We start from the raw sequence: 60,948 nt of genomic DNA on the forward strand, positions 1-60,948 counted from the left end.
AACCTTCCAGTGGAGGACACAGGACTGTACCGATGTGTGATCTACCAGCCTCCCAAGGACCCCATCATCCTGTTCTACCCTGTCCACCTGGTGGACCAAGAGTGAGTAACCTGGGGGTGGGGGGTTGAGGGTGGGGAGAGCCAGGACGGGTGGGGGTGGAGCAGTGGTGGTAGCACGAACGGGGCTGTGGCTCAGGATTTCTAGAAGCCTGTGCTCCCCCAGAAGCTCCTTGTCTCTCATTTGAGGTCCTTGAGAGACATTTAGTCCAATAGTAAGAAGGGGCTTCTTTGTATGGGATTCCTTTTGGGGAGTAGAGCCTAACGTGCTATGCTGTTGTGGGAAGTGGGTGAAAGGTGAGCGGTGGACTTGGGACAAGTTAGTCTCATTCTTCAGGTCTTCATGTAGTAGTCAATTCCTTGGGAAGCCTCTGTGAGTCCCCTCCCCCTCCTAAGGATGCATCTGAGGGCCCTCCTGTGTGCTTCCAAAGCAGTTCTCCCCAGACCTTACTGTGGGCATGAATCACCTGGGGATCTTATTTCAAATGCAGACCCCGATGCAATAGGTCTTGGGTGGGACCTAGATTCTGCATTTCTGATCTCTTTGATAGACAGCACTATTTCACTGGGTTAAGTAGTGGCCAGTTTCCTTATCTGTCTCCCCTATTCATATCTGAGAACCTTGAGGGCAAGACCTGTGCCTTGTTCGGCTCTATATCCCTAGCAACTAATGAAGTGCCTGGCACACAGTAGGGCCTCCGTAGATGTTGATTGGATGAATTAAGGAAAGCAGATTAGAGGGAGGCAGGTTCAAATTCCTAGCACCTGTGGAATTCTAAGCCGAAGGAAGACAAGATACATATGCAATATATTAATAAAGATAACTTGTAAAGCAATATGCCACAGGTACAGGTGAGTGCAAGGCAGAGAGAATGGTATAAAGTAATCAGGGAATTATTCTTGAAGAAGGTGGGAGCATATGGATTGGTGAAGAATAGTAGGCAAGTGCATTTCTAAGGACATGAATAGCTTGGAAATTCCTTCCTTGTTCCCTATCCCCCTCCCTCTGTCTTTCCCACTCTTCTTCCCTTCTTCCCTCTCTCCTCTCCCTCTCTTCCTTCTTTCCTTTTCATTGTCTCTGACCCAGACAGATGTCACACTATTTCTTTAATTTTAGCAAAAGGAAACCTTGCTTCATGAATGGCCATGTTCATTTCCCTCCTGAGTTCCATTTACCCTACCACTCATCCATCCATTTGTCCAACCACCCAATGTGCCTTCTTACAGATCCTTCGGGTACCCCTGCCTCAGGTGAGAATCCTACCCAGAACTTTGCTCAGATTCCCACCCTTCCTCCTATCACCACCAAGTACTGAAGCAAGCTCCATCCCAGCCCCAGGACTGTGACCCAACCCCTCCCCATGTCAGCTACCAGCGTCTCCTCTCCTGGCCTCAAAGTCACCCCCCACAAATGTGACAGATGTCACCAGGTATGGTTTCCAGGTCTCTGGGCCCCTGGTTTGGACACCAAGCCCTTCGATTCCCAGTCCACGTGCTGAGAGTCAGGGATGGGAAGGGTGCAAGGCAAGGGTGGACTTGAGTCACCTCAGTTGGGTGGACCTTCCCAGGGGAGGAAGGAGGTCGGGCTGGGGTGAGGAGGCAATGGTGAGGCTGCCACTCTCCCCATGGTTCCCCTCTGTTTTGCTTCTTGCACACCAGAGGAGTAAGAGAGGAAAATGGCATCTTTGCTGAATTCCAGTGGCTCAGCCAACCCCTGATGGTGTAGTGGAAAAAGAGATCCTGTCTTCTAATGTCAGTCAGACCGAGTGAAAGTGTAACTCTGGGCCAGTCAGGAGCCCTCTCTGGCTTCAGTTTCCTTGTCTCTGCAGTAGGGTGGGGTGGAGCTCGAAAAACCAGAGCTGGAAGTGACGATCTAGCCAAACAGCTCTGAGCAGCTGCGACATGTTAAGATTTCCTGGACTGTTAGCTTTGGCTTTTATTTTTTTTCAATACTGATGCATGTGACCTACTGCAGACCAACAGAATTAGAATTTCTGGAGGTGGGGCTGGTCTTAGTATTTTTTCTGAGATCTTCAGGAGACATTTTTAATGTGCAGGCAAAGCTAAGAATCACTACCTTTGCATGCACACCCCTCCATACAGCTTATTACTAAATGTTGATTTATGTTAGAACATATTTATCATTAAATATTGAATGAACAGAGAAAGAAATATTCTTCCATATTCCCACTAATCTATCATGTCTTTTTTCTCCGTCTTCTAGTTTTTATTCATGCTTATACATATTTTAACATAGCAATAATTCTAATTATACACATTTTCATTATTTTTCTGTGCTAAAACTCTTCTCCAATGTTGCTACCTAGTCTTTGTAATTAGAATTTCAGCATACTTTTTTATCAATAGAAAGCCATATATAATCATTTGCCTTAGACATTAGATTATTTTAGACATTGAGATTATTTTCATTTTTTGTAGCATTGATAACTCTGAGATGAACATATATTTGCAGATGTCTTTTTCTTTTTTCTTTTTAAAAATATTTATTTATTTTGGCTGCACCGTGTCTTCGTTGTGACATGTGGGATCTTTAGTTGCAGCACGTGGGATCTTTAGTTGCGGCATGAGGACTTCTCAGCTGCAGTATGCAAACTCTTTGTTGCGGCAAGCATGCAGGATCTAGTTCCCTGACCAGGGATCGAATCCGGGTCCCCTGCATTGGGAGCTCGGAGTCTTACCCACTGGACCACCAGGGAAGTCCCCTCTTTTTCTTCTTTTAAATTGTTTATTCAAAAGAAATTCCCTTAAGAGAATTTGAACATTTATATTGTTCTGTATACATATTGCCAAATGGTTTTCCAAAGATTGGAAACAATTTGCAGTGGGATCCCTAATGCATAAGGGAAGCAGCATCACTGCAGGCTTGTCTACAGGGATTTGGTATTTAAAAAATATACCTGTCAAAATAGATGTGAGCTGGGACCTGCTTTAATCTCTCTATTACTGTGGACTCTGAGCTCCATAGCGTAGAGGCAGCACCCTTTCCTCCTTATGTTGTGCCTAAGTGCCTGCTACCTAGAAGGTGCTCATTAAATCTTGAAAATAAATGATCTAGTGAGAGTCAATGTTTTTCTTTTTTCACTAATTTTCCAGCATGTAAATTGAGAGCGCAAACCTTCGCCTGCATTCCTACTAAAGGCTGCATCTCCTTCATCTATTTATCTGTTAATTAACAGGAACCATTCTATGAGTCATATTCCAGTCAGGGAAGCAGAAGCCACTGAGCTGTTTGAAAAAGAGAGAATTTAGTGGAGGGAGCCGCTTGTCCAGGTGATGGAAGAGCTGAGACACCAATCAGGGGATGGAGGGTGTGGTGCCCCTGAGGAAGCCACTGTCTCCCTGTCTTAGGAGGGTTCTGCTGAGGCAGGCCATGGGGAAATTCTGTGCAAATGGTTTAGGAAGTGATCTCAGGTAAAGCCATTCGGGAGGTGGGACCGGGGAGGGAAGGAAACCTAGCAAACGGTGTCATAACCAAGGCAAGTCACACAGGAAGAACCTTTGTTCAGTCCTGCAGGGGGTTCTGGGGACCACGGGAGTTGTCTGTATGTGGGGGGCTGGGGAGCTGGAGTGTTTGTACTCCCAGAACTCAGTGAGGGGCCATCCCAGCGGCACAGGAATTCCCAGGCACTGTGGCTGGGGTAGAGGTGGGATGGGGTGGGATGGAGTGCGGGTGTCTGGCCACCTGCGTGCAACCTCAGAAAGGGATGCAGTTCTGGCCCTCGAGAGTGGACACGTTCTAGGAGCTCCGTGCAAGAAAATGTTCAAGGGCTGGGAGGGGATAAGGTAGGGCACCGGCAGGAGAGACTTGGAGAGGATGGAGTTAGCGGGGATGGGACCTTCAGGCAGCAGGGCTGGAACCGGGCACAGGCTGGCAACGCAGAGGGCACAGCTGCAAGCTTGAGGGTCCAGAGAGGCGCTGCCTTCCAGGCCGTGCCCCAGTCCCCAGCCAGCGCTGCCAGCTGCTGAACTTGGCTGGGCTGCCTCAGACATCTAGTTCCCGGAGATGCAAGGCAGTGCCGCAGGCTGGGGGTGGATTTTAGCACAAAAGGACCTTTGGTGCTTTCTATCGCCATTCTGTCATTTCTCCCTTTGCTGGTTTGCACATTCAGTTTTAAGTTTTGCGTAGGCAAATGTGTTGATTTTTGAATTATTTTGTGTTGATATTTTGAATTGCTTTTATTCCTTAATTGTGCTTGATTCTATTTCCTGGTTACTTCTCTATTTTTTCCTCTTATTTTAATCTTAATCCATGGAGGGGGGGTGTTACTTTACTTTATGGTATAAATTATAGAACAAATGCCTTTTTCTTCATCTTGTTATCCAGATCCCACAAGACTATTTACTAGACAATTCTTGCTTACTTACTGGGCTACCGATTTCCTTAGATGCTAAATTCTTAGATACCCTTAGATCTATATCTGCTTCTATTTGTTGCCCTGCTGCCGATTTCTCTTTTGGACCCTGTGTCTCTATAGATTAATTGTGCTCGAACCTATTTCCACATCTGCTGAGTCTAGATAGGCCAAGTTTCCTCACTCGTTTGCATCTCTTTCTTATGGTACCTACTGACGTTTACCCAGGACTTTTAGAATCATGTTGCTAAAGTCTATAAAAATTCATGATGGGATTTTTCTCAGTTTATAGATGAGGAAACTGAGGCCAAAGAGGTGAGGTGACTCTCCCAGGAAGTAGGTCCTGATGCTGAGAATGGAAACCAGGTTTCCTTGCTCTGGGAGCCCTCGCTCTCTCTGCTGCATCACAGCAGGAAGGAGCCTCGTCAGCCTGCCCTTTCTCCCTGATGCCTCTCTGGACATGGACCCTATGCTCTCTACTAAGTATATTTCTAATCGGTAGTTTTAAGCAATGGAACAAGCTAAATGCACAGGACAATCCCAGTTAGTATGGGGAAAGGAAGGATGAGAGCAGATGAACTAAGGGGTGTGAAGGACTTTTGCAAATGCTCAAGTGTGCAAGAGCATGCGTGCCAACAGCAGCACTGAATCTCCTCTCTTCCCCGGGGCCCCTGGGACCAGCATTGTCATTCCCGTGGCACGTGGGCTCCTGAGTAAGAGCCTGGTCTTCATTGCTCTGTTTGCTGTCATGCAGAGGTCATTTGCATCCTAGGCGCTGGAACCCACGAGAATGAACTCTGACCTCCATCCACGTCCATCTGGCAGTTGTGTCCAAAGAGGAGTGTGAGGGGCAGGGGATGGGGTAGGGGGTCAATGACATGAATTGAAGCTGTAGCACAGGTACTTTCTAAGGCTCAGGATCCCACCTTCTTGGCCCTGCTAACTCCCCTCACTTCACTGATAACCTTGGGTGTGTGCTTTGCCCCCTCACAAGAGAAGCTACTGCCCCAAACGTGCCATTCCACCAGCAGCTCAGGGTGTGCATTAAATACACTGTCCAGTGCTTTTCACTGTCAATGTCTTATGGGGGTCGTGAGACACAGGGGGCACAGCTGCTCACTCTGCCCTGGTCCTTGCCCTGGACCACAACATTTTGGCCTGAATTGGACAGAATTCCCACTAGAGAGCATCCTGCTCGCCCGACTGCCAGGGCCGTCCTCTCCTCTACAATCAGATGTTTACGTTTCTCCCCGTAATTTATGGCCCTTTCAACACTCCCAGAAAAGACTGTTGAAAAGCACGGAACGAAGAGAAGGTGAGATCCACGGTGAGGCTTCCATATTTGGGAGGATGAGCTCGGACCCAGGGCATCGGACGGAAAAGAGGATATCATCATTTGACTACTGCGTGCGTCATCAGGGATGCATTTTGCCACTGGACCCTCAGAACAGCCCCGTGAAGGCAGAGAAGTACGTGGCTGGAAGGAGACCACGTGAGAAGTAAATCTCCTCTTACTGGCAGGAACAAAAACTAGAGCTCCTTTACTGAAGACCACGCACTTAAAAGCCATATAGAATGGAATAACCGGGAGCCTGCTCTATCTAAATGCTTCTTCCTTGTACCACACGAGGGGCAGGGATGGTGGGTGACCGGCTCTCACCAGTTAGGCTCCTGAAGGCTGTCCCCCATGTGCACTTTCCCCCTCCTCTCTCTCTGTTCCTTTAACTCCCCTTTCACTCCCAAGCTCTTCCATAAAATAGGCATCCAGGGCCACCAACAGATTTAAATCACTAGTTTCTGATTTTCTGCCTCTTCTGACTCTAAAGGGGAAGGGGTCTCATTAGTGGGGAAGAGATGATAGGTCCTTCCATTCCCATTCAGGAACGGCCAAGGCCAATGTCATCCTAAATTCCCCAAGAAAAAACACACTCTATCACCCACAATCCACCTCGTGTTAGGAAAACACATTCTTACCATCAGGTTGCCCTTCCCCTACTCCTGTGAGCTAAGGTACAGTCTTCCCCTCCCTGGCCCCACTGCCATCATATGAGGACTTCCTCACCAACCTGGGGCCTGAACCCTCCAAGAGGATGGCACTGACCCCATGCAGATTATCTCTGATCATCCAGCTGAGTCCATTAGAAGGTGATGAAGGGAATTCATGTCATCCTGGTGCCGTGGTGAGAGTCTTCTGAGAGGCACTGGATCCAGAAGCTATTCTGCTCAGCACATCTATTGATATTTTCCTGGCCAAGAGAACCCAGCCACACGGAGGCTGTAAGAGCATGGCATGCAGTGTTTGCTTTCTCAGGTGGCTTGTTTGGGACCTGCATTTCAGCAGTTTCAATGTTTCCTCTGTTTGCGAAGTTGACAAAAAAGGCTAGGGCAAGGGAGGAACCACCGTTAAACGCTCTCTAGGAGAGGCAGAGCACTTTAGGGCAGTCTCTCTCAAACTGCAGTCCTTAGGCCACCCGCATCGGATACTCCTGGAGCATTTGTTTAAAATGCAGATGCCTGCCCCCCCCCCCCACCCCGCCGCCAGACACCCACTGAATCATAGCACGGGCTGTCTCTTGGTGGTTCTCAAGCTTGTTTGGGAGATAGGGTTCTAAGGAGTCATCGTGCTCCTTTCCAAACACCACGACACACTTATATATTCATCCTGAGTTAACCAACTGCATGATTTGGTGTGCTTGTGTGATTAATTTAATTATAGATGAAATAATACTTCAGTTCAATATATTAAACTCGCCTGAGGAATTACACACACTAAATTGGAAGGCAAATGGTCGTACTGGACGCTCTCCCACTTGCACCATCAGGCCAACTCTCCATCCTTTTCCTCCCTGGTCTGTTCCTGGGAACTGACCAGGCTCCCTTTCCCACCAGCTTCTGGTTGGGTGTGGCCAGTAGGCAGCAAGAAAGAAGGGCAGGGGATGGAAAGAGAATGAGGTCAGAGTTTTTATCCTCTGGGTTCCTTCTCCGTGGAGAGGCACGAGGGGCCCTCAAGGCCCCTTCAAGCCTTGCATCAAACAGCTGTTATCTTCAAGTTTGGGCAACTGCTCCGGTCCCTTGATTTTAGGCCACGGCAAGTAGTCACTCACCACTGCTCCAGCCCCAGGGTACTGCAGCCTACCTTAGTGGTTTCCCCGAATTCTACCCACACTTTCATTAAACACTTCTCAGTCACCTGTTTCAGTGAGCCACCTCTTTCTTGCTGGGACCTTGACCTACACAACAGTGTTATGTGGTTAATTACACAGGCCTTGGCATTAAACAGGACCCAGGTTTGAATCTCAGCTCTGTCACATCCTTGACGTATGTCTGATCTTGAGTAACTCAGTTAATCTTGCTAGGCCTCAGCCTGAAGATATTCCTCACTGCCTCAAAGGGCATAATAACCAGGGCTTCCCTGGTGGTGCGGTGGTTGAGAGTCCGCCTGCCGATGCAGGGGACATGGGTTCGTGCCCCTGTCCGGGAAGATCCCACATGCCGCGGAGCGGCTGGGCCCGTGAGCCATGGCCGCTGAGCCTGCGCGTCCGGAGCCTGTGCTCCACAACGGGAGAGGCCACAGCAGTGAGAGGCCCGCGTACCGCCAAAAAAAAAAAAAAAAAAGGGCATAATAACCAATACGAGTCATGATTCTTGATGCTACCAACTGAATCCAGTCGTGGCTAGCAGAGGAATTTAGAAAGATATTGGTAGCTCACAGAGTCGAGAAGGCTGAAGGACCCGTTTTAGAAAATGGCAGAAACCGAGTTATAACTTGAGACAGTCCAGTGGTGTTGCCGTTGTCACTGCCCCTGTACACGTGAAGCCACCAAGTACTTGCCACCATACTATTCCTGGACTCTCAGTGCTTCAATTGCCTCTGAGTAAGTCACTTACAACTGGCCCTGCATCTTGTATCGCACCCCTAGGATCCAGAATCCTGGGCAGAATCATGCATTTGCCCATACTTAGGTCAAGTCACATGTCTGTACCATAGGTGCCAGGGAGAAGGGGCAGAAGAAACATCTGCCTCCATGCTCAAGGGAAGGGGGCCTCGTGAGACCCACACACTGGGGCATAGCCCCCAAACGGGAAAGCTATTGGGTGCTGGAGAGCCAAAAGATGACAAGTATTCATTACACAATCCCAAAGCTGACAGAATTAAACGAGATAACCTGCATAAAGCACCTGGCACACAGCAGAACTTCAATCCATGGAGGTCACTCCTAGTGCTGTTATAATTGTGGTCTCCAAGCTCATGCCTAGACTAGGAGCTCAGGGAAGCACACACCTCAGACATAGGGAGAGCACCTGAGGAATGCTTTGGGGCCCACCTGACTCACACACAGCTCCCACAGGTATCCTCTGTTTGAACCACTTACTTCAGAATCACCTGGGCTGCTTGTTAAAGCGCAGGCTCCTGGGCCCTCTCCAGACTTACCAAATCAGTATGTCCGGGGTGGAGCTCAGGCACGTGTATGTTTGCTAAGCTCCCCGGGTGATTCAGCCACATGCCCATCCTTGAGAATTGTGGTGTGGCATAACATGAAAGATGGTGGGTCATCAGGAAGGCTTGACTCGGGCCTCAAAAGGCAAGTCAAATCTGGATGCACAGTGTCAGGCAGGCAGGGATAATGGTGGGAGGGGTTGTGGAATGTAGCGGTCAGTGGTCAATGATGAGAATGTCTTGGTGGCCTGAGGAAGTGAGTGGAGCAGAGGTGGGACATCAGATGGGTGGGTCTAGACTTGCTCCGGTGGAGAAGGGGGAGCTACTGAGTGTTGCCCAATTGGGCTGTGACAAAATGAAAGCAGGAAGGAAGATGTCACAAGGGCAGTGATCTCTCTTTTCTGCTTCTTCTTCTGCATTTTCCTGAGCTGCCCCCTCTCATCACATTTTCCTCAGGGTTTCTCAACTGCAAACTGACAACCAAGCCTCTCAGGGAAGATGGGAAACACCCAAGTGGGGCAACATCCTCCAGTAAATGGAAAAGGCACTGAAGCGACTGGCACACAGTGGGTCCAGGGAGCAGGATGGAGTGAGGGGAAGGGCTCTGGGGGTGGCCGTGGCTACCGCTGCTGCTCTAGGTCTCAGGTAAGGAGAGGCAGGGAGAGGGATGTAGATGGCCAAGGGGAGGTACCTACTAAGAGGGGTTTTCTCTCATTTCTTAAGGAGGGACTGGAATGAGATCAGGGTATGTACATGTTAGAGACAGGAAAGCAAGAAAGGAAGGTCATGAATGCGGACTGTGCTGGTTGACCCCGTCCCATCAGGGATTGGATGATGAAATAGAAGGTGGAGGTTCTTCTAGAGCATCTTGAGGTTGAGAAAATTATGTGAAGTCAAACAAACAATCTCTCCTCGCTGTGCTGATATCCTGGGAGACGTCAAGAAGTGTAAGGCAGTCTCCCCCTAAAGGAATCAGGCGCTAAGGCATAGGGGCATTAATAGAGGAAAAGGCAAATGACGACAAAAGGGTCAAGCAGCAACGTGAAGGCCAAACTACGGTGGAAGTCACTCTAGCAAGCCACAGAGAGGGGATGTGGAAAGAAGGTAAGGGCAGACAGAGCTGGGTTCAAATCCTATCTCTGCCATTTTCTACCTGTGTGACCTTAGGAAGTCCTCTCTCCTCTCTGAACTTCGTTTTCGTCATTTGTAAAGAGTACCTATTCAGAAATATTCATTTGTAAATGGTGCCTACTTCAGGGCGTGTCCTGAGAGTTTAAGAGCAGACTGATGTAAACTGCTGGCTCAGGGTTTAGAGCACAGTAGGTGCCTAGTAAAAGGTGTAGTGGATGACGATGATGTGCCCAGGTGTAGGGTGATCAGTGGTATTGAGGGTTGAGAGGAGAAAGAGATTAGTGCCAGCGGACCTGTTCAGGTAGACTCCCCGTGCTTTCCTTTTGTCTGTATCTGAATATGGTATTTAAGCCAGAGTTCTAAACTACCTTGGGGAGCTCCTCATTTTACCCTGGGTATTTCCCACATATACATGAGGTATACACGTTTAAAAGCTCGTTTGCTTTTCTCTTATTAATCTTCTTTTATTACAGGGATCTCAGCTGAGAACTCAGAGGGTAGAGGGAAAATGATTTTTCCTCCCCTACATCTGTCAACCTCTAGCTTCCTTCCTCCACTGAGGTCTCTCCAACTTCAGGCAGCCTTTTTGGACCAGATCTATGAAACCTACGCTGGTGGTTTCACATATGTGCAGCCCACATCCGGTCCATGGGACGTAACCATTTCATTCACCCCAGCAAACTCATGGAGCCCTGGTGGATCCCCATACAGCCATCTTCTCTTCACTCTACCGTGGGGACAGCTAGTCATTGGCAGTCTCTGCCCATTGTAGTTCTCAGGTTTGAGTCAGACTCCAGTCTGACTCAGTCTCCCAAACTCCAGGGGACGCTTAACAAGCTCTCCAAGTTGTGACCCTGAAGCCCCTCTCCCTAAGCTTGTGGTAAGGGGCAGGTGTCCACTCCCTTCTGCGCCCAGGGTCACAGGACACCAAAACTGTCTCCAGGAATCCTCTCCTAGTCTTCAAAATCCCCACAACTTTATATCCTTGATGTGGGTAAGGTTTAGATACCTTTTTGCGTGTGTTGCACTGGTCTCCCAGCTCACTCTGGAATGGGGCATCTATTTCCTTGGGACTTGCATTAGTCAAGGTTCAGCTGCAGACAACAAAATCCAATGTACCTATGTTAAGTAGAAAGGGATCCTTTTAAAATAGAATATTAAATGGTTTACAGAATCAGATCCTACTCTGAGCTTCTGGGAATGACTGTCAAAGCCACACTACAGTGGGGGGAGATTAAGGGGCCACTGCTCTTCCCACAGTCAGCACTCTGAAGAATCAGCAAACTTTGCAAATCAGGAAGCTACTGGCATAGTTTCTCCAGACCCACCCCATGTCAGCCACACTCTATCCCACCAAAGTGGATGCCTTTTTCCCTACTTAACTCAGTTCCAAATTTGTTTCATACAAATGCCTTTGATGGGTAAAGCCTAAATTATCTCTGGAGCCCTAGCTGCCAGAAAACCTGAGAAATGATTGTGCAGACCTTTCATAATAAAGAGGCCCACGAGAAGGAGGTGGGAACGGAATTTAATTCCACAGCATCTGCCCAAACAATCTCAGCGAAAACTGAGATGAAAATAGTTCAAATTTTAAAGATTTTCTTTCTTGCTGTCAGTGAAAGACAAATTGAGTGGAAAACAAACACCCACTCTTTGTTGTGTTATGGCAAATACATTCTTTTATCTATTATAGAGTTATGTTATAACAGCAAGTTCCTATTCACCAAAAATAATATTTTGGATATTATTATATGCTATATATCACCCTCAAGCCATAAAAAGATACAGACCCAGAGAACAAATTCCAAACTTTATGGTACTTTTCTTGGAAACTTCAGTGTGTTCTAAAAAATGAATCCTATTTCCCATCCATCTACTTTATTCTATTCCTGGGATACTGACATGATCACTCATTGTGCAGTGACATTTGGAAAATTCACCTTCCACGGCAGTCACGAAAGTAAAAATAGTTCCACTTTAGCATCCTGTATATTGAGAGTTTTCAGAACTTCATAAAATCAGAAACGAGTACTTTAGGAACCAAGTGCAGGTCTTTGGGGGTAGGGGTTGCTGTTTCTACCAATTGGGGCTATTATATTGTGATCCTTCCTCTATCTTAATCCAGCCCCGTCTTTGAAAGACTTGCCTTGAACCAAACTTCCCAGTACATTCGGACCTTGCCTTATTTATCTAAGCCGCTCTCAGAGCTCTGTTGAGGCTGAGTTCTCCTTGAACTCCGTGAGGAATAAGTTCAGCTTTCTCTTATTAACACGTTGTGCTGGGGATATTTGAGAAACAGCATGGGACAATGTAATTAAATCCATCCATTTCCCCCTTATGACTTATGCTTTGGGATCTTATTTAAGATGTCCTTCCCAATCTGAAGCACAATTATATTCTGAATATTGTCTTTTAGACAATGTATGAAGAGAGTCTCACACATTATCTTCTATTAGCTTTACAGTTTTGACACAAACAGGACACAACAAAGAAATCTGCCCCTTAGGATGGTGGCAGGGTCTTGTTAAAGTCCACCTCCGTCATTTAGAGCTGTGCTAGTACTCTAGCCATTAACCTCATGTGCCTATTTGCATTTAAGTTAATTAAAATTCAACAAAAAATAAGAATTCAGCTCCTCAGTTGCACTTGCCTCATGTCAGAGCTGAACAACCACACGTGGCGAGCGGCTACTGTGCTGGATGGGCAGGTACAGAACAGCTCCATTATTGCAGGAAATTGTGTCAGACAGCACTGCTTTCTGTATTTCTGTTTCAACATAACTGGCCGGCAAACAAAGCTTTCAGTTCCTTGTTATAAATTTAGTGTCTTACTAATACAGATGAAAACTTTTTATAGCACACTGTACTTTCACACCTGGGTAGTTTGCTTTAGTGTTTCCATTTAACTAAAGCAGATTTTCCTCTTAGAGAATCACACTTCTGATTTTGTACTTTCCTTTCTCAGAGAAGGGTTTATATTATTTTGGTGCTTCAATCCTTTTGTCCTATTCCCCCCAAGTCTCCTCCAAAGCCTTCTTGCCCTCGCACAAAGCAAGTGCAAATGCGGCCCATTTGGATGGATGAGGGGGATACACTGCCGGAAGCCAGGGTGCATGGGGGCTGCTCGGCAGTGGGCAAAGCGCTGGGGGGCCGGGTGTTGGAGGACAGGGTCCAAATGCCCAGCTCGGCTTTGATATCTTTCTGTGAAGTCTGTGAAACGTGGGCAAGTCACTGGCCTGCTCTTCAGCTCAGCCTCCACAAGAAAAAAGGCTGGAGACCCACTCTGGGGTCCCCTCTGCATGCGATCAAGGCACATGCATGAACAGCGATGCAGAGTTGAGCAAAGCAGGGCTCACGCGGTTAAGTTAAGCCTCCTTGGCCCTCGGGGGACTCGCAGGCTGTCTAGAGAGGATGGAAGAATGTCCACAACAGGGTGGTGACAGAACACAGCACAGAATCAGGGCCAGGGCAGCCAGACGCTACGTGCTCAGGGCAGGGTCGGATGGTGGCTGCAGGCTGGAGTCCTCTGCACCAGCTTCTTGCAAGAGGGCCCCCTTGTGGCCCAACACAAGTGAGGCCAGTTGGGGAGTAGCCCCCAGAGGCGTTCCAGGGGCTGGTGAGGGGGACAAGCTCCAGCAGCCTGAGGCACGACCAGCATGGAGTGGGACCATAAGGAGACTGGACACCCCGGGGGCTAGAGAGAGGGTGGGCACAGATAATGGGGTCTTAACGCAGACCCAGGCCTCTAACTGAGCAGTGAAGTCCAGTTAATGCAGGGGAGCTGAGCACTCTCGTGAGCTCAGTAAGCAAGACACACAGTCAGGGACAAGTAGCTGTAGACCGCTCCCCAATTTGTCCCCTCTTCTCTGGGCTGCCTAGTGACCACTTGGCCTCCAGGTCTCTTCGTTACTTTCCTCAGAAACTCCAGCTTCCCAACTCCTCTCTCCTGTTGTCACCCTTCTCCCTGGGGCTCCTGGAGGCCCAGCTCCGCAGCAGGACCAGGGCAGGGAGACTTCTGCTCATTTTAGGGAGCTGAGATAATTACATTACCTGAACAGGACACTGTGAATACCAAACACACCCAGGGAGAGCTGGGTTATAACCAACTGGGAAAAACAGTGAATTCAACACCCACTGGAATGTATGCCTGACCGGTGTGCAGTGCAGCAAACCCACCTCAGGTAAACTAGTCACTTAAAATGACCCTACTCGGTGTTCTTTAAGCCTAATCAAACTAAGTGTTTTAAAAAGTTTTCTTTGTTAGTTATCAAGTACTTATAAATATTTTGTGCAAATAGTCTCTCTCCCTTTTTAAGTGAAATTTTTTATTTTAGAGTAGTTTTAGGGTTCAGAAAAATGAGGATATTACAGAGTTCCCATATATCCCACACCCAGTTTCCCTTATTGCTAATATCTTACATTAATATGGTACATTTGTCATAATTACTGAACCAATAATGATATATTATTATTGACTAAAGTTCGTACTTCATTCATATTTCCTTAGCTTTTACCTAATGTCCTTTTTCTGTTCCAGGGTTCCACCTAGGACACCTCATCACATTGAGTCTGCATGTCTCCTTAGATTCTTCTTGGCTGTGACCATTTCTTAAAATTTCCTTATTTTTGATGGTTTTGACAGTTTTGAGGAGTACTGGCCAGGTATTTCATAAAGTCTTTCATTTGAGAGTTGTTTGATGTTTTTTCTCATGGGGTTAGGGGTTTGGGGGAGGAAGACTGCAGGGGTAAAATGCTGTTCTCGTCACATCTTATCAAGGGTTCATGCTATCAATGTGATTATCACTCTTGATCTTAACCTTGATAACCAGGCTGAGGTGGTGACTGTCAGTCTCGTCTACCATAAAGTTACTCTTCCCCCCTTCTCCATGCTGTCCTCTTTGGACACTATGGATGGCCCACACTTAGGGGGTGGGGAGTTATGCTTTCTATCCTTGAGGGCAGAGTATCTACATAAATTATTTGGAATTCTTCTGCATGGGAGATTTGTCTGTTCTCCCCCATTCATTTATTTATTCAATCATTTCCTAGGAACCATCTTTACAGTTCCTTGAATTAAAACTTTGCCCCCCCCAAACCTCCCAGGGTGGAAACACATCATTGACCTCCCCCATGCCTGGAACTCAGGACCCAGCTCAGGCCACCAAGGGCCCCCTGACCACTCACAGGCAGAACACAAAGTGAAAGAAAAGAGGAACAGCCTCTTACTTCACCACGGTTTCATTTTGGGCATCCTCAGGCTCCCCCAGCAACAGTGAAGGAGTGTGTTGGGGTGGAAGGTGTGAGCTGTGGAGATGGGGAGGAGTTGGGCCACAGGGAGCAAGTGAGGCTTTTTAAAAATTTTTTGGTCACGCCACGTGGCATGTGAAATCTTGGCTCCCCGACCAGGGATTGAACCTGCACTCCCTGCAGTGGAAGCGTGGAGTCTTAACCTCTGGACCCCCAGGGAGGGCCCAGCTTTTTGCTTCAAAAGCATATTTTTTTTGAAGTATAGTTGATTTACAATGTTGTGTTAGTTTCAGGTATACAGCAAAGTTATTTATATATGCTGGATTCAAGTTCTTTCTCCCAATCCATAGCTTGCCTTTTTGTTTCCTTAAATAGGTGTTTGATGGGCAAAATTTTAATTTCTCATTAAGTCTAGCTAATCAAAATTTGAAATTTTGTGCTTAGTGTTTTTTGTGTCCTATCTAGAAAACATTTGACTAGCCCAAAGTCATGAAGATACTCTCTAATGTGAGGCTTTTTTCTTTTTTTAAATTTTTTAAAAGAGGAACAGCCTCTTACTTTCCTCTACAATGCCATTCTAGAAGCTTTATCGTTTTAGTCTTTACATTTACGTTTATGGTCCATTTTAAACTAATTTTCATATATTATATGAGGCAAGACTTGAGGTTCACTTTTGTCCTTGATCCAGTTGTTTAAGCATCAATTTTTTAAAAAGACTTTTTTTCATATTTAATTACCTTTAGCAAACATTGATTTACTGTATATGTGGGCCTATTTCTGGATCCTCTATTTTATTCTATTGATCTATTTGTCCTTACACGAATACCACGCTGTCTGGATTACTGTAGCAAATATTTACATCAGATAATGTAAGTATTTCAACCTGTTTTTCTTTTTCAAGATTGTTTTGGCTATTCCATAACCTTTGCATCTCTGTATAAATTTTAGGATCATATTGTTAATTTCAACAAATAAAATGTCTATTGACTGATGAGTGGATAAACAAAATGTATATCCATACAATGGAATATTATTCAGCTATTTAAAGGAGTAAAGTACTGATATAACGTTGCAGAAAGTACTGCTACAACATGGCCAAATCTCAAAAACAGTACCCTAAAGGAGCCGATCACAAAGCACCAATACTGTATGATTTTGTTTTCTTGAATTGTCCAGAAGAGGCAAATCTATAAAGATAGAAAGTAGTGGTCACCTGGGGCTGCAGTGTGGGGAGAGGCAGGAAAAGGGAGAGTGATAAGCTGGAAAGTGGCCTCCCCAAGGATATCCACATCCTAATCCCCAGAACCTGTGAATGTTACCACATATGGCAAACCAAGGGGCTTTGCAGATGTGGTAAGTTAAGGATTTTTTTTTTTTAACATCTTTATTGGGGTATAATTGCTTTACAATGGTGTGTTAGTTTCTGCTTTATAACAAAGTGAATCAGTTACACATATACATATGTTCCCATATGTCTTCCCTCTTGCGTCTCCCTCCCTCCCACCCTCCCTATCCCACCCCTCCAGGCGGTCACAAACCACCGAGCCAATATCCCTGTGCCATGCGGCTGCTTCCCACTAGCTATCTACCTTACGTTTGTTAGTGTGTATATGTCCATGACTCTCTCTTGCCCTGTCACAGCTCACCCTTCCCCCTCCCCATATCCTCAAGTCCGTTCTCCAGTAGGTCTGCGTCTTTATTCCTGTCTTACCCCTAGGTTCTTCATGACATTTTTTTCCCTTAAATTCCATATATATGTGTTAGCATACGGTATTTGTCTTTTTCTTTCTGACTTACTTCACTCTGTACGACAGACTCTAGGTCTATCCACCTCATTACAAATAGCTCAATTTCGTTTCTTTTTATGGCTGAGTAATATTCCATTGTATATATGTGCCACATCTTCTTTATCCATTCATCCGATGATGGGCACTTAAGTTGTTTCCATCTCCGGGCTGTTGTAAATAGAGCTGCAATGAACATTTTGGTACATGACTCTTTTTGAATTTTGGTTTTCTCAGGGTATATGCCCAGTAGTGGGATTGCGGGGTCATATGGTAGTTCTATTTGATTATCCTGGATTATGTGGCTGGCACTAAATGCATTCACATGTATCCTTATAACAGGAGACAGAGGGAGGTCTGAACACACACAGAAGAGAAGGTGATGCGGAGATGGAACAGAGAGATTTGAAGATGCTGGCTTTGAAGACTGGAGTGATACAGTCACAAGCCAAAGAATGTTGGCACCCACTGGAAGCTGGAGGAAGCAAGGGCTAGATTCTTCCCTAGAGTCTCTGAAGGGATCACAGCCTTGCCAATACCTTGATCCTGGATCAGTGATACTGACTTCAGACTTCTGGCCTCCAGAACTGTGAGAGGATACATTTCTATTGTCTTAAGCCACCACATTTGCAGTAATAGGAAACTAATGCAGGATGTGACTGCTAATGGGCATGGGGATTCATTTTGGGGTGATGAAATGTTCTAAAACTGGACTGTGATACACTGAAGTGTATACTTTAAATGGGTCAATTTTATATTATGTGAACTTTATCTCAATAAGGCTGATATACGATGTTTGTGGGGACTCCCCTGGTGGTGCAGGGGTTAAGAATTCGCCTGCCAATTCAGGGGACATGGGTTTGGTCCCTGGTCCGAGAAGATCCCACATGCCACAGAGCAACTAAGCCTGTGTGCTGCAACTACTGAGCCTGCGCTCTAGAACCCGTGAGCCACAACTACTGAGCCTGTGTGCCATAACTGCTGAAGCCCGTGCGCCTAGAGCCCGTGCTCTACAAGAGAAGCCGCCGCAATGAGAAGCCCGCGCGCCACAACTAGAGAAAGCCTGCGCGCAGCAACGGAGACCCAATGCAGCCAAAAATAAATAAATAAAATAAATAAATTTATTAAAAAAAGACATATTAGACTAAAGAGCCCTTAAACTCATTAAGAAGAAAACAAACAAATAAAAATGAAAAAAATCTGAAGAGACCCATCTCAAAGAAGATATGTTGATGGCAAATAGATACAATAAAATATACTCAGTATCGTTAGTTATTGGAGAAATGCAAAATAAAATCACAATGAATACTACTGCACACTATTAGAATGGGAGAAAAAATACCTGGCAACAATAAAATGCTAGGAAGGATAGGGAGCAACAGGAACATCAATGCAAATGCAAAACGGGCAGCCACTTTGAAAAACAATTAGTCAGTTTCTTTAAAATTAAACATAATCTTACCATACAACGCAGCAATTTCACCGTAGGTATTTACCCAAGTGAAATGTAAACCTATGTTCACACAAAAACCTGTGTATAAATATTTGTAGTAGTTAAAAAAAATTATTTATTTATTTATTACACAGCAGGTTCTTATTAGTTATCTATTTTATACATGTTAGTGTCAATCCCAGTCTCCGAATCCATCTCACCCCCACCCCCCTGCTTTCCCCCTTTGGTGTCCATACATTTGTTCTCTACATCTGTGTCTGTACTTCTGCCTTGCAAACCAGTTCATCTGTACCATTTTTCTAGATTCCATATATATGTGTTAATATATGATATTTATTTTTCTCTTTCTGACTTATTTGGAATAACCCCAAACTGGAAACCAAATCTGATTGTCCCTGACCTGGGAGGGATATGTATAAACAATTGTGATACATCCATACAATGGGGTCCTGCTTTGAAGTAAAAAGAAACAAAGTACTGATATACTCAACACACAACATCTCAAATGCCTCATACTAAGTGAAAGAAGCCAACTTAATATGCTTGGCTGGAGAAAAGGGAACCCTCCTACACTGTTGGTGGGAATGTAAGTTGGTGCAGCCATTATGGAAAACAGTATGGAGGGTCCTCAGAAAACTAGAGTTGCTACATGATCCAGCAATCCCACTCCTGGGCATATATCCGGACAAAACTATAATTCAAAAAGATACATGCACCCCTATGTTCATAGTAGCACTATTTACAATAGCCAGGACATGGAAACAACCTAAATGTCCACTGACAGATGAATGGATAAAGAAGGTGTGGTACATATATACAATGGAATATTACTCAGCCATAAAAAAGAATGAAATAATGCCATTTGCAGCAACATGGATGGAACTAGAGATTATCATACTAAGTGAAGTAAGTCAGAAAGACAAATACCATATATCACTTATATGTGGAATCTAAAATATGACACAAATGAACTTATCAACCAAACAGAAACAGACTCACAGACAGAGAACAGACTTGTGGTTGCCAAGGGAGAGGAGGTTGGGGGAGGGATGGATTGGGAGTTGGGGATTAGCAGATGTAAGCTATTATATATAGAATGGATAAACAACAAGGTCTCACTGTATAGCACAGGGAACTATATTTAATATCCTGTGATAAACCATAATGGAAAAGAATATAAAAAATGTATATATGTATAACTGAATCACTTTGCTGTACAGCAGAAATTAACACAACATTGTAAATCAACTATACTTCAATAAAAAATATATGCTACACACTGTACCAGTCCATTTTTATAACATTCTGGAAAGGGCAAAACTATAGAGGGAAAAAAAAAACCAGATCAGTTTCCTAGGAACTGAGGGTGGAGCAAGGGGAGAACTAAAAAAGGACACGAGGAAACTTTGGCGGGTAATGAAACACTTCTATATCTTGATTATGGTGGTGGTTACAAGTTCCCATGGGTTTCTCAAACTCCCAGAACTTTCTACTGAAAAGGGTGAATTTTACTCTATGTAAATTAGAACTTAATTTTTTTAAATCCAAAATAGAAAGACACAAAAATATCCTGCTATGTTAAATTATTTTGTACATAAAAGCCTAATTAACGTATACACATTTTTAGAGATTTTGATAAACCCTTCCAAATTTCCCTCAGAAACATTGGATCCAGTTTATACCTGTCTGTCAATGGAATGAGAGCATTTGGGTTTTATATCCTTGTCAGCACAACTATCAGTGATTGCGCTTTTCACAAGGCCTCACTCAGGGCTAGGGACACAGCAGGGATTTAATAGAAGCATTTATTCCAAGCACATGAAGCCCCCACAAGAGATAAATGAGATTTTCCCTGAGTCCTGAAGCCATTTACTGTTCTGATGGAGGAAAGAAAGGAAGGAAGATACCATGTGTGTTGGGAGGAGAGACAGCCTCTGAACTCAGGGGTCTGAGGAGCAGTGTTAAACTGGGGGAGAATATGAAAAAGGAAGGGTGAATAAGGAAAGCATACTATGTCTTATGGGGGCTGAGAGGTCTGAAGTGACAACTGTATCTCATTTCTATATGCTGGTGCCCAGCACCAGGCATAGCACATAAGGCTGTAAGAACAAACAAACTGATGAGCGAATGAATGAATGTTGAGACTAAATTTGGGATCAGCAAAGATAAAACTTCCTTGCTTTGGGAATTGGGGGTTCAAGCTCAGTTTAAGACTGTGGCCATGCAAACTTGAGGACGTTTTACTCTGAGTCCTATCTAAGGAGAAGAAAGTCAGCATAGGTGAGTAGGGGGAGGGCACATAGTCATGAGGGTCCACCTGGGTCCCCACGCACATAGGAGCCTACGACACAACTCCTGGATGTCAGAAGTCTATCCTTCTGATTCTCAGCCCTGGGGACTGAGTGAAGGGTGGGGTCTTGGGCCAAATGCTGGGTCATTTTAGCAGGAGCTGGGCGGCTGTATAGGAGAGATAGGGTTGGTTGAGAGGAAGTTGAGTGCGCATGCCTGTGTGCTGGCTGGGGGCTGGAGCAGGGGAAGAAGGGGCAGGGGGCGTGGTTTCTGGAGAAGAGGTGGGGGAGGGGAAGCATTGGGGCTGCTTTAGGAAGGTTGCAGCAGGGAGCCGGAGTCTGGACAGAGCTGATGGGTGATTAGAGGTGTTGGTAGGAGAGGCAGAGAGAGGGATAAAGGTAAGGAGATGTGAGCATTGAAAAGGAGAGGCAGCTGCCGCTTGTGTAAGTATGAGACAGTGCATGAGTGTGTGTGTGTGTGTGTGTGTGTGTATGAGAGAGTGTGTGAGTGTATGTGTGTGAGTATGAGAGAGTGTGTGTATGTGTGTGTGTGTGTGCGTGCGCAGGCATACGTGAGAGCACGGGGGCTCCTCCCTGAACCCAAACTTTATGCTCCGAGTCTTACAATTTGAATCTTCTTTTCTCCTGTCACTCTAACCATGACAAAAATAAGGTTGCATTTGAGCATGTAAGGGGTTATTTGCAAGTGTGAGCATGAGTGACTGTTCTGACCAGCCAGGAGCCTGGGAGAGAGAGAGGCAGAGAGCCAGAACGAACACACATATGCACGAATGAGTGCATGAATAAGCAAATGGGAGTTTACAAGAAGCTCCCCGTGAATGTGGGTTCGTGAAAAACGTTGGGTCTGAGATGCCCCACCCAAGCCCCATAGCCTATATCTCTGGGTCTCTGAGCACAGAGAATTCCAGGGACGTCTGTGCCTGAGGTTCTAGAAACCTCACACTAGCCCACCCCCTAGAATAATGAATAACTGGCTTCAAAGGATGGCATTCCTAATGGACCAGATTCCAGGAGGGAATCCAAAGAGGGTGAGGAGTCTTCTGACCCCGAGAGCCCTCCCTGGGCTGGGAGGCCCCGGACCGGGTGGAGCAGCCACACCTGCCTGAAGTTTTGAGTAAGAGGGGGTGGAAACTGCACCAGCACCGCCCTCTCGCAGGCCCTGCGGGCCCCTGCGGTCTGCCGGTCACAGTGGGTCCCACACTTCCTCACTTCCCTAAATGGGCAACTTCATATTTAGAACCCCAGGTCTTCCCTGGCAGCCCCAAGTGGTACGTCCAGCATAGGCCTGGGGCCCTAACCTCGGATCCCTGCCCCCTGCTGGACTTGTGCCCGTCCCCACTGCTCGGAGCCATGGCTCCCGCCTTGCTGCTGCTGCTGTGGCTCCAGGGCCCTGTCGCAGGTGAGAGGGTGGGCGGGTGGCTTACGGGGGAGGGAATGGTCTGCTCCTGAACCCCCTTCCTGCTTTTCCTTTGCTCAGTGATCTTGTGGGGTTGGAGGAAGAGGAGACGGTCTGGCTGACCTCGTAGCTCCCCAGCAGAGACCAGTGAGAAGGTGCCCTCCTAGTATGTGGCCCCGGGCAAAGCTAACCCAGGCCTCACAAACTAAGATAAAGCTCTGGACCCTCTCTGCATGGGCCCCTTTATCTGCCTGTCTTCCTCAGGACCTCTGACCAGGGCCACCCCACTTCCTCACACACAACAAGCCCTCATCCCTTGGCCTCTGTCGGGAGAGCCCTGTTTGGTGCCTATGGGAATCATTACCTTACGCGTGTGCGCTTTGAATTTGCTTTTTCTTGGAATGTTGATGCCACGACCTCCGTCCTTACCCCCTGTCCTGGGGTGGGGGTAGGGAAGCAATCCCTGAAGCGATCTCTCCCACCCCACATCTACTAAATGCTCCTTGAGGGGGCCTCACCCCATCCTGCCTTGCTTGCTGCCATGACAACCAAGTTACCATTTCCTGTTCAGTTCTGCGCACCTCCTGTGTGAGGGGTGGAAGGTGGGCACATGTAAACACAGTGCCCTGGAGACCCATTCCAAGGTCACCCTATCTGTACGCCTCTCCCAGAGAGACCCGCTTTTCCAGGCCAGAAGAGTGTCCCCTGGGGTCCCCCAAACCTGCCACCTGCCAAATAATTGAGTTGGATCCTTCTGTTTAACTTGCATGGGACAAAGTGATACGAAGGAGGGCGTTACCTTACTCCAAGCCTCAACTCTAGTGGCGGCTGGGTTGGAAACTAAGGTGGATATCTGGGGTGCTGGGCCTTTGGCTATCACAGCTCTGGGTTCCATTGGCAAAGTCTGGAGCAACCTGCATTTGGGAGAAGGAGACGTGCACTGAGCATGTACTACATTCAAGGCACTGTCCTGGGGCACAGTTCTCAGAGCCAGCCAGAGACAGATAAGAAACAGAGACATTAAGTGATCTGCTCACATGGTTAGTCAGTGGTAGAACCCGAGTTTTAACCTATGTTTATTTAGACTCCAAAATGCTGTCCACTCTGTCCTACTGGGGAGGACAGTGTGCGTGTTTGCAGAAGGCTCGGAGGGTGTTAGAGGAGGAAATGCCAAGATGAGGGTGGGTAGAGGGCTGGAGGACCCTCACTGCAGCTTTCTCTCTCTCCCTGTCCCCTGGTTCACCACCCCAGCCTTAGTTTTACCCCCTCCCCATCAGACCACGGGTTATGAAGCTCACTGACCACATCTTCTTCCTAGGCATAGAAGGCAACATATGAACAGTGAGTAACTGTAGAATTCTTTGGTTTACACTCCATTGGGAGTGTATATAAATGTCTGGGCATATCAGATCTATGGGTTTTAGGTAACTAGAATATTTTATTTTTTCTTTTTTTTGCGGTACGCGGGCCTCTCACTGTTGTGGCCTCTCCTTTTGCGGAGCACAGGCTCCGGACGCACAGGCTCAGCGTCCATGGCTCACAGGCCCAGCCGCTCCGTGGCATGTGGGATCTTCCCGGACCAGGGCACGAACCCGTGTCTCCTGCATCGGCAGGTGGACTCTCAACCACTGCGCCACCAGGGAAGCCCATAGAATATTTTAAAATTAAACATCACCTAGAATGAACTCAGACAACTTGCTATTTAAAAGGTGACTAGAGTAAACCTGTTTTTGAAACAAATAACTACTCTTAATATTTTCAAAGATTGAATTTTCTTATCTACCTAAGTTCGTTGTGCTCTGGAATTTCAGAATGATGACTTGCGCTTGTGTCTGTGTCTCTGTCTTATTGAGGGCAGGACCTGACTCTTTCCCACAAGACCCTGAAGACAGGGCTTATTACTCTTCCATCAGACTAGAAAATGCCGCAAAGAAAATGGCTGCGTCTGCTGAAGTTCCCTGAGTGTAAGGGCTGAGTTTCCTTCATTAGACTAAGGGCTCCCTGTGGGCTAGGCCTGTGCCTCCACCATCAGACTGGGCGTCCCCGTAGCGCTAGCCCTATCTTCCTCATCATTTTAGGATTCCCCAAGGGCACAGGACTACTGTCTCCCCCATCAGTCTGGGAACTACAGGGCAGGGCTAGTGTCTCCTCCAACAGACCAAGAGCTCCCTGGCGGACGAGCCTGTGTCCCCCTCCATTGGAGTTGGGCTGTATTTCTTCTTCACACTCTTGAGTTCCATGACAGCAGAGCAATATCCACCTCCTCTCCCTTCACCATGAGCTTTGAGTTTCAAGATGCTTCCTTCCTCCTTTCTCAACAAGTCGTGTCTCCCCAGGTGCCCCTGTCGAGAGCGTGTACTCCAAAGTGCGGCACTTTGAAGGGGAGACTCTGTCTGTGCAGTGTTCCTACAAGAGCCGCAAAAACCACACAGAGGGTAAGGTTTGGTGCAAAATCAGGAGGAAGAAGTGCGAGACTGTGTTCACCCGTGTTGGGGTGCAGGGGCCGCGCTATTTGCTGCAGGACGATACCCAGGCCAAGGTGGTCAGTATCACCATGGCGGCCCTGAGGCGCCAGGACTCGGGCCGGTACTGGTGCATGCGCAACAGCTCTGGCATCCTCTACCCTCTGATGGGCTTCCTGCTGGAAGTGTCTCCAGGTGAGCAGGCCTGCTGGGGCACTGGGATGCTGGGGGGGGGGGTGTCCTCCCCGCCCTGTACTCCACTGACATCAAATATAACAATAATAATAATCCATCAATAGGCATGATGTACAGTGGGGTTTTCACAATTCCTTTACAGACAGCTTCATGGGCATTCTTGTCACCCTTTTACAGATGAAGGAAATGAGATCTAAAAAGTCCTCGCGGCTCTGACTTTGTCCAGGGTCACAGAACTAGCAAGTGGACGAGATGAGATTAGAACTCAGGACTCTCTGTGCTTGTTTTATTCAATCATCTGTTCCATATATATTCACTGAGCCCTGATTCTGTGCCAGGCACTATTCTAGGCTCTGAGGATACAGTGGTGAGCAAAACCGGACCCATTCCTACCCTATGGGAGGTGACAGGCAATAGCACATTGTCAGATAAACAGTTGCAGATAACAATAAATGTTCTTAAGAAAATAAAACAATGTGATGAACTAGAAAGTTCAGTGGTGGGGGGAGCTACTGAATTAGTGGGGAATCAGAGAAGGCCTCCCTGAGCAGATGACATCAAGCAGAGCCTGCGTGTGATGAGAGCTTTCTAGCCCTGTTGAAAGTGGATGATTCAAAGGGCTTTCCAGGTGGGCAGAACTGCATGTGCAAAGTCCCTGAGGTGAGAAGAAGCTGGTCCATATTGAGTGTGGGGCAGAGTGATAGAAGATGAGGCTGGACAGGCAAACAGCAGCCCTAAAGTCCATGATTTGGGGTTTGAGTTTTATCCTAGGTAGAATAGGAAGCTATGGGAGAGTTTAGAGGAGGTGATATGGTGCCTTGTCTTTAAGGTTATCAAAACTCTCCCTTGAGTGTAGAAAAAGAGAGGAGGACCAAGAATGTAGCCCTGTGCTCCTTCCACATTTATAAGATGGGAAAGGGTGAGGAGCCAGACAAAGAGCAGCCAGTGACTGTGAAACTTATTATCCACCCTTCCCTGTTCCCCTAACCCAACTGCATCCCCATCTTCTGTTGGGTCTGAGCTAGGGTAACTGCTGTCTCTAAGATATGGAGCAAATCTCATTCCTTCCCTCTCCGGGTTCTGATTTAGCCCTAGGGAAGTAGTCGAAACCAATTTATTGAAGTCTTAATTTGCAGGGATACAAACATGAAATGGTTTTATTTTTCCCTTAGTGTATCCCTCTGTTGTACTATGTCAGATCTCACTTTCCATCTCTTAACCACAGTTTGGGGAGATTCCAACTTTGCAGACCTTTTCAATTATTAGGAAATGAAAAATGCACAGGCAATTAAAAAGGCGAATCTTCTAGCAATATATGCTCTTCCAGTCCCCCTTGAAAACTAGGTTTATGGCCCCAGGCACTTGAAGTGGAGAAGGGGGACTGCTGCTGTCCAGCTCCCCATCCTTGATCTCAGGAGGTAGGGAAGGGGTACCCCTCTCCATCACCTCCTCCTGGCCCTGCCCCTCACAACCCTTTGGTATACTGAGGCAGGCATGAAGGAGAGGGAAACGGTTGTGTGACTTCACTGACCCTTGTAGGAGGTCTCTCTCTGTTGGATGTCACTCCTTTTCTGCCCACTCTTAGATCCTCTGTGGCCAAATGCCGGCTCTCCCAAGGCACCTGTGTCTGAGTTCTTTGAAAGGTCCTTTGGGGGCCTCTTCACACGGCTGAGCAGGATGATGTGGGAGATCTGGCTCCAGATCAGCCCCTTCCCGCATCCCCACCCTCACCAATGCTACTTGTTCTGGTTCCCTTGCCCAGAAAAATGGGCGCCTTCCACGGTGACCATGTGGCTCTCAGGAGTGCATCCTTGCACGCATAGTAGTGGGAAGCAGCAGCAGCCAGCAGCAGCCCTCTCCCCCTCACCATCCCTCTCTTCCTGTTCCCTGATGAGAAAGAGTCAACACTGCCTTCTAGACTGAGCCCTCACAGCTCCTACCACTCCCTCCTCTTCTACCATCCAAAGTCCAACCTTCTTCTAGAAAATGGGATGATAAAGGCCTGAACTGGTGCATGAAGGTGGCAGGACCAGTTCCTGTGTCTCTTAATAAGTCCCCAAGGAAGGCACCTGGCCCCGCTGCTCATGGCGTTCTTTGGGATCTGGGCCTTTGATGCTTCCTTGTCTTCATCTCTGGATCGCAGTCACCAATCATGGAGCAACTGGGAAAGTTCATGTTCAACATCAGAGCAGAGAAATCTCTGACTTACAGGAATGAGGAAGGTCCAGGAAGTGACAAGAGAGATGGGGGTGGGGAGGGAAGTGTCCTCTTGGCCCAGGTGGCCTGACAGGGGACACTAAAAATTTTGTGAAAGGCTCTTCCTTCTTTCCTGTGCCTACTTCCTCCTCCCTGACCTCACCCTCTGAACAAGCATGCACCTGGTCCCTCGGCAGAGCAGAATCCTAGGTCCAAGGTCAAGGAGCAAAAGACAGGACAGGTCCGACCCAGACAAGTGTGTGGGCTGCCGGGAGCTGCTTCCAGCACCAAGGCCCCCGACTCAGTCTCACCTTCCTCCCTCCCTCTCTGGTCCCTCAGCCTCCACAACCAAGAGAAACACTCCTCTTACGAAGCTGCCCACCATCCTCCAGAGTGGAACTGTCGTCACAGCAGGCCCAGCCCTCACTTCAGGCCCTGATGCCCCTTTCACCACCAGCACGACGGTGTTCACACCTGGACTCCTCACCTTGGCTAGATTCTTGCCCTTCCCTGCCTCAGGGAGCATCAGACTGACCTCTGTGACGGGCTACGGCTTCACTGGCACCAGCCCCTCCACCACAGGGCCCAGTAGGACCATGGGGTCCCAGACAGTGACTGCGTCTCCCAGCAATGCCGGAGCCTCTGCTGCTGGCCCAGCCTCCACCCCCACTAAGGCTGGGCACCTATGCACCATGGGATCGCCCACCACGGGAATGTGCCCCACTGCCAGGTCTCTCCTCAACCTATTATCCCCCAGCAGGTACCTGGGGGGCCTGGGTTGAATGCCATTTTCCCAGACATGGCAACAGTTCTTGGTGCCTGAACAGACCCCAAGGTGAAATGTTGCAGCAGACCAGCCCCTTTCGCCCACCGGGAACTCAGTTTGGCCTGTTGCTGAATGGGAGGTGGGAGAGGGAAGCTGGGATGGACATGGGACAGAAATGATGGCAGTGGGAAAGGAGGGCAGAGGCTGGGTCAGCACAAGAGTCTGTGGATGAAAAGGAGAGGGTAGGGACCAGACAAGGGGAGCAGCCTGGGCAGTAGGAAGTGGGAAATGGGGACACTTTAATTTGGGTTCCCTGAGGAGTGGACTCTGAGACCAGGATTCACATTGTATTTGGAACACTGGAAAGAGCATGGGGACGTGAGACAGGGAAGGGACGGCAGCAGATAGAGAACTTACTGAGGCTGGTTATCACTGTGGGCAGCAAGAGCTCAATCCCATTGGGGAGACTCTAGGGTCCAGTGTCTAGCAGCCACCTGGAGGGCAAGGGAGCTGGGGTATTTATACACCCACTCTGTTGGTCATTGGTAGAGGGCTGCCTGCCACGTGTGGCATGGAGACCGCCAGTGACAAGAGAAAGCCCTCAGGCCCCCCAATTTTTAAATGGAGTTGCTGAGGACTGGTGTACATGGAAGTGATACAGCAAGGGAATATAGGCAGGGCACCTAGAGCATCTGTTCCAGAGGACAAAGGTGGGAAGTGCTATCCTCAGTCACCACGAGGAGAGTAAGAGCGTTGGTCTCTTCTGTCACAAATGGGGGTCTCTTAGAGCCTTGTCCTCAGCAGATTTGGGGGAATAATGGAGGAGAGGTACTAAAGTGGAGATGCTTCCCTTCGCTGGGGGCAGGGGGCTTCATCCCCTTACCTCTGAGCACCTCACTTCCTTCTCCTACAGCTGGGTCCCCAAGGAAGGGAGGCCATCACTCCCCGCGGGGACTGGCAGGTTTCCCCTGGTCCCACTCCTCTCCCGTGGTGTGCAGAAAGACGTGGGCCAGGGTGGGGCACCCTAGTACTCACCTCCTCCGCACTCTGTCCTGTCTCCGCAGGCACCAGGACTTCTATCCTGCTGTGCTCGTGGCGGTGCTGGCCTTGCTCCCAGTGCCTGTGATGCTGATCGTGGTCTATGGGTTCTGGAAGAAGAGACACATGGGAAGTGAGTAGAGCCCACCCTCCTGGCCCCCCGAGGACAGAGCGCTGGGGGGTTTGACACCCTTTCCAAAGTGCCCGACTGCCCTCGGTCCCCAGACGGTGTGTCCTCGCCTGTGTCCAGTCAGGAGGACCGTACAGCACCCAGGTGAGGGAGGTGGGTGGGCAGGCGGCGACAGCTCAGCGTAGCCTTCTGGGGCTGAGCCAACAGCAAGCGGAGGGCAGAAGCAGAGGGGCTGGGCTGGCCCAGGAGCTGTGAGTGGTGGGCAGGGGGACCACCCTCTTCATCTCTGTCCCCATCCTCGCAGGCTACAGCATGTGCCGTGATCCTGCCAGATCCTGGAGGGACCCATCCACAAGACCGGAGCCTCCATGGAAGCCTGCTTGGTCTGAAGCCACTTAACTGTATGGTGGGGGGGAGCTTCTCCCAGAGGGGTCCCGGGAGACCAGAGGAGGAGTGAAGATGGGGACCTGTCTGGATTGGAGCCAGGCTGGGGATGAGGACTGTGCAATGCTGGACTCAGGCCTTCCCAGAACCGGAGGCTGCACTGCATCCTCTCAGTTCCCCTGGGCTGCCTGGAACCTGGTGGGGGACAGGGGGTAGAGCAGGGGGCACCAGGTGGGAAGTCCCTGGGGGTAGGGGGGGGAGCCACTGAGGTGATTCTGCTGAGAGACACAGACTCCTGGGCCCTGGCTGGATGGCAGAGAAGCCCCAGGTGTGCTGTTTGCAGACAGAGACCTCAGCTCCCATCGGCCTTGGAACCTCTTACTATCAAGCTGATGGGGGGAGGGGTGGACAGCTAGGGCTGCCCTCTCCCCACCCGGGGCTCTGTCCTCAGTTTCCCTCTGCTCTTTTCAAGCGTCCCCATGCCCTTGGGGGAAGAAAGAGTCCAGAAACAGCTCGTGTCCCAAGGGTCCCACCCTGGAAGAGAAGAAGGAACAGTGACTAAGAGTTGGGGGTCACCAAAGGTGTTGGGGATCCCAGAGCTGCCCAAGCCCCCCACCCCCTGGGCCAAGTGTCCTCTATGGGGCCTCTGGATGGGCCCTGATCTGACTGTGGCTGCTTGTCCGTCGAGTCCTGGGAGCCAGCAGAGCCCACACTCCCGCTGCTGCTGCCTGCTGGCCGGCCCCTCCAGGGAAAGCTGTGACCGGGCAGCTGAGAACCCCTCACCCACAGGACCAGCTTGTCCTTGCATGCAGAGGCTGATCAGGGCTCTCTCCCCCAGTTCCCACACCCAGGCTCCGGGTCTGAGCTCCTGAAGAGAACAGGGGGCCCTTGAGAGTCCAATGGAGGGGAGGCCATGGCTCAGAGAAGGGGGGGGTCACCTTCCCTCTGGGGACTCATTGTCCCCTGGGAAGAGAGGACCCACTGGTGACACAGCAAAGACAACTCAGAGCTGACCAGAGCCTGGAGGACTGCCTGGGCCGGGAGGGGCAGGGAGGATGGAGCTAAGGAGCCTGGGCCAGGGGCCCAATGGCCAGGGGCGTCTGCCCCTGCCTCACTGGCTCGTGCCTCAGAGTTGGCTTCTTCTGCGGTGAAGGCTGAAGAATATGGACTGCATTCCTTCCCTAGGGAGGGGTATCCACCAGCCTGGAGCCACTGGAATGAGAGACTGGGGGGAGATGTGGCCTGTCCACCCTTGGCCTTGGGACACAGCCCTCCCAGGTGGGAGATCAAATGTCATAGTCAGGGGAGTGACACAGCTGGGGCCTTGGTGGGCAGCCAGCTTGCAGGTGCCACTCCAGGATGGAAGTGGGGAGGGAGGAAGGGGCAGGGGTCAATCCTGGGGGACAGCAGGGGGGCAGCACCTCTTTCCCATGTCCAGGAGAAGGCACTAGAGGGGAGACTCAGACTGAGGAACTGACAGACCTGGTGCCAGGACACACACACACACACACACACACGGTGATAACCGTCCTCCTGATCCTGGTGTGTAACTAGGACGGTGTTTATTCTCCACCCTAAAACCACACGCTGACGGCCCTGCGCCGGCTGAGAGCGGGATGTTGGTGGGTGCAGAGGCTCAGGACCGGGACCCAGGGATGCCACCTGTCACTGTAGGACCCTGTGCAAGTCACTAACCGTATTGGGCCTCATTTTTCCTCTCTTGTGAAAGGGGACACTAATTCCTACCTCTCAAGACTGTTTTCAGGATAAAATGAATTAACACGAACCTCATACACTGAGTAAAAGCCTCATGCTGCTTGGTCCTCCAGTTCTTTTCCAGGTCTGATGCTTGTCACATTCTACCTTTAAAACCATCGGATGCTATTTCTCTGTTTTGTACTTGACGGGAAGGGGCTAGGGAGGGTATAGGGCGACATGGTCTGGTCCCAGGAGGTGGGTCTGGGACCAGGCAGAGGCCTTTGTTACCTGATGTCATGCCGGGTAGCTGTTAGGTGGACCGACCATCCTTATTTGCCCAGGATGAGGGGCTCCTGGAACCAGGCACACCTCCCACCTGTGGAGCCTGCTCCCATGTGAATCCATGGTAAGGAAGGACACAGGGTGCTGAGAAGGAGGTGCAGACTCCGTACCCAGCTTCCTAGCTCTTATGGGCCAGGGTGGCCTCTTTGGACCTCCAGGCTCCAGGACATTTTACTCAAATCCTGGCCCCTTACATGCTCCTTCTGTTTGCCCTTCTCCCCGGAGCTCCAGGGGTATCCAGACCCCCAGCAGATCCAGGGCGGGCAGGTGCAGGGCAGGGGTGGGTGTCAGGCCAGAGCTGCTATTGCCTTTGGTGGACGAGACGAGGAGTCTTCCTGAGCAATGGACTGAGACTACGGGACATATCTGCGAAGGGCTTCCTGTCGTGGCCAAGGGAAGGAACAAATACAGGAAGCCCAGCACCCATGGGATGTTCACTCTGTGAGCCCTGATCTGATCCCACAGGACCACGTGTTCTTGCTGTGAGGCCAGCAGGCAAGCCTGAGGTTCACAGTCCCAGTGGCTGCAAATGTGCTTTTCACTCTGCATCACCCTGCGTGGGTGGACGCCGCTCTGTGCAGCCCGGCTCCTCCTTCGGGCTGATGGGCTTCTTGCCCCTGTGCTGGGAGTAGTGAAGGCGGAAGGCAGCCTCACGCCTGGGGCAGACCCTTCCCAGGGCAGCCCCCCGACCCCCACCGATTGACACAGGGGGTCTGAAGCCCCGGCACCCCCTGCCACCTTGGCAAGTTCTGAAGGGTATCCCATCTCCAGAATGGCTCCCAAAGTGACCTGAGTTTCCTGTGGCCCAAGGGCAGCCTGACTTCTCCTGCCTGCCCTGCTTCCCCTGCCCTTCTCTTCCCCAGCCTGGTCCCCGAGCACTTTAAACTTCCTGGTACTAATCACTGCCTCGGAGTCTGCTACCCACAAGCCCAATCTGCCCGTCTGCTTGTTTACAGGGTTGTCTCTTTTCTTTGTTGTTTCTCTAGTAACCATAAAAGGCCTGTGACAATTGTTTTTCTGTAGCTCATATAAAGACAATTTAAAAAAATGTGTTTGATTAGTGTGGCCTTTCAGCAAACACTAATGGAGTGACTACGGCAGGCTGGGAGCTGGGGCACAGGGATGACCTGAGGGGCAGAGATACTTTCTCCTCCTCTCCCTCCCCCTCTTTCTGCACCCATCTCCCCCTTCCCCTCCCCTCTGATGTTCCTGCCCCCAGCTTTGTTCTCTCCCACCCTTGCCAGGACCCTCCCTGCACCTCCATTCCTGGAAATGACTCTCCATCTCCCTTCCCCTCTTCCCTCAGTCCCCACGGAACTTCCCAATTCCCAGGCAGGCCTGGGCGGGAAGTCTCTGACCCCTGGAGACCTTGCAAGTGTCCCCTAACTCTGTCATTCACCTTCAGCCCCTGCTTTTCTTCGGTGGGGAGGAGAAAGTTGGGGCTTGGGAGGAAGTGGTAGGAGAGAAGGGAGAAGGAAGGAGGAAAGATAGGTTCTTAATTTGTTACCAAGTCCAAGCTCATACTTCTTGCCACACGACAGGCCAATCCATGGAGAGACAAGCTGTTGGGACAAGGAATAACGATTTCATTTGGAAAGCCAGCAGACAGAGAAGATGGTGGACTAGTGACTCGAAGAACCATCCTAGCCCAGTTAGAATTCAGGCTTGCTTTATCCTAAAAGGGGAGGGGGTGTGGCTGGTGGCTGCAAACTTCTTGGTGCCAGCCAGACCCTGGAGGGGATGTGATAATCCTTTGTTCTTGTAGTTGTCTATGCAGGTCAGGTCACCATGTTCCTGTAAATCTCCAACAAGACAAATGTGGTTCTCTGTTGTGTAACTTTGTATCTCTATATGAATGGAAAAGTGTTATACCTTTAAAGGTCAGAGCCTTGAGAATGGGCTATTATGTATATTTCAGGCTATAAACAACATTCTTAACTCCAAGCAAAAGCAATAGAATACAAAGGTGAAAATAAAAGAAACATCCGATATGGAGTCAGATTTGTTCTTCAGTACTACAATTTCACCATGGTTTCCTCCTGGGCTTTTATGGCTTTCTCCACCCCAGAGAGAGTGAGACAGGCTGACGAGGAAGAGGCTGGGCACAAGAGAGCCAGAGTCCCCTGGAGTCTCTATCTACTCTCAGATGTAGCACCTGCAGCTGAGGGTCCCACCTATAGGCCAAGGTCTCCCCCTCTTCCCCAGTCAGGCTTCAGTGGATGGGCTGAATCCCCCTGGCTCTGGGTTTCTCTCCTCAGGGGCTTCCTTGCTCCCTTGCTTTCCTCCCCCCAACCCAACTCAAGAAGAGGGCCCATGGCCTGGGAGGCCACATACCTGCTGCCACCTGTCCTGCTGGTGCTCTTGGCCTCAGATGAGGGGCAGGCAAGGAGGGCAGAGGGATCAGGGCAAGAGGAGGGGGAGATGGCTAAGTGAGATAGGTATGAAAGGGGCTCTGGGGAGGAGAGGGCAGGGACAGGGTGGCACTGTGGCCAGAGGCCGGCTCTGGAGCTCATTCTGAGTGTAGACACAAAGAGGGTGGCTCCCTGCAGGGGGGAAGCCCTCATCTCACAGCCCTGCAGTGGCGGTTGGCGGGGCTCCCTGACCTGAGGGAACAGAGGCCAGAGCTGCTGTGTAAACTAGAGGACAGGACAACTCCGTGCAATGCTGGTATCCACCCCAGCAAGGCTTAAAGATGAAAACCCACACAGGGAAATATCAGCACATAGTTGTACTGTATTAACCACGTTCCAGGCTCTGGACAAGCCCCAGTAGCTTTGATTCTCTAGCCAAGATGACCTCAGCTTGGGCTTCTTCATCATGGCTGAACTCAGGGCAAAGGACTGGGGGTTCTATTGGTGTGGAATCTACGAGTCTTCCAGGAACTTTGGTCTCAGAACCATCTGTCTGGTATATCCCAGGGTGAGTTCCTTTCTTCCTTTTGTGTGCCTCTCAGACTTCCTGAGTCACAAGATGTTAGGGCTGGAAAGGACCCTAAAAATCACTTCCTTCAACCGTTTCATAGCTGAAAACTAGGGCCCCTTCCCCAAGGTCTTTGGTTGGTCAGGGCCAGAACCAGCACCAGAACTCAGGCCTGCTAGCTTTCGGTAGGTTCTTCTTTTCCCATCACACACATTTCTCTGAACCTTTTTGTTGCTACCAACAGGACTCCTCCATTGATGTGTGATGATTGCAGAGCTTCCTCAGGCTTGAACAAGACTGGCTTATAGGTCCATTCCCAGGCATCCCTACCCCGACCCTGACCCCCAACTTTCTCTCAAAGGGCTGTGCTCGAGATGGGTCACAGGTAACTGGGTGAGGGTCAAGAAATGTGGACACAGGAGACAGCCAGGTAGCGAGGCAGACATGAGGCCCTGGGGGTGGAGCTGAGAGGCATAGCAGCCAAGGCCTCAGAGGGCCTGAACTTGCCCCTGATAGTAAGAGACCTTACCTGTCAGAGTGGGAACTTTGGGGTCATCCCTAACCCAAGGCCCTCAGTATGCCTCTTGCAAACTTCAGAGTTGCAAAGCATCCCCTGCATTCTCTGCAATGGTCAGGGCTTGAGTGACACCTTCCCAGACTCCTGCCCTATGGGAGCCTGTCCAGCCGTTTGGATGCCTGAGGACCCAGATCGGTGGCTGCGTCATTCACTGCCCAAGCCTTGGCTCGTTCCCTTCTCCATGTAGGGCATGGGGCTAGGCTCCGGGAGGGGAATCAAAAACCTTGAGATCCCATCCTCAGCTGGAGGAGCCCACAGCCCAGCCAGGGAGACAGACAAGTAAATTAAGGATTATGATGTAGGGTGGTAGGTAACATCATAGAAGCATGTTGGGTGGAGGTCCAGTGAAGAGAGGAACAGGTTGATGGAGAAAGCCAGGGTTTGGACTCTCCTGGGGGACTCCCCAGAGGAGGTGACACCACCTGGGCCTTGTTGATTGAGCAGGAATTTATCCAGGGGAGACAACACAGGTTGGGAGGGTGGAGGGAGCCATTAAACGTTTAAAGTGTATGACATGTTCAAATGAAAACAGAAGAGACTATAGAACACATCCAATATACAAGTGACAGTGTGATGCCTAATCTAAAATTGTGGCACTTCACAGTGAAGGAAATCCAACACTACTGAGCATGACACCTCCATTCATCTGCAGGGCCATGTGTGGCCTCCTCTTACCCAGGCCTGGGGGCTAGAAGTGGGGAGCCCTGGAGTGTGGGGCAAATAGATAGGAGTGCTCCCCTCCCTGTCACCTCCTCCAGCTTCAACACTGCTCACCACCAGGAGCACCAGGAGGACCACTGCTGCCATCAGCCCTGTCATTGACAGGCACTGTCCCCTCACCCCTGTCCTCTCAGCCCTTCATTTCCTGCTGACTGTGCCTAATGCCTCCAACTACCACATTCCCACAGATACCTGGCTCTTGGGATGAAATGGAGTCAGACAGTTCGCTTCCGGTCACTTCACCTCTTTGAGCCTCAGTTTTCTCATCTGCAAAATGGGACCAATAACATTCCCACTTTCATCTGGGGTTCTTACCTTTGGCACTGTTGACATTTGGATATTATTCTGAACATTTCTTTGTTGTGAGGGCCCATCCTGTACGTTGTAGGATATTTAGCAGCATCCCTGGCCTCTACCCGTTAGACAGCAATAGCACAAATACCCCCAGACTGCACAGTTGTGGCAACCAAAAATGTCTCCAGACATTGGCAAGTTTGTCTTGTGGGACACAACCTCCCCCAGTTGGGAACCACCATTTTACAGGGTTGTTGTGAAGATTAAATGAGATCATGGACTCAGAGGGCCCAGTGCCAGGCATGTGATCAGGGCTGCTTCTTTCTCCTCCTTCCCATTCCAGCCCTTCTCTATCTTTCAATACAAGCAGGGGAGCTATCCTGGATCCGCAGGGGTCCAGGGAAAGGGCACACTCTGTGGTTACCACCACCCATGGCCGATTTCTTCTCTAACCCCGCCTGATGGTTTCCAGGTGGATGATGGCAGCGGAGGTGGCACAAGTGAGAGTCACTCACCCCGCCTTCCTCCTGAAGACCTCATCCTTACACACCTGCCCACCGGACCTCAGACCACCCTCCCTTCTCCTCTCCAACCCCTCACTCCATTTCTGGCCATGACACAGGTTCTATGAGCAAGGCTGACATCTCATTATGGCTGAGGGCAAGCAAGGTCCTGTCTAACAAAAACATTCCCAAACGAGCTGTCTGAGCAGGAGGCAGTGAGACTGCAGCAGAGGCTGCGTGACTCACTGGGATTTTGCCCAGGGAGCTCTAGCATCTGGTTGGCAGCTGGATTCGATGACCTTTTATATCACCCTGGAGAAGTGATGAATCTGCAGTTCCAAGTAATCTTTCCCATGATGTGGCAGGACATCACCCTTCTGCCCACATGGCCTGGAGTTCCCAGAGTTCTGAGTCATTCCTTGGGGGCACTTCTGTCTCTGTGTGTGACCAAAGAAAAAAGAATAGGTGAACATACATCAAAATATCACTACGATTATCTCTGGGCAATGGGATTAGAGGAGGGAAGGAAAATTCCACTCAATAAAATGAAGGACTGGCTCTGGAGCCAGATTACGTGGATCTAAATCTAACTTCTACCTTATATGAGCTGTGTGATCCTGGGTAAGTTATTTAATTTCTCTGGATCCCAGTTACCTGGAACAATAATATTATCTACCTGATGGGTAATAAGGTAACACATGTAAAGTATGTGTTTGCCTAGCACATAGTAAGCACTCAATAAATGTTAGTGTGTTTTAAGTGGCGGGATTATGGACAACTTTTACCTTTTTAGAGTGAATTTTCATATATTTTTCTGATAAAGATTAACTGAATATAGTTTTTAAAAGATTTTATAAATGCTGAATACATTTTACATAGTTATTCTTGTAATAGCCATAATCTCCCTTTAAAGCTGGGCACCACCTAAGTGTGGCAGCTGATCCTGGAGGAAATTGCTTGTGGTTTGAAGGTATGATGTTTCAACTGCACAAGAAGTATTTACCAAGTAACTGTTGATATCATTTGCTCTATGTCATCTACTTAGTAAGCACGGTTAAATCTTGAGTCTTATAATTTCAATACTAGGTCTTTAAAAATTATCTAATTTTTCTAAATGAGACTTTAAAAATTCTGCTATAATTTTTTTTCGAAACAAGCAAATTTCACAGCAACTAATTTGTCTTTAGGACTAGTTTTGCTTTCTACTCTAATTAAGGCACAAATTATTGCTCCAGAACTCCTGTGGATGTCTCGAAATTTAGAGTAATTTTAAAAGGGTCTCATGGCCAGATAATGTTAGGAAGGGCTGATGCTAGATGCACATTGGTCTCAAGATTTATTTCCTTGTTGATCCCTGATTGCCCAACACACTCTGGGTGTAGAGGGAAGAACTTGTGACCTAGCTTAGACCAGGGCATCACACGGAAACAGTGCCACCGTGTGGGGTCCAGTCTGTGCTAGAGGTGGGAGTCAGCCCCTCCCTGGAGAAACTTTTTCTTTCTTTTCAGAAAGGCTGCAATTCTCTAATAATTCTCTTTCATTTTTAAGGCATTATGCATCCGACTACGGCAAGACCAATTTCAGCTGGCAGATCTCTGTGGTCAAAGCCTGGCCTGATTTCTACCCTGATGGGCATTCTGACTTCTCAACTCGATCTTGGACCAGAAGCCCAAGTGTGCCTTTCTGGATGAGATGGCCAGATATGTCCCAGACTTTCTCTGATGACTCATTTGAGGGCCTTACTTCACTCCCCAAACCCAGGTATTAACCTTCTAGAATCCAGCCACTACAGATTTTACAATATCAACATCACTTCCACATCTAGCAACAAAGAGGAACTGCCTCTTGTTTATTGCATCTCCCTAGCACCTGGCATGGTGCTTGGCATATGGTAGGTGCTTGGAAAATATTTGTAGAATAAATGAATGTGCCCCTGAGAAGAGTGCTCCAGCCTCTCCCATTCCCTTCTATAAGAGGGAAAGGAATGCCAAGAAGGAGGGGGCATTTGAAGGCCAAGTTTCCTTCCAGGAACAAATGGCTTACACAAAAGGGCTGAATTATCAATCATTTTAACAGGGTTCTTTACAGAGGAGTGGGCAAGGATAAGGGAACCAGTAAAGGAAGGGATCGTGATGCATCCAAAGACTGGGAGCTGTTAACACCCCCACACTTGAAAGAGCAAGGAGAAAGAATTGTGTTATTGGAACTGAGTGAGCACCAGAGCCATGGAAGAGGGACCACCAATAAGAGCTGTGGCTACAGAGGAAAGCAGCCCCTGTTTAAACCACGGCAGATGAGGAGGGAGTAGGAGGAAGTAAAGACCCCAACTTATTTCTCCTCCTGGCCTCCAAACTCTTGCCAATACCTTCCCTTGACTCGATCCATCAGTAAGCCAGTAAGCTGGGAGCTTGGGTGATGCAGTCCAGAGGGGGTCAGTCTCCTTGGGACAGAGCAGGACTAAGCAGAAAGAACATGGGTTGGTGGAGGGGGCAGGAGAGGCGAATAACCAGCACAGCGGTCAAGGATGTCAAAGGCAGCAGAAAAGCCAAGAAGGGGAGGACTGGGAGGAGGCCACTTGTGACTTCTAAGGATCAGATTCAAGGCATGAACAGCAAAGCCATCTCTAAAATTTTTTTTAAATAAAAGAAATACAAGATAGAGAAGCAAGAAGGACTACAATTCTGCAGCCTGTGGGAGAAAAACCACATTCACAGAAAGAGAGACAAAATGAAAAGGCAGAGGACTTTGTACCAGATGAAGGAACAAGATAAAACCCCAGAAAAACAATTAAATGAAGTGGAGATAGGCAATCTTCCAGAAAAGAATTCAGAATAATGATAGTGAAGGTGATCCAGGACCTCGGAAAAAGAATAGAGGCAAAGATCAAGAAGATGCAAGAGGGCTTTCCTGGTGGCACAGTGGTTGAGAGTCCGCCTGCCTATGCAGGGGACATGGGTTCTTGCCCCAGTCCGGGAAGATCCCGCATGCCGCGGAGTGGCTGGGCCCGTGAGCCATGGCCGCTGAGCTTGCGCGTCCAGAGCCTGTGTTCCACAACGGGAGAGGCCACAACAGTGAGAGGCCCATGTACCACAAAAAAGAAAAAAAAGGAGGCAAGAAATGTTCAACGAAGACCTAGAAGAATTAAAGAACAAACACCTAGAAGAATTAAAGAACAAACAAACAGAGATGAACAATACAATAACTGAAATGAAAACTACACTAGAAGGAATCAATAGCAGAATAACTGAGGCAGAAGAACGGATAAATGACCTGGAAGACAGAATGGTGGAATTCACTGCCATGGAAAAGAATAAAGAAAAAAGAATGAAAAGAGTTGAAGACAGCCTAAAAGACCTCTGGGACAACATTAAGCCCTACAACATTCACATTATAGGGGTCCCAGAAGGAGAAGAGAGAGAGAAAGGACCTGAGAAAATATTGAAGTGATTATAGTCAAAAACTTCTCTAACATGGGAAAGGAAATAGCCACCCAAGTCCAGGAAGCGCAGAGAGTTCCAGGCAGGATAAACCCAAGGAGAAACATGCCAAGACACATAGTAATCAAACTGACAAAAATTAAAGACAAAGAAAAATTATTAAAAGCAACAAGGGAAAAATGACAAATAACATACAAGGGAACTCCCATAAGGTTAACAGTTGATTTTTCAGCAGAAACTCTACAAGCCAGAAAGGAGTGGCATGATATTTTTAAAGTGATGAAAGGGAAGAATCTACAACAAAGATTACCTGGCAAGGATCTCATTCAGATTCGACAGAGAAATTAAAAGCTTTACAGACAAGCAAAAGCTAAGAGAATTCAGCACCACCAAACCAGCTCTACAACAAATGCTAAAGGAACTTCTCTAAGTGGGAAACAGAGAAGGAAAGGACATACAAAAACAAACCCATAACAATTAAGAAAATGGTAATAGGAACATACATATCGATAATCACCTTAAATGTGAATGGATTAAATGCTCCAACCAAAAGACACAGGCTCTCTGAATGGATACAAAAACAAGACCCATATATATGCTGTCTACAAGAGACCCACTTCAGACCTAGGGACACATACAGACTGAAAGTGAGGGGATGGAAAAAGATATTCCATGCCAATGGAAATTTTCAAAAGAAAGCTGGAGTAGCAATATTCATATCAGATAAAATAGGCTTTAAAATAAAGAATGTTACAAGAGACAAGAAAGGACACTACATAATGATCAAGGGATCAATCCAAGAAGAAGATATAAAAATTATAAATATATATGCACCCAACATAGGAGCATCTCAATACATAAGGCAACTGCTAATAGCTATAAAAGAGGAAATCAACAGTAACACAATAATAGTGGGGGACTATAATATCTCACTTACACCAATGGACAGATCATCCAGACAGAAAATTAATAAGGAAACACAAGCTTTAAATGACACAATAGACCAGATAGATTTAATTGATATTTATAGGACATTCCATCCAAAACCAGCAGATTACACTTTCTTCTCAAGTGCACACGGAATATTCTCCAGGATAGATCACATCTTGGGTCACAAATCAAGCCTCGGTAAATTTAAGAAAACTGAAATCATATCAAGCATCTTTTCTGACCACAATGCTACGAAATTAGAAATCAATTACAGGGAAAAAAAGGTAAAAAACACAAACACATGGTGGCTAAACAATATGTTACTAAATAACCAAGAGATCACTGAATAAATCAAAGAGGATATCAAAAATTACCTAAAGACAAATTACAATGAAAACACGATGATCCAAAACCTATGGGATGCAGCAAGAGCAGTTCTAAGAGGGAAGTTTATAGGAATATAAGCCTACCTAAGAAATAAGAAAAATCTCAAATAAACAATCTAAACTTACACCTAAAGGAACTAGACAAAGAAGAACAAACAAACCCAAAGTTAGTAAAAGGAAAGAAATCATAAAGATCAGAGCAGAAATAAATCAAATAGAAACAAAGAAAACAGTAGCAAAGATCAATAAAACTAAAAGCTGGTTCTTTGAGAAGATAAACAAAATTGATAAACTTTTAGCCAGATGCATCAAGAAAAAGAGGGAGAGGACTCAAATCAATAAAATTAGAAATGAAAAAGGAGAAGTTACAACAGACACGGCAGAAATACAAACCATCCTAAGAGACTACTACAAGGAACTCTATGCCCATAAAATGGACAACCTGGAAGAAATGGACAAATTCTTAGAAAGGTATAACCCTCCAAGACTGAACAAGGAAGAAATAGAAAATATGAACAGACCAATCACAAATAATGAAATTGAAACTGTGATTAAAAATCTTCCAACAAACAAAAGTCCAGGACCAGATGGCTTCACAGGTTAATTCTATCAAACATTTAGAGAACAGCTAACACCCATCCTTCTCAAACTCTTCCAAAAAATTGCAGAGGAAGGAACACTCCCAAACTCATTCTATGAGGCCACCATCACCCTGATACCAAAACCAGACAAAGATACTACAAAAAAAGAAAATTACAGACCAATATCACTGATGAATATAGATGCAAAACTCCTCAACAAACTACTAGCAAAGAGAAATCCAACAACACATTAAAAGGATCATACACCATGATCAAGTGGGATTTATCCCAGGGATGCAAGGATTCTTTAATATACGCAAATCAATCAATGTGATACACCATATTAACAAATTGAAGAAGAAAAACCATATGATTATCTCAATAGATACATAAAAAGCTTTTGACAAAATTCAACACCCATTTTTGATGAAAAACTCTCCAGAAAGTGGGCATAGAGGGAACCTACCTCAACATAATAAAGGCCATATACGACAAACCCACAGCAAACATCATTCTCAATGGTGAAAAACTGAAAGCATTTCCTCTAAGATCAGGAACAAGACAAGGGTGTCCACTCTTGCCACTATTATTCAACATAGTTCTGGAAGTTTTAGCCACAGCAATCAGAGAAGAAAAAGAAATAAAAGGAATACAAATTGGAAAAGAAGAAATAAAACTGTCACTGTTTGCAGATGACATGATCCTATACATAGAGAAACCTAAAGATGCCACCAGAAAACTACTAGAGCTAATCAATGAATCTGGTAAAGTTGCAGGATACAAAATTAATGCACAGATATTTCTTGCATTCCTATACACTAATGATGAAAAATCTGAAAGAGAAATTAAGGAAACACTCCCATTTACCATGGCAACAAAAAGAATAAAATACCTAGGAATAAACCTACCTAGGGAGACAAAAGACCTGTATGCAGAAAATTATAAGACACTGATGAAAGAAATTAAAGATGATACCAACAGATGGAGAGATATACCATGTTCTTGGATTGAGAGAATCAATATTGTGAAAATGACTATACTACCCAAAGCAATCTATAGATTCATTGCAATCCCTATCAAATTACCAATGGCATTTTTTACAGAACTCGAACAAAAAGTCTTAAAATTTGTATGGAGACACAAAAGATCCCGAATAGCCAAAGCAGTCTTGAGGGAAAAAAACGGAGCTGGAGGAATCAGACTATACTGATTCAGACTATACTACAGAACTACAGTAATAAGACAATATGGTACTGGCACAAAAACAGAAACATAGATCAATGGAACAGGATAGAAATCCCAGAGATAAACCCATGCACCTATGGTCAACTAATCTATGACAAAGGAGGCAAGGATATACAGTGGAGAAAAGACAGTCTCTTCAATAAGTGGTGCTGGGAAAACTGGACAGCTACATGTAAAAGAATGAAATCAGAACACGCCCTAATATCATACACAAAAATAAACTCCAAATGGATTAGGAAACTAAATGTAAGACCGGACACTATAAAACTCTTGGAGGAAAACATTGGAAGAACATTCTTTGACATAAATCACAGCAAGATCTTTTTTGATCCACTTCCTAGAGTAATGGAAATAAAAACAAAAATAAACGAATGGGACCTAATAAAACTTAAAAGCTTTTGCACAGCAAAGGAAACCATAAACAAGACAAAAAGACAACCCTCAGAACGGGAGAAAATATTTGCAAATGAAGCAACGGACAAAGGATTAATCTCCAAAATATACAAGCAGTTCATGGAGCTCAATATCAAAAAACAAAAAACCCAGTCAAAAAATGGGCAGAAGACCTAAATAGACATTTCTCCAAAGAAGACACACAGGTGGCCAAAAAGCACATGAAAAGCTGCCCAACATCACTAATTATTAGAGAAATGCAAATCAAAACTACAATGAGGTATCACCTCACAGAGGTTAGAATGGGCATCATCAGAAAATCTACAAACAATAAATGCTGGAGAGAGTGGGGAGAAAAGGGAATTCTCTTGCACTGTAGGTAGGAATGTAAATTGATACAGCCACTACGGAGAACAGTATGGAGGTTCCTTAAAAAACTAAAAATAGAATTACCATATGACCCAGCAATCCCACTACTGGGCATATACCCAGAGAAAACCATAATTCAAAAAGACACATGCACCTCAGTGTTCATTGCAGCTCTATTTACAATAGCCAGGTCATGGAAGCAACCTAAATGCCCATCAACAGACGAATGGATAAAGAAGATGTGGTACATATATGCAATGGAATATTACTCAGCCATAAGAAGGAACGAAACTGGGTCATTTGTGGAGACATGGATGGATCCAGAGACTGTCATACAGAGTGAAGTAAGTCAGAAAGAGAAAAACAAATTCCCTATATGCGGAAACTAGAAAAATGGTACAGATGAACTGGTTTGCAGGGCAGAAACAGAGACACAGATGTAGAGAACAAACGTAGGGACACTAACGGGGGGAAGCGGCGGGGCGTGGTGGTGGGATGAACTGGGAGATTGGGATTGACATGTATACACTGATGTGTATAAAGTGGATGACTAATAAGAACCTACTGTATAAAAATAAATAAAACTAAAAAATTAAAAAAAATGAAATACAAGATAATAAAAGAACACCAACTGAAGGGGCAGCAGAGACAAACGAGGGGTTTTCAGGACAGGTGAGACTGTGCCCATGTGAACATGGAGGAAAAAATGGCTCTGGGGGTGGGAGGGCGGTAGAACTTAAAGATACTGGAAGAGAGAGGACATAGGTGAGAAAGCAAGTTCCTGGGGATTGTCAAAGGCAGGGAGTGGGGGAGAGAGAGACAGAAAGAGAGAAAGAGAGAGAGAGAGAGAGAGAGAGAGAGAGAGAGCGAGCAGTCATCTTGGAAAAGGAAAATGGAAATCTGGGATGGACATAGACAGGAGGAAGAAAGAAAGAATTTAGAGAAAAATATATTGAAGAGGGAGGAAAATAATGCCCGCTACTTTTTTTGAGCACTTGACAATGTGCCATACACACTTACATACCCAGATAGTGAAGCCAACTGGAGAGTTAGGAAACCTGCCCAATAGCTAGTAAATAACAGAGCTGGGCTTACTCACCATAAGAAGCAGAGCCTGTGTGCTTAACCCCTACTCTGTAGTTTCAATTTCCGTCCCACTCAGCCTACGAATCCTACACTCTGCCCCATGCTCAGGCTAGACATCTGCCCCTGCCCCTGCCAGATCTGGATCACTCCGGATCCAATCAAGTGGCAGGTGAGATTCCCTACACCTGTGATGCCTCTCACCAGGTTCAGTGCCAGGGTCCCTTCTTCTAAGCTCTGGTGTTCTCAACCAGATCTTCCCTTTGGCTGGACATCCTGCCTCACTATGGCCCCTGGACAGGGGTTGAGATCTTTACAGCTTAGAAAATATATCTTAATAATGGGAGAATGGCCTCAGCTGGAAGTGGCGGAGAGTGACAGTGCAGATACAAAGAGACAGGTGGGAGCACGTCAAGTCTGTGAGGGATCAGAAGTGAGAGAGAGTTTGGGGGTGGAAGGCAGGGGTTTGGATCCAGGAAGATGAGGTCGAGCAAAAGCAGGACGGGACCAAAGAGGGAAGTGGGAAAAGGAAAGCTTAAGTGGCTGCTTAGCAGCAGGTGATGTTTGTAGGCTCTACTGTCTGTGGGTGGTGGTGCCAGCTAGGGGTGGAGTGGGTACCAAAAGTCACTCTCTCAAGCCCACTTCTCAGGCAGGGCTGGGCAAGGGATTTCCCAGGTTGGGCTGATGGTGTGCCTGGATAGAGTTTGAGTTGTTTCAGTTTCCAGAAGCTTATTTCCCTGCCAGTTGTTGGCAGCCACACCCTTTCCCATCCCAGGGCCTGTCTGGGTGCTGGCCATGGTCCTGACCGGACTCTTGTACTTCTCTGGCCGCCCAGGTGGGCGAGAGTGGGGATAGGAGGATAACAGAATCTGAAAGAGGGTGAGGATGTTCACATATGTTGATTTATTTCTAGGGAAGGAGGGGGAGTAGAGCTGTGTATTTGAGGATAGTGACGATTTGGAAGAGCTGCTATAGGCAGTTTACTAGGAAACTTCCAGACATTCTGAAAGGGATTACGCAGCAGCTGTGAAGTCTTAGCCAAAGCTAGACGTCAGGAGTATGTCATGCTTCCAGTCATGCCTCTGGTTCTCGGGCTCCCCTCAGCAATGGTCACCACCGTATCCAGGAACGCTGAGGCTCCAAGAGACCTGAGTTCTCCAGCACATACATGGTAGTTGAATAAATGCATGCATACGTGAATGATGGCATTCAGCTGGAATGATGTAATAGAGGGGAAAAGATCTCTGTGCCCAAGTGTGAAGTGGCAAGTATCTTTGAACTCACATTTAGCAAAAGGAAAGGAAGGACCCTGTGCTTGGGAGTGGGGTGGTGCGGAAATGTTCCTATGCTCAGACATGAGAATTAGGGGATTGAACTACAGATTAGCACAAGCTAAGGGAAGAGAGAGTTTGATGTGCACATGCTGTGAATTCATATGCGTGAATTGGCAAAGATTTCTTGGTGCCTGCCCTTTGCTATGAGGCTTAGAGGAATAAAAAATATGCTTTTCTCAGGTAGGAAGGATGTGAGAAGAAGAGGTCAGAATGGAGCATAAGTGGGACAGAAAGTAAGATAAAGATTCATGGGGTTTCTGAGTTCTGCTTCTGCCTAAGATACAGAAAGCTAGAAACATTTAAAATAGCACCAAAATCATGAAATACTTAGATAGAAATTTAACAAAATATGTGCAAGATTTGTATGCTGAAAACTATAAAACATTGGTGAGAGAAACCATAGAAGAAATATGTCCACAGATTGGAAGACTCAAGAGTGTTAAGATGTCTAGTTCCCTCCAAATCGAGCTACAGATTCAGTGTAATCCCATCAAAAGCCTAGCAGGCTTTGGGGAGAGTGTAGGGGGGAGAAATTGACATACAGTGTCTAAACTTTACATAACAACATTACTAGAACAGCTAAAACCATTTTGGAAAGGAACAATGTAGTTGGATTACTCACATCACCTGATTTCAAGACTTGTTATAAAGCTACAGAGAGTAGTCAAGATGGGGTGATATTGGTAAAAGGACAGACACATAGATCAATGGAACAGAGTAGACAGTCAAGAAGTAGACCTACATGTCAAGGGATTTTCAATAAAGATACTAAGGCAATTGAATGGAGAAAGGGTAGTCTTCTAAACCATGAGAAGGCTGGTACAGGCAGGACAGTGGGCTGTCCTCTTGGAGGTCTGGGATCCTCAGCACCGCGCTGCTGGGCTGCAGTGGTGGCTCCTCCTCTCCTCCCCTCTCCCACCCCACTCCCCCTCCCTGAATCATAAAGCCAGATCCCAGTTCTGATGATTACTCAACCTCCAGGAGCTGGTTCCTGTGGGCAGCGCCTGACGAGCCTGACCCTCTCCTTTCTGCAGTTCAAGGGAAAGACGAGATCTTGCACAAGGCACCCTACGTCTGTCCTCCACAAGGGAAGGGTGACATGGAGCCTCTTGGGCTGCTCATCTTGCTCTTTGTCACAGGTAGGATTCCCTCCCTCCGCTGCCTTCTTTCCCTCTCCTTCCTTGAGTATATGGCAAGTGGGTGGGTGGGTAGGGAGCACTGAGCCAAAGTGTGAAGATAGCTGAAATTCTCGGCATGTCCTGCACCCCCTCTTCTTACTGTGCCCCATATTCTTGATCATCTCCCTCTCTCCCCAGCATCAGATTCTTCATGTACGTGGAAGTGTCAGAGGCTGGTGGATTCGGACATCTAGAAAGGGAAAGAGTTCTGGTGGTGGCATCTCAGGCACTAGGTAGTAGTTGGGGGAAGTTTTGGGGGGCACTGGTAAGAGCCCCTAAAATTATGAACCACTTAACTAGCCTCAGAAGAGTAGCAGCGTGGGAGGGAGAAAAGAACCTGGTACTGGCAATCTGCATCTTTGGGGTGCCCCTCCTGTGCTCTGAAGGTCCTCTTGTCCTCAGCCCTGGATGGGAGGTGAAGGGGCTGAAGATTTTGTGATTGAGCTGGGGAGACTGGCATCCCAGATTCTTGCACATGACGGCCTTTTCTCGTTGGGGAAGGGTGCCTCTTGCTCCCCCAGAGCAATAGGCATACCTGGGTGAGAGGAGAGACTGTTCCAATGGAGCTGGAGCTTCTTGGCTGGAGGTGGAGTAAGGGAAGGGGGATGCGTTGGCCTGCCCAAAGGCAGAGGGATGGACTGGGTAGTATGGAGGGGGCACTGCTCACCAGGTCTTTCTGGTTCCAAAAGACAGGCCACCAGCTCCCCAATCCTTTTTACAAGTTTCTGTCACCATGTGGTTGAAGATGTGGTTGAAGAGAGGGGAGGCTGAGGCAGAGGGCGCTGGGTGGTTCTCTTATAGCCCCTGCCCTGGCAATAGACTGGCACTCTAAGCCCACCCCAAGGAGGGTCCCTAAAATAGCAGCCTCATGTCTCTCCCAAAATAGTTCTGAGACGCATCCCTCCTGAAAGGGGAACAAAGGCACAGAAATAGGGAAGCTGGAAGCTAAAGGTCAGAAAGAGGAGAATGCAGTGCTGGTATGAGCGTGGGCAGCTGCAAAGGAAGCAAGGATGGAGGGCGTGGGGAGGGGGTGCCCAGCCCCACGTGGGACCAGCCCAAGGCCTGAGAGGGCCACTGGCCCTGATCTCTTGAGATGGAGTGGGAGAAGGGAGGGCTTGATTTCATGTGACAGGAAGAACATGAGTGGACTAGGACTGGAGGGAACTTCAAGACCAAATGTCTCTGGAAATAGGCCCAGAGAGGGTCAGCTATTTCTCTAAAGATGTCCAGCAAGTCCAATGGGGATAAAGCCAGATCCAGGACCTGGGTTTCCTGGTTTCCAGCTTCCTATAAACACGTACCTGGGTTATACCACCTTCTCCCAACCTGTGTAAAGGCCTGAGTTCCTTAAGTGTGGGATTTCTGTCTCTTCTGTTCATTGAACATAGTAGGTGTTCAATAAACACTTGGTAAGTGAATGAATGTCTCCTCCCCAGAGCTATCCCGAGCCCACAACACCACGGTGTTCCAGGGCATGGCAGGCCGGTCCCTGAGGGTCTCCTGCCCCTACAACTCCTTGAAGCACTGGGGGAGACGCAAAGCCTGGTGCCGCCAGCTGGGTGAAGAGGGCCTGTGCCAGCAGGTGGTCAGCACTCACCCCTCGTGGCTGCTGTCCTTCCTGAAGAGGCACAATGGGAGCACGGCCATCATGGACGATGCCCTGGGTGGCACACTCACCATTACTCTGCGGAATCTTCAAGCCCACGACGCTGGCCTCTATCAGTGCCAGAGTCTCCATGGTAGCGAGGCCGACACCCTCAGGAAGGTCCTGGTGGAGGTGCTTGCTGGTGAGTGGGCAGCTGACTGCACCCTGGCCTGCCCTTGGGCCTGGGGTCGTCTTTAGTATCTGAGCACAAGACCACCCTCAGGGCTTTTGGGGACCCTGGGAAATCCCACAGTGTGGATCTTGTCCCTGCCCACCCCACAACTCAGGGTCAACTCAGGGTCACTGTGGATAGTTGTGCAGGTTGCTAACTGCACAAGGGGGTCACAGTCCAGCCCTGCTGTCTCTCTCCAGGCTGTGCCCCCTGGTGGAGGACTGCATCACTTGCAGGAAGGGTACAGTTCTCTAATTTGCCCAAGGCACCTTATGAGCTAGCTGTGGTCCTGCTTCCCCCAAACAGCTTTATCCATTTGGCATCTGGCTAGGATGTGAGCACTGAGGTGGTCCTTAAGGAGTAGGAGGACATTCATCTATTCCTTCACCCAACCACCCAACGGACCTACCAACATAGATTAAGCACCAACCTGGTACAGAGAAACAACCCTAGAAAGGAACACTGCTGTGACCCTGGGCAACGTGCTTCTCCTCTCTGGAGAAGACCTCCATCTTGAAATGGAGGTCGTGGTGCCTGTGCTGCTGACCCCACAGGGCTCCCATGAGACACAAATGACATGAAAGAGTTAAAACTGCTTGGGGGTCAGTGACAGTCGTTGCCCCAGCCTCCTGCTGCTAACTGCTCGGGATCCTCATTTCAGGCTTGACTAGGTGAGATGCGCAGTGGTGGGGTCCTTCTCATCCCTGAGCTTGCACAGGGGATGCCCTTCAGGAAAGCTTTCTGTCTGTGTCTCCGGAACGTGATTGTGTCCCAAAGGAGAACAAATCTGAGGTTACGTATCCCTTTTCTGACTCTCCCCTTGTCCAACTCCTCTCTCCAACATGGCCCCTTATCATGGAAATGAAGGTTGAAAGTAACATTTGTCTAAGGTGGGGAGGGTAGGGGACACCGCCTGCCTTAGACCCCAAACCCTACCCCCATGAGAGTAGGGGGCGAGGACACACAGATTTTCAGCCCTATCAGGGTCTAAGGCTCAGCTGACTCCCAAGAGAAGAGCAGGAAAAGAATAACAACAACAACAACAGTAACAATAATCCATAGCTGGTACAGGCAGCTTGACTGTTTACACAGGACTTTCAAAAACACCCATGATTTCGTTTGATCTTCCTAAAGACCCTGTGTGATGGGACGGTGGGAGTTGCAGTTACTGAGCTCCTGTGAGGGGATGGGCACTACACAGGATGCTTTCCCTGTATCCTGCAACACTTTTATTAAGAAGGTGTTCCTAATTGCCCCACTTTACAGGTGAGGAAACTGAGGCTCAGAGAGGTTAACAACTTGATCCACCCAGGGCCATGTCCCAGAGAGCCTCACCCCACCCAGAGAGGTTCTCCCCACTGTGGCATCAAGGAGGGGGGCTAGAAGCTCACAGGCTCTGTCTCCCACAGACCCCCTTGATTACCAGGACCCTGGAGATCTCTGGATCCCTGAGGAGTCCGAGCGCTTTGAGGATGCCCAGGTGGAGCACAGCATCTCCAGGTATAGTGACAAGTCTTTCCTAAAATCCCTGGGCAGACCTCCACCCTGCAGAGCCAAGGCATGGGGCGGCAGCTGGGGGGTGGCACGTGCCAGAAGTACAAATCCCAAGGCAATGAGACACTAAAGTGTCTGCATGTGATCTTGTCTAAACACCCCTGCAACCAGCCAGTGTGTGTTGGTATGACTGTGCCAGTTGTCAAAACATTGCAAAACTTCCCTAACAGTTTGTAGGTAGCTGCTGCTCCAAGACCGCTGAGTGGTCGGCCTCCCCCCCCTCCCCTGGCAGCCCTCACGCGTCTCCGCAATTCAGCAACAATGAAACTTTGAGTATTTTAGTACAAAACTGGTACCCTCAGACCCCTGCTTCCCTGATGGGACCAGAATCAGTTCCGACTGGTTCTTGATTGGTGTTTAAACACTCTGAGTATAACCATGAAGTGCACATGTGCATGCAGACACACGCACACCATACCACACCATCATGCAGAAAACTGCTCAGCAAGGGAGGTAATTGTTTAAAAGCAGTCAGCAGGCAGATCCATGCCTGGAACTCAGGTCTCCTGACTACAGGTTCCCCCAAGCCCCGCAGAGCCTCATCCAGGGATGGTGCTGGATGGGGAGATATCCTCAGCCCCCAGAGCTCCTCGTGTCTCCCCATTCCTTCTTTGAGGGCAGATTCCAGTCTGTGGGTCCCCTCATGGCCTCCCACATGTCCTCTTTTTTTCTCCAAGGAACCTTTCTGAAGAGGAGAGCCCCTTCCCACCCATTTCCATCCTTTTCCTCCTGGCCTGCATCTTTCTCAGCAAGCTTCTGGCAGCCAGCGCTCTCTGGGCTGCAGCCTGGCATGGGCAGAAACGGAGGACACCCCATGCCAGTGGGCTGGACTGTGGCCATGACCCAGGTTACCAGCTCCAAACCTTGACAGGTGAGCTTGGAGAGCACGGTGGCCGCTGGGGGCTGGTGAGGTGGTGCTGAGAGGGGCCAAGTGAGTACTCTGGCTGTTGCAGAGCTGAGAGACACGTGAGAGGAGGACCCACGGTGGAGGAGAGGCCCAGGAGAGGTCTGCACGGACCACCCCAGCCTGCTGCACACCTGCCCCTTGGCCACCAAGTCTCCTGGTTCTGCTTTCGCAAAAGGCCACTCTGCCTGTACCCTGCTTCTCTTGACCCCTGGAAGCAGGGATCTGTGCGTGTGTGCATGTGTGTGTGTGTGCACGTGTGTGTGTGTGCATGTGTGTGTGTGTGTGCATGGGAGGTGGGAAGGACATCTACCAACTTCTGGACATTGGACATTAAACACTCTCACAAATAAATCCAAGACTTCATGCTTAACTGATGGTTTAGGACGTCATGAAGGTCTGTTTTGCTACAGGGCTAGGAGAGTCAATTCAGATGAGGAAAAGATAAAAGGTCTGGCTCCTTGGGGCCTAGGGTTTTAGGATATCATGTCCCTCCATTCCCACAGGCTCCAAACTGGCCAATCTTTTTATTCTTCTCTCTCCCTCCCAGAGATCTGATTACCAAGCCCTGCCTCCTCCTGTGGAATTTCTCTAGCATCCTCTCCTCTCCTCCTCCTGCCTCCTGTCCATCAGTTTCCTAGGATTACTGCTGGGCCCCCTGCCCCAGGCCCCCTTCCTCCGTCCACCCTCCTCAAGTCCATCCAATTCGCAGCTGACTCAAACCTCTGGCAAACCTAGAGGTTTGTTTTTATCATGTTGCTCCGACTCCGGAGGAATGGCAGGGATTGGGCGCAGAGTGCAGTGAGCCAGAGCCGGGCACTACTGGTGCAGCCCCCATCCTGTGGAAGGGACACTGCGGCTCAAAAGGGAAAGGACTGACCCAAAGTCCCTCTAGAGCCTGGAAATCCTACTTTCACTTGGCGCTCAAGGTGTCCTTCCCTCTAGCTCAATCCTACTCATTTATTTGTATATTTATTCAATAAATATTTTCTGTGCCAGGTACTAGTCTAGGCATTGGGGACATATCAGTGAACAAAACAAGCAAAGATTTCTGCCCACACAGAGCCATGTTCTAGTGGGAAGAGAGCAGACAAACAGAGTAAGTCAGTCAGTCAGATGGTTAGGAGTACGGGGAGTGCAGGCGTGGGGGATGATGCAATTCTGAAGAGCAGTCAGAAGGAACCGTTTGAGAAACGCTTTGAGGAAGCAAGGGGGGAAGAGTGCCAGGCAGCTCAGGGAACCTCCTCTCTCTCTTCAACACACACACGCCAGGTGGAGTGAGGAGAATGGGATGGACACTACCCTGAGGGTGGGTTGCCCCGAAGAGGAGGAAGCAAGTTGGCCACATCCTCAGGTTCTCTGTCCTGGGCCTCAGGGAGGTGGAAGCCCAGGAGCCCCTCTGGCCATGGCCACACGGGGCTGCGTTGCCCCCTAAGCTGGGTGTGGGTACCTGGGGTTTTGAATCACTGGGAAGGAGCCCCTGATGCAGTCCTGTGTTCCAGCCTCATGTCAACACATCACTCCCCTAATTGCAGTCCTGCCCCAGCCCTGCCTCACCCACTCCCTGCTTAGGCTGCTCCGCTGTCTCTGTCCCCAGCTCCAGGACTCTGGTCCAGTCTGTGTTTCCCTGGTGTCCCTGACTCAGCGGCACATGAAACTTCCCCATCGGGTCCTGGGGCAGTCGTCTCCTTCCTGCAGACACAGGCACAGTCTAGGAGCCAAGGCTGACCAGAGCCCAAACTGAGCCCCCTGCACCTCCCTCGCTCCCGCCCCGTCTGGGCACCAAGAGTGATGAGATGGAAGGGGAGGCTCCAGGATGTGCCTGGTGGTGGAGTGCCGCTGGAACTTTTCCTCCCCTTGGGAACTCAAGCCTTTTCTCCTGCCTGCTCTGCCATGTCAGGGACATCTACCCTGGGATTCAGATTGCCATCGGGGTCCCCTGCCTTGGACTCTCTGGAGTGCACACTGAACAGAAGGGGTTTTCCAATTTCAAGTTTGCCTCCTACTAAGAAAACTTAAGCAAATTCCTTAACTCCTCTGAGCCTCAGGGTCCTCGCATGTAAAAACAAACAAAAAACCCAACAGCAAACCAAAACAAAACAACTCTACTTTGGTGGGTTTTTATGCAAATTGAAAGGAATAACATTAAAGTCCTGGCCAGATGTCTGGCACATAGTAGGTCCTGGATAAGCGCTGGCTTCCTTCCTCTTCTCTAATGCCCAGTGATAGGACACCTCCCTGGATCCTGGCCACCTCTGTCCTAGGCACCCAGCACCTACCATATCTGTTTTAGGCACTCAGTAAATATTGAAGAGAGGTCTCCTCCTCACACAACGCTCCCACATGGCTTGTTAGTGTGAAAATAATTTTCTTGTAAGGAAATCAAAGAAAGCCTGATACATGCTGGCAGGACAGATATACGTACTTCCATATCACTCACTGGGGAGACCCATCTGTCCAGTTAGCCGGAGACTCTGCCAGTGTTAGCACTGAAGGTCCTGTCTCCTGGAAAGACCCCCAGTGTCAGGTAAACAGGGACAGCTGGTCACCCCATCACCATGTCCACGAGGCTCAGCTTAACGCAGAAGCCGGCTTTCTCGGGCTCCTGCTCCCAGTTTCCCATTCTCAACTCCCTTGCTCCTGGAGAAAGGAGAGAGGAAGAGAGAGGGGAGGAGGAGAGAAAAGAGGACAGAGGAGGGAGCGAGCGTGGCTTTTTCTTGCCCCTTTCCAGGTGTGACCATCTAGGTCAGAGCAGTGTGTCCTCCCAGCCATCCCCACCTTGACTGCTCCTGTCTCTCTGAGCACTGGTGCTCCCCCGGTGTCAGCAGGTTTATTACTCACATTCCATGCAGGATCCCCAAACCCCAGTTCTGCACAAGGTGACGTGAATGAGGGCCAGATGTTCCCTGTGCAGGGAGTGGGTTTGTGTCATAGGACAGGAACCCCAAATTATGAGACTTGGAACTTATATAGAACATCTGGCACGTTGGCCCTTCTTCCTCTCTGGAGAGAGAGAGAGAGACACAGAGAGAGACAGAGAGAGAGACAGAGAGGTCTTCACTCTGGAACTTGAAATAATCTTCTCCAGGGAGGGAGGGGAAGGATGGAAGCAAATCTCTCTGGAGCTGACACACTGTCTCTAACTCCCAAGGCATGTTTGCTCTTCAATCGCCCTGGAACAAAGCTTGGTGAGTGCCCTTTCCTGGGAAGGCCTGAAAATGTTCATAGAGAACTGTCTCCTAACAAAGAGGATAATGCATTCATGAAACAAAAATAATATGCTATAAATAAGAAATGCTTGGAGAATAAAAAGTCTTGCAAATTAAAAGCACTAAGGGATAAAAATCTGAAGGACAAGGAGAGAAGGGATGGAAGAAAAAGATGAGGATATCTTCTAGGAAAAAGAACAAAAAGATGGAAACTGAGAGAGAAAAGCTATGAAGATGAGATGAATACATGAGGTTCAATATCCAACTAATTATCAAAGCAATAACGCAAATCCTAGAACTGGAGCACATGGTCCACACTCAAAGTGTCTAGGGAGCGTGCATCTGAGGGAATGAAGATAGGCCAGCCCAGGGCACACAGTCAAGGTGGGGCTTCCTGGACGATCTCCTGAGAGCTTGGGTGGGGCACTCACACAGAATTTAAAATCAAGATGGCCTCGGGCCATGAGAAGGACACTATACTTCCCTCCTTCACAGCTCTGCCTCATCGGATTCTATATTTGGAATACCCTGAGGACCATCTTCCCCCTTTCTCTAATGGCTCTCTGGTTGTCACAATCCTCCTCCCCCTCTTCATTCCTTAGGGGTGGGCAGGCTCCCAGCCTTCTGTTTTTCCTTGGGCCTTCTCACCCTATCTTGCCCATTCTTACCCTCAGGGATTGTTCCTGAGCACTGAACCAACCAGGGCTTGGAAGAGCTCCTTCTCCCCACCCATGGAGGGGCCCACCAGTGCCTGCTTCCCAGCCCATGGTCACTGAGAACCCCACGTGACTGTCTGAGGCAAAAGTTTCCTGCCCCCAGGGGAATGCTGTGTCAGTGCCCAGGCAAGCCCCAGAGCTGACATCTCCCTGCCCAGCCATGGGCCCCAACCTGCTCCTGCTGCTGTTCCTGGGACTAGCAGGTAAGGTTCAGGAGGAGCTGCACTCTGGGTCCCCACATACCCCGCTCCACGCCCAAGAATAACTGGCATTACCATGGCAACAATAACATGTAGGCCCACAAGGTGGACCTCTAGATCCCTGTGCCCCTATGCAGTGGGTGGGCCAGGAGGTGCCCTGTCCAACATCCCTGCAACTTTCCTTCCCTAGGCCAGGGCTTGGCTGGCAGCCTCCCTGAGGTGCTGCAGGCGCCTGTGGGGAGCTCCATCCTGGTGCAGTGCCACTACCGACTCCAGGATGTCAAGGCTCGAAAGGTGTGGTGCCGGTTCCTGCCAGAGGGATGCCAGCCCTTGGTGTCGTCAGCTGTGGATCGCAGGGCCCCAGCCAGCAGCCGCATATTTCTCACTGACCTGGGGGGTGGCCTGCTCCAGGTGGAGATGGTTACCCTACAGGAGGAGGATGCCGGAGAGTACGGCTGCGTGGTAGAGGGAATCTCAGGGCCCCAGACTGTGCACAGAATCAGTCTGGATGTGCTCCCTGCAGGTGAGTTATCCCAGCCTGGCCACCACCGCTCTAACCTGCCTTCCTGCCCCACCAGCTGCTCTTGGGTCCTTGGTGGGTAGGGGCCCTTGTGGGGGAGGAATTGGGAGCAGATATCCTTTTGACAGCTCTGCAGGGAACGGAAACCAAACTGGGTGAGAAGTCTGAGATAAACCAGCCACACAGCAGTCCCCTTTCCCCTCCCGCACAAGTGGGTCTCCCCACAGGAAGGCAAATTCTCTTTCCCCACTCAGGGCCTTGGCCTCCTTGTCCAGCATTTTCAACATACTTGATGCTATTATTTTGCTTAGAAATGTTTTAAACAAAGTTTTAATTCAGACATATCAACTGGAATTAAGTTTTTTACATCTTCCAGGTTTTTATTGCTGTAATAACAAGTCTGATGGCTTAAAAACTATTGAATTTATATCTTATTTAATTTTATAGGTCTTCACTGAGCATCTAGTATGTGCCTCACCTACAGGCAAGGTACATTCAATGCCTGAATTCCTTCAACTCATTCAGTTTTACAAACAGAAAATAGTGTCAGCAATAGTTAATATTATAGGGTTGAGAACAGTTAATATTCTCAACCCTATTTTCAGTATAGAAACTATGTTCACAGGTTTCATTTTCACAGCCTATAACTTTCTCATGTCTAAATATTTATTGAAAGTACATTTTAAAGTCTTAAATTTTTTCCATAAAAATAGGATACTGTAAAAAAAAAAGTGCTCTGTCGGGAACACGGTCAGCTACCTGAGGAAGCAGAAACTGTCCTACCTTGCACTTATGGACGCTGACATTGTTTTCATTTTCAGGTCTTCCTTTTTCAAGTAATTTGTGCCAAATGCCCAAAATAATGAAATTAAGAAAGGCATTTTTCCTTCTCTCAGTTTTTTCTCCATCTTTTAATTACGAGGATGGACTAAGCTCTCATTAGAATCCCTTGAGTCCACAATTATTATTTATATTATAAATATATTCTGTTAACCCTAGTCATCCTTTGTTCTCCTTCTTCCTTGACACTAAGGTTTAGTAACTCAAGATTACAACTCCCTAAATGGCAAGCTGTGACAAGACAATGCACTGGGAATAGGTGGCAGGGAGACAGGTGCCTGCAGTGGGGCAGGTGCTGAGGACCCCAACAGCTGTAGAGAATGGATGTTCAGGCAGGCAGGTAGAGCACAGTATCCAGGGAGGATGTGGGTGATTTAAAAAACTCCAGGAGATCAGGACATATGCAGCAAGATTGGGGCTATAGCGTCTCCAGTTCCTGGATTGGAATGGGTTGGGTAGTGGGAATGGTGAATCTCTGAGAACATGGCAAGACTCTCCTCTCAGAGGGTCTAGAAGGACTGCCCGGGTTCCCAAGGCAGATCCTCAGGCCCAGAGAAACCAACCCTGAGTCCCACAGACAGAAGTTAAGCATGTCGTTGGGATGACAGAAACCTTGTCACAAAACTAAGTCTCAGGGTCCAAGCAAGGCTCTCAGCAAGGATCAGTTGGCATTGTGTCACATCAGGGCTGACCCTAAGTTCCTTAGCTCCTGAGCGCAGAGCTTGGGGTGGGGCTCAGCCAGCCTGCTGGGGCGGTCACAGGGTTGCAGGTATGTGGAGAGGTCTAGCAGGCTGGGCTGAGGCCCCTTTGGAGAACAAGTGATGAGAGCCAGGAGCAAGGTCTCCAATGAGATGAGTGAGGTTGGGTAGGGAGGTGGGCACAGATTACCCAGTAGGGTTTCTGTATAGTCTGAGCAGCCTGGGTACAGGGGGAGCAGGTGGAGAAGAAATGCAGGGGGGGAGGGTTGGGAGCTGGTGGTAAAGGGGAAAGTGAGCATATTCACAACCAGATAAAGACATAAAGAGGCCATTCCCTGACCTCCAGAATGAGAGGCCCCTAAGGAATATCCCAAGCACCGCTTCTTTGTGTTCCTTACTTGGGACTTCTCCTTCCTCAGCTCTACTCCCCCAGTTCCTCAGATCTCAATAGGCCCTTGAACCCTGCCCACAATGGGTATGTTCTCATTAAGTGTTTCCTTCTGACTCAGCTCCTGGCCTGAAAGAGGAGGACGAGGAGACCCATCAGGTCAGGAGTCTGGCTGACATCTCCTCTTCAGATCCTGTAGGCAGTGCCAGCCCTTTGGATCCCAGCCGAGATAAGAAGAGGTACTGACAAGAACTGTTATTTGGGTAGCTGGGAAGGGGTGGTGGTGAAGATACGGCTTGTTTAGAGCCCCAGACTAAATTGAAAAGAAACTTTATGATTCTTTCCACTCCTGGGGAATTTCTGACCAGGCAGACAGACAGACAGACAGACATACTTCCCTATCCCAGTTCAGCACTGACCCCTTCATCCCAGATCTCCAGCCAGGATACCCTGATAGTGTCTCTCTCTGCCCTGCCTGAGTCTATCCTCCTCATTCCATTCCAAAAATCCTTCTCCAACCATGGCTCACCAAGAACTGCACCTCTGTGCCACTTCTCTAGGATTCCTGGCAAGCAGCTCCGTGCCAGGTTCAGGGCTAAGCTCACCTACTCCTTTGTGTCTCTCAGCAGACCCTTGATTTGGGGTGCTGTGCTCCTGCTGGGCCTGCTGGTGCTGGCGGTGGTGCTGTTTGCTGTGATGGCCAAAAGGAAAGGTAGGTAGCTGTCCACCTGCCTATCTCAGAATGGCCCCCTGGTCCTGTATCAGCCAGTCTTGAATTCAAGGCTGAGAATTTAGGTCTGCTCCCCCTACAGATGGGCTTCAGTAAGGGTCCCCAGACCCTAGAATTCCCATGGCTGAGGGGTAGAGGAGAGCAAAGAGATTCAGTGGGAGGCGGCCTGGGGAGAAACAGGAATTGGAGAGGGTGAGACAGTGGGATTGGGGACAGGTGACTGGAGGAGGTGGGGGATTTCGGGAGATGGATTGAGTGTTGAGGCAGGTTGAGGGGAGCTGTGGAAGCAGTAAGTGGGTGGGGGGAGAGTTAGGGCTGGCTGGGGGTGGGGGCTGGGGAGATGGAAGGGGAAAACTTTGCCGGTGGGAGTGGGGAAGGTGGAGGCTAGGACAGAGGTTTCCAAAGTTTCTGAAGGGCGTGAGGCGGGCACTGAGTCAGCACAAGAAGCAGACTGTGCTTCTGTCCTCTGTCCTGCCAGGGAACAGGCTTTCTGCCTGTGGACGATTTCAGAGCAGTGGAGTCTCAGGCTCGGTAAGAGATCTCCGCAGGCCCTCAGCCAAATTCCCCAGACCCTCCCTCTGCCACAATCACTGAGAAGTCCCAGGATGATGAGGTGGAGAAAAGACTGGGACCCAGTAGAGGTCCAAACCCTCTTCCTAAACGCTGTCAACTTGGCAACAATGGTCTCCTACCTTCCCACCTTGCTATCCACCTTCCCAGATTTGTAGAGAAACTCGGGGCTTGAAAATCTTCAAAGTGAAGCCTTCTTGCCCACTGACATACTCAGGATTGAAGAGACAGATCCAGTCTGGTCCTAGGCTTCCCATCTAAGGGAACTGGGGCAGAGGGAGGCATTTTCTCTTTGCCTGATTTGCCTGCTTTTGTTACAGGCCCCCTCCTCAGTGGTCCACCACATCAGTGACTCTGGACTGGCTGCTGACTTGCCATCGGATGTACCATATGTTAGGCTCGACTCGCCACCTTCCTTTGACAATAACACCTACACCAACCTTCCTCTTGATTCCCTGTCAGGGAAACACCCACCCCCAGCCCCATCCTGTTTGCCCCCTCTGCCTCCTAAGGCTGAGATCTGCTCCAAGCCTGTGACATACGCCACAGTCATCTTCCCTGGAGGGGACAAGAGTGGAGGAGCCTCCTTCGAGCCAGCCCAGGATCCACCTAATAGTGAGATTCCACCCAGCTAAGCTGTTCACCATCCTGTAAACTCACAGAGATCATCCCCAGGGTTCTGTGAAGCCATCCACGCAGTCTGTGCCCTAGATCCTTAGGATATCAGAGCAACTAGGGTCTTTAGGATCTGATCTAATATCTTGACTTTTCTCACCTGGTAAGTGATACTTGGAACGATTGAGGTGTCTGGGGAAGCCCCCCCCCATGCTAGTTCCTCTGCCATTACACCACAGGGCTAAATAAACTCTAAATGATAATATATGAGCTCCTGATGCTTGAGGGGGAAGGAAAGGGCCCAAGTTTGACTTCACATGGCCCAAGAACTGAAAACACTGGTCCAGAGTTTGTGTTGTATGATCTCCTGCCTGTTCTGCTAGCGGGGAAGTGGTTTCCCTCCCTGGTCAGAATACTGCACACAGTTTGAATTAAGGGGCATCAAGAAGACTTCTTCAAAAGTATTTCCTGCCTTTATCAGGATACCTGAAACTACAGTCATTTGCTCGAGTCTAGAAATCTCTTCTGCTTTCTGCTCTATACCTTGTAAACAAGTGACATCTTATGATGTAACAACATATGGTGGGAGAAGGGGGATAATAATTAGTTAAAGGAGATTCAGGAAAGATGGGGTATGAGAGATGGAGTTGAAAAGAAACAGGAGTAAGATCAGAAACTGAAATAGATACCAAGCTTAATCCTTGGCAGGACAAAGGATTTTCAAGCACCAGGAAATGAAAGAACTTTGCAGACATCAGTTTTACCAGAGCTGGCTCTTTCTCAACTGGGTGATCATCTGGTAGTTCTGTTCCCTTTGGCCTGAACTCTGAGCCTGGGACGA

The 60,948-nt window shown here is 48.5% G+C and overlaps 4 protein-coding genes across 6 annotated transcripts in view; all 4 read left to right on the forward strand.

Annotated features, from left to right (window-relative positions):
* Positions 1 to 5,201, forward strand: part of TREM1 (triggering receptor expressed on myeloid cells 1) — a 24,900-nt gene extending 19,699 nt beyond the window's left edge. The window contains 2 exon segments of the mRNA XM_029243279.1: positions 1 to 101; positions 5,111 to 5,201. The exon segment at positions 1 to 101 is cut by the window's left edge and continues 33 nt beyond it. Of these exon segments, the coding sequence (XP_029099112.1) occupies positions 1 to 101; positions 5,111 to 5,201 (192 nt within the window).
* Positions 5,202 to 22,009: 16,808 nt separating this feature from the next.
* Positions 22,010 to 33,375, forward strand: TREML2 (triggering receptor expressed on myeloid cells like 2). Its single transcript, XM_029242041.1, has 6 exons — positions 22,010 to 22,189; positions 24,523 to 24,843; positions 27,379 to 27,799; positions 28,870 to 28,976; positions 29,278 to 29,356; positions 29,830 to 33,375. Exons 1-6 carry the CDS (start codon positions 22,141 to 22,143, stop codon positions 30,227 to 30,229), a joined length of 1,377 nt encoding a protein of 458 aa, XP_029097874.1. The 5' UTR covers positions 22,010 to 22,140; the 3' UTR covers positions 30,230 to 33,375.
* A 4,554-nt stretch (positions 33,376 to 37,929) lies between these two features.
* TREM2 (triggering receptor expressed on myeloid cells 2) lies at positions 37,930 to 51,675 on the forward strand (the record flags this gene model as incomplete). Its single annotated transcript, XM_029242042.1, has 5 exons — positions 37,930 to 38,171; positions 47,150 to 47,307; positions 48,783 to 49,133; positions 50,573 to 50,663; positions 51,395 to 51,675. Coding segments are annotated over 5 exons (1,086 nt in total), but the record flags the coding sequence as incomplete, so codon positions are not given.
* Positions 51,676 to 55,666: 3,991 nt separating this feature from the next.
* On the forward strand, positions 55,667 to 60,372 carry TREML1 (triggering receptor expressed on myeloid cells like 1). 3 transcript variants are annotated; one of them, XM_029242037.1, is made up of 6 exons: positions 55,667 to 55,749; positions 55,937 to 56,269; positions 58,314 to 58,431; positions 58,819 to 58,904; positions 59,401 to 59,453; positions 59,813 to 60,372. In XM_029242037.1, exons 1-6 carry the CDS (start codon positions 55,707 to 55,709, stop codon positions 60,125 to 60,127), a joined length of 948 nt encoding a protein of 315 aa, XP_029097870.1. In that variant the 5' UTR covers positions 55,667 to 55,706; the 3' UTR covers positions 60,128 to 60,372. The 3 variants fall into 3 exon arrangements, with proteins under 3 accessions (XP_029097870.1, XP_029097871.1, XP_029097872.1); XM_029242038.1 differs by having other exon boundaries at positions 55,675 to 55,749; positions 58,822 to 58,904; XM_029242039.1 differs by having other exon boundaries at positions 55,676 to 55,749; positions 58,329 to 58,431; positions 59,813 to 60,340.
* Positions 60,373 to 60,948: the final 576 nt, after the last annotated feature.

The sequence above is a fragment of the Monodon monoceros genome, unplaced genomic scaffold, assembly GCF_005190385.1.
Source record: "Monodon monoceros isolate NGI ecotype Baffin Bay Population unplaced genomic scaffold, NGI_Narwhal_1 Super_Scaffold_3, whole genome shotgun sequence".
Classification (NCBI taxonomy): domain Eukaryota; kingdom Metazoa; phylum Chordata; class Mammalia; order Artiodactyla; family Monodontidae; genus Monodon; species Monodon monoceros.

Coding starts and splice junctions, on each gene's coding strand:
- TREML2 (XM_029242041.1), top strand. CDS start 22,141: ATGGCTCCCGCCTTGCTGCTGCTGCTGTGGCTCCAGGGCCCTGTCGCA. Junction 22,190..24,522: donor GCTCCAGGGCCCTGTCGCAG/GTGAGAGGGTGG, acceptor GTGTCTCCCCAG/GTGCCCCTGTCGAGAGCGTG. Junction 27,800..28,869: donor AACCTATTATCCCCCAGCAG/GTACCTGGGGGG, acceptor CTGTCTCCGCAG/GCACCAGGACTTCTATCCTG.
- TREML1 (XM_029242037.1), top strand. CDS start 55,707: ATGGGCCCCAACCTGCTCCTGCTGCTGTTCCTGGGACTAGCAG. Junction 56,270..58,313: donor TCTGGATGTGCTCCCTGCAG/GTGAGTTATCCC, acceptor CTTCTGACTCAG/CTCCTGGCCTGAAAGAGGAG. Junction 58,905..59,400: donor TGTGATGGCCAAAAGGAAAG/GTAGGTAGCTGT, acceptor CTGTCCTGCCAG/GGAACAGGCTTTCTGCCTGT.